This window comes from Cupressus sempervirens, chromosome 5, assembly GCF_028749045.1.
Source record: "Cupressus sempervirens isolate cs-2001-9-10 chromosome 5, ASM2874904v1, whole genome shotgun sequence".
Classification (NCBI taxonomy): Eukaryota; Viridiplantae; Streptophyta; class Pinopsida; order Cupressales; family Cupressaceae; genus Cupressus; species Cupressus sempervirens.
The window spans coordinates 23,457,850-23,529,938 of record NC_143122.1 but is presented as its reverse complement, the minus strand read 5'-3'; the positions used below and the strand labels follow the sequence as shown (position 1 = coordinate 23,529,938).

General features: G+C 35.3%; 1 protein-coding gene across 1 annotated transcript; it reads right to left on the bottom strand.

Annotated features, from left to right (window-relative positions):
• Nucleotides 1-14,538: 14,538 nt before the first annotated feature.
• Nucleotides 14,539-62,851, bottom strand: LOC149554405 (isoflavone reductase homolog P3-like). The gene is made up of 5 exons (XM_089828860.1): nucleotides 62,713-62,851; nucleotides 23,593-23,744; nucleotides 15,698-15,723; nucleotides 15,126-15,294; nucleotides 14,539-14,685 (listed from the first exon to the last, which is right to left on the bottom strand). The coding sequence occupies exons 1-5, from the start codon at nucleotides 62,849-62,851 to the stop codon at nucleotides 14,539-14,541; spliced, it is 633 nt and encodes a 210-aa protein (XP_089684986.1).
• Between the last annotated feature and the right edge of the window lie 9,238 nt (nucleotides 62,852-72,089).

Here is a 72,089-nt window from a genome sequence, read left to right as displayed (position 1 = left end):
TATGAGAATGCAATTAAGCTTACAAAATCTAGAAGAAAATGCATGTTGAGTCCCAACTGCTAGACCATGTTAGGTACCAATGTGAAATATACAAAATAAAATATCTGTCATAAAGAAAAGAAAGAGAGAAAACCTCATGGGAAAAACCCTCACCCAAAAAGAGATGAGAAAAAACAAAAGTCAATGGATGGATAGAGTAGACCTCCATTATGACATACAACATGCATATACAATAAAAAATCTCCATACTAGAGAGAAGAAGTGGAAAATAGACTAAGTAGCCCCCCTCAATATAGAATGTACACCTATCACAGATGTTCCATTCTTGATGTATAAAATACTCTATGAGTGTAGAAAAACATTCCCCCCTTAGGAAGAAACAAAACCAAAGGTGCATCGATGAAGCCTCCCCAATTTGTAGGAAGGAACAATGCATGTAATCTCTAAAACCTATTCAAGTTTCCTCATCTCAACATTGGAAGGAACCTCCCCATATTATGTGTACTATGCTACTATATTGAAAAAGATAAGTTAGGATCAATTGAGGATGAATGTAGAACATGTGTCAAAGACTCAAGTGTCTCCTTTGAAGATAAAGTAACATCCTCCAACTTTTGTATCAAAGTATCCACCATCATATCAACCTCAAAATAATGATCAACTAGAGAGTAAAGATGAGAATCAACATGTTCCCTTGAAAATATCATCTTCATCAAAGAGAAAATGAATGTCATTAATAGTGTCTCCCAAAATCTACAATGTAAGATTCCACAAACAAACCTACAATGTCTATCAACTAGTCATTCCATGGATTTGACTCTAGAAGAAAATGAATATCCTATTATATTAAATCACTTGAATCCATGGTTGTATGAACGCAAGCATCATCATGAACAATAGTAGAAATAATCTCAATAGGAGGTAATACATTTTCATATTAGTTGTCATTAAGACACATAGGATTTTGTATTTCATTTTAAGACATGGTATCAAATCCAAAGGAATGTTTATTTCATAGCCATTGGAGAACCATACTTTCTTCAACCTTTGGAGGTCCATAACTCAAATCCAACATCAACACTTTGTGTGAGCATTTTGATTAAGATCGGACCTCACCATTGCATCCGAGTGGCCATTCCAATGAAATTTGATTATAAATTTGTCTACCATTTGCAAAAGTCAAATTTGGAGCTTTTTTTTCGCAAATTAAACCCTTATACTTTGATTTTTTATTTAGTAATGGTTTATGATGAATTTTCATTTCAAATCTAATAATTATCTCATTTCCACTAATTTTATTTTCATCTTAATTTTTTATAATTTTCTATAGTATCTACCATAGTAGTCAAAATCTTATTAGTAAAAAAAAGGCAAACCAAAAGATTAAGAAATTATCAAACTGTCATGAATCAATCAAGAAAAAATCATATTTTCAACACACGTAAAATAAAGATGAAAAAATTAACAAAACATGGTTTTATAGAATAGAGATACAAAAATAAAATAAAATTAAAGCTTATTCCATAAACTATGAGATACATTTTTTCTTATTTATGTTCATATTGTATTTGATTAAATTGTATTGCACAATACATACTACACACTGCATAAATGATAACTAATTGTTGATAGTTTTCAATTACAATTTCCTTTGTATGAAGTCAACCTAAAAACTAAGTACAAATTTGCAAAAAATTCTATGTTCCTTTAGAGTCTTGGGAAGGGTGGGACCTAGGATCTTGATTTGGGGATGATGGTTAGCAAGGGTTGATTTGGGGACAATTGTTGGCACAAGTTTAGGGATGGAGCACCTAAAAGGGTCAAGAGGCAATGTCCCTTATAGGGATTTGGGGTTAGTACCCTCAGCAAGATTGACAAGCAACATCCCTTTTGTAATACAAGCAACATCACACTACCATTTTTCATAGTGATAGGATGAAAATTGATTGTAAATCAGAGTAGATACAATTTAGACATGTCCTTTAGAATTACATAATCATGAACGTTGGCAATTAGTGATTAATCAAAAAATCACATTTTTTGGCTTCATCAACACATTCCTTGCAGCATCATATGAAGTTCCTTACACAATTGGCAAATGTGGGCTTAGCAAAAACTTTGGTAAATTAAAAATTGCTTAAGTTTATTTATAAACAACTTTCTATTATACATAACATTTTTTCTGCTATCCAATATTTTACTTGATGTTGTTTCTAGAAGAGATTGTATATGTTTTTTGAATCACAATGTTTCAGATCTCACTCTATGATCTATCATCTAGATGTTAGAGAGCAGAAGGGATAGAAAAATATATTTTTTACAAAATTAAATGATAAAATATATCCAATGAGTCCAAAAATGAGTACAAAAGTGTTTTCTATCAAGGTTGACTCATTTGAATTTAATTGAGAAGACTAAATCCAAAAATGCATCAATGCATTCCTTGCAGCATCATACAAAGTTCCTTGCATGGTTGGCATACTTAGGACTCAACCAAAATTAGGATTGTCTTTACAGTGATTATCTTTAAAAATCATCATCATGATTCATAAACTGCATTACAACATTTTAAATCTTCATCTTCCCTAGTCTACTAAAAACTTGGGGAGAGGTTCTAATCCTTGCACTCTATTGCAGCTCCTCACTTCACATTAAAGGTTGTATTTTTGGCACTGAGTTGGCCAAATAATATGTGAGAACTAATCATGCTCTTTTCTCTTTCTCGTTTAACTCAGTACCAAAAACATAATATAGAGCACTTGTGCTAATTTAGAAGCATTAGCAGTCATGGCAGTGAGTTGATTGGCATCCTTGTATTGAGTTGATATTGTCATTATTAAACTAAGTATGAAAATATGAACAATCACATTATATCTATCTCTTGGATCGGGTAGTATATCCCTAATCAAGATGGACTGAATGACAATCATATGGGATTGAGTTATGATCCTCTATATTCATATTAGAGGCTTTGATGTTGAAATTGGCTTAGCAAATAATCATGATGATGACCATAGGGTCTCTTGATAATTTGTTTGGTGACTAATCATAATCGATAACCTTTGGATTTGTTGGCTACTTAAGTTTATTCCTATGTGTCTCCTCAAGGAGACATGTAGTTGAATAGTTACAACTGCCCCTTATATGCCTCTTGATTGCACTAAATAAGATGACCAATCACAAGAGATGGATTATTGAGATTCATAAATGATTCTATCTCTTCAGATTGGGAATTCTAATAAGTGATCTAATTATATATTCAGACCTAGCAAACATTTTTCAATATTGAATTAATTCAAATCCATTCTATATTGATTATCACCTAGAGAGATCCATTACATTTACAAAGATCCTTCATTATTTAACATGGTATCAGAGCTAGGTTAATAAAGGTATCACTTTAAGAGAGGAAGGCTGCCCACTATGAAATCAATACCATATGCCTTTGCAATTTTGTGCCCAAGATGGTGAGAGATTTCAAGTCACCTCATTTTCGTCCTCTCTAATGTCTGCAACAAAAGAGTATCTATAAATTTGTATGATGTTCTGCACAGATTTAGTTTTGATAACACTCGTTGAGTAGCATCTGGCCATGAAAGAAAAGAGGCAAAAATCAAAAAATTAGTGTTTAGGTTGTTGTGCTTTTTGGCACGTTTTGGCATGAGGGAGCAAGTACCAAAGTGTTGGGCCTATCATTCTTGCAGAGGGTGCTCCTGAGCTTCCCATTTCTACAAATGGTGTAACACTTGTTTAATTGCATGTTTAGTTTGGCATGCAGATGAGCATGTGTAATATTTTTCTTGTAGATCTATTTATTTTTCTTGCAGGGAGACATAGCATAATAAAAGGAAATATGGTTAAAAGTATTTGTTTAGAGCTCATTTTCAAATTGTTTGAAAGATCACTCAAGTCATTCTTTAAATGTATGGATTTGTGGTTTTTTCTTTCAATGCAAATCATGTTGTTGTTAGTAGGCTTAATTCCTTTTGATTACTATCTATGGCATTTTTTCATCTTCTTCATAGGGGTAGGAAAAGCCATACAAAAAGTTTCAAGCAGTCAGCGTAGCTTCTGTTATTGCTCAACTAGTTAACAATATACCAAAAAAATGCATCATTTATCTATCTATATATTTTTACTATTTTTCTTAAGTTGAAAATGCTTCCTTTTGAATCTATTTATGTTAAAGCAGGATGTATCAGCATTGACTGTAGCAGAAAAACAAGTTACACAGATGAAAACTTGCATTGTTGCACTTACAGCTGACATTTGACACTTGGAGTTGATATGCATGTTTCTTTGAGTGGGTGATAACAAAGAGCTCATCAATTTTCACTGTGTTATCTTCTGGCTACAAGTCTACACCATTCTTCACTATTTTTTATTTATACCTAATACAATTTTATTTTTCAAAATGTTTATCATTGCCACATTTTTTGATAGTTGGCTTCTTTGTATTAACGCCTATAAGGAGCCATTGGATATTGGAAGATAAAGGTTATAAATCTTAGGTAGTTTGTCTGCGAGATTTCTTTTGGATTTGGCAGTGTTACATGAAATGCTGAAGTAAGATGTATATCAAATATATTGTCTTGGGTATTTCATGCCAAATTATGGGCTCTCTTGTTAAATGAGCATACACAGTTTAAATGGTATACTCTTACAAACTATTAGCTCTTTTGTTGCTCGCTTACCTAATTTCCCTACAGCTACGAGCAAAAATTAACAATAAATATTTGACATATTATTAGTGTTGATCTTCTTAAGTTGGGCACTGATTTCAACCCATTCTGATTGATTTGTATAGATTCTTATAACTAGTTCCATATATTTAATTACATTTAGACACTATCTTTTAATGCTTTATTTCAGTGTGCTACATATTCTATTTCATATTTGTGATATATGATGAAAGTATTATAACATATGGAGGAATAGTCCATGAGTGGCGTGGCCAATTGAAATGGTTTTAGTTTCAATTTTACACCATTTGATACAAATAATCAGTTTACCAATCCACCCCTAGGTTCATTCCATTTGCAGTAAAATCTTCATTACATAGAAAATGTTCACAAAATCTATTTCAATGCTCACACATCTTCTTGGACTTACGCAAATCTATGTCAATCCTCACACATTTTCTTGGACTTACACAGGAACTATGCTGCCCTGCAACTCTTGTTAAATATGTTATCAACTTGACTTTTCTATTAAAGGCTCTCATGCTGAATTGAAAGCCAGGTAAAGAAAAAGATATTATACACTATTTTTTTGGTACCCTGTGCAGCACAACAAACTTGTTCTTACTATAAGAAAATTTTCTTTTCTTTTGTTTCATTGCAGATCTTCTGCTTGCACGGAGGTCTCTCCCCATCATTGGACACACTTGATAACATTTGAGCTTTGGATCGCATACAGGAAGTGCGTCTATACACATAAGTATAAAAATTTTTCTTTTCCCGCAACACATATAACAACAATTTTAAGTGCTTGCAAGGTATATACTTATGAATAAATATTACATCCTGATTTAAATGTATGAAAAAAATTTTCATTCATTTTAAGCTCCATTCATCTTGAGGTGCAATTCACAAACTCAAGAATAGTGGCTTTTGTTCTTCAGGATACCTTTAGGGGAAGAGTATGTGAATGCCCCCTTGTGTTTAGAGTCCAGTTTAGAGGAGATGGCTATTTACACTGCTAAGGTTTGTTGAATCTAATTCTGAATAACATTGCTTGCTATTGTTGAATCTAATCTAATGTATATTTTAACTAGACTTGTAGCTTATATGTTTTGAAATTTTTGTTAGGCCTTGTAGTTTGTATAATTTGATTGCTGGAGAGCTTCTACAGCTAAGCAAGAAGGCCGTTGCACGATTTATAGCCACGCGCTCAGGTATGAAAATTGTTTTTTTTTTATTCTAATGTATATTTTAACTAGACTTTTAGCTTATATTTTTTGAAATTGCTTTTAGTGGCTTAATATTGTAAGGTCTCTTGAAATAAGACCTTCATGCGGTTGGTCAAAGTTTTACAAATAATCTTAGGAATAAAGTCAAAGAAAGTATTTTTAAAATATTAAAGTATTTAGCTAGGTCTAAGAAGACTTGTGTACTTTCAACAATTTTGCTTAGTTTGTGAAAGTTGTAGACCGAAGTTTTCATAGCCCAATTTTTGCTTCCTGCAAAGAACGATCATGTCAAATAATATAAGTGAAGAACAAAATAGGGAGACAATCGCTAGATTGTGGTCTAACTTGAAAAGAAAAGGTGATGGAAAATTTTATTGTCCTTGCAATATTTGTAAGGGCTTAAACTGTAGAAGACTGCTAATCAAAACAGTTAAGAGACATTGTAGGGAGAATGGTCACATTGAAGGGGGGCATGACTATCATCCACTGGTAAGTTGTTCATTATATCATTTTAACAATTTATATACATATGAAATCACTTGATGATGAGTTGATGATCATGGTTTATTTATGTTAATCAATTTTATATAGGTTGATCTTCCCAGGGAAGTACATGATATGAACCACAACAATCCGAAGAATATGGTTTTCGAAGTGGAGGAACATGGAGGTGCAAATATCCAAGGTGAAGATAATGATCCCATGGAAGGTGACGATCATGCACCAGAAAACACAATTGAAGAGGATGGTATAAATACATTGATCCATGACACATCTAGTCCAAGCATATTTGATCATGATGATGATGATAGCCTCAATGTACCTCTACTTTAGAAGGCATACGAGCCCCTATACAAAGACTCCCAAACAACTCTTCTCTCTGCTATATTGTTGTTGTTGAACTTGAAGGTTATGAATGGTTTATCCAACATAACAATGTCACGTATGTTAAGGTATGTCATATATGTCATTATAGTTAACTTAGGGTGAATAATGTACCACTAATAATGTTTATATTAACAACTTATATTTTTTGTTGTAGATTGATAGGTGAGTTTCTGTTACCATCATCAAATATTCTACCTCGCTCATATCGAGAATTAACTGTTGTTATGAAAGATATTGGAATGGAGTATGAAGCAATACATGCTTGTCCCAATGATCATATTATATATTATAAAGAACATGAATTTGCAACACAATGCCTTGTATGTCATACGAGTAGATATCGAACAAATTGACTAACAAAAAAGGTGCCTCAAAAGGTTCTTCGTTACATCCCCATTATTCCACGGATGTGACAATTATTCAGGTGTAGTAGCTTGGCTCAATTTATAGATTATCATGCACGCAATAGAAGTCGAGATGACATTATTTGAATCCCTGCGGATGGTTTGGCATTTATGCACATAGAGGAAAAGTGGCAACACTTCAAAGAAGAACCTCGTAATCTCAGGCTTTCATTGGCAGCGGACGGTGTCAATCCATTTGGAGAGATGAGATCTGTTTACTCGGTGTGGCCTATTTTTTTTATCAACAATAACATTCCTCCATGGATGTCAATAAAGAGGGAGCACATTATGTTGGAAATGATTGTTCCAGGTATCTTATCATTTGATAGTTATTAATTTACATGTACTTACAAATCTTGCAGTAAAATGGTCACAATAATTATGTAATGTTACTGTTCATTCAAGTAGGTAGATATCAAGTAAAAGATATGAATGTATATATGGAGCCTCTTATCGATGAATTGGTGGAGTTATGGAACGATGTCACTATGTATGACGTGTCTAGACCAATAGGACAAAGACAATTTCAATTCCATGCAATACTTGCATGGACAATACATGATGCCCCAGGGCTAACACATTTTTGTGGTATGTTATAGTGAATTCAAGTTGCGCACAATAATTCTAATTATAAAAATCAACATATTTAATAATCCAATTACATCATTATCTTGTAGGTCTTCAAACAAAGGGAAAATTTGCATGTCCAATTTGTGGTCCAAAGATGAAATCTTGTCATTCAAAAAGTTTAGGAAGGCAAGTGCTTGATGAGTGTAGACACTTCCTCCACAGGAATCATAAGTATCGAAGTACGGAAAAACATCTTTTCAATAGGAAAGAAGAGACTACATCAAAGCCACAAAGAATGACACCTCGCCTATGGAAGTTGGAATATAATAGAATTAATCGTCAAGGTAATGTCATTCCACCTAATGGTTTATGTTTGTAATTTATATATTTCTATTGTGATTTTTGTTGACTAATTGTGTAATTGATGATCGTGAAGGTCGTCAAGGCAATACTGACAACCTTCCAAAGGGACTAAAAAGCTATCCCAGACAATTTAGTAGGTTTCCCTACTACGAGCACTTACAAATTGTGCATTTGTTTGATACTATGCATATTGGAAAGAATATAACAGAGACATTGTGGAAAATATTGGATGGAAGGCGTGTCAAAGAAAAAATTGTCAAAATTTGTAATGACATACATGAATCCAATCATGCATTAAAAAATGTCATTCACTCAAATAGCAATAGATATTAGATTAATATAAGTGCCCTTCCATGGTTATTAACAGAGCAGCAAAGGGATGCCATAAAAGAAGTCATACGAAAAATTCGATTTCCCACAAGATTTTCTGCGAACATAAACAATCTCATATCAAAAAAAAGTGAATTTGAGCCAGGGCTCAAAATGCATGATTGGCATACTTTCGTCAAGGTAACTTATGTTCTTTTGTATTTACAATATATTCATAAACTATGTGTACTGTTCGTTATGTTATGTTAGAAAACAATGAAATGATTGGTTTATAATTACTATAGTGCGTGCTTCTTCTATCTCTCCCAGAGCACTTCAACAATAACATCAAACAAGTGATATACGATCTTGGAAAATATATTAGGTAAGCAGTAATATCTATTCAATTTGTTGTATATATTTATTACATTCGCGATTTGTTTTTCTTGCTATGTAATCTATTGTATATTATTTTGTAAAGTCTCATATCTATATATTTTTTGTGACTTGAATCTCTTAATGTAGGTGGTTGTCATCTAAAGAAATCCATAAAGAAGATATAAACTATTGGAAGAGAAGAATTCCTCATTTACTGTGTGAAATGCAAAAGTGTCTACCTCCAACTTTTTTCAATGCACAGGAACACTACCTCATACACCTAGTTGAGGAGATTGAATTGTGTGGACCTGTACACACTAGGTCAATGTGGATGGTTGAGAGGCATTTGAAATCTTTGAAGGCTTTGGTTTGACAAAGAGCACATCTTGAGGGTTCTATGGTAGAGGGATATATGGTATACCAGACTATGGTGTACATTACTAAATATCTTCCTAAATTTGCATCAAATATCCATGTAGATCGCATTTGGGATCTCGAGCCTTTTAAAAAATTAGAAGGGGAGTACTTGATGGGGAAAAGTACATTGAGGAAAGTGAGAGGTAATAAATTATAAGATGTTATTTTAATAAATTATTTCTTAATCTTCAAAATAAATCGGTTGTAAGTTGTCTATTTTTTTTTCTACAAGTGCTCGAGAGTGGGATGCACTACATTTGTATATTGCAAACAATCTTGATTGGATGACGGTATGGATTGAATGATGTCAACATTTTGGTCGCACATTAACATGGGAAGGTGTATCTTCATTGGTTAAAGAAGCTCATCGTAATGGAGATTCCAATGTTATGCAAAGGGAAATAGATTTAGCACGTGGTTCAAGAGATTTCTAGGTACGTACAAATTTATTAATCACCCGTATGTTTATCAACTCATGATACAATAATTTTGATATGTTTCACATATTATTGCAGGTTAAACACCACAATGCTATGTTCTGTAATGGTCAAAAATTTTGCGTCAAAGTGTTGGATGACACGAAGAAAACTTCTAATTCAGGAATAACTGCGGTCTTTCAAGTGACTAATATTTCATCTAGAAATGACTTACATCCTCAAGAGTCTAGAAATTGATACTATGGCATTTTGGATGAGATACTTGAGTGTGACTTTAGTTCCTACAAATTAGTACTCTTCATTGTCAAATGGTATAGACTACGACTTAATCCAAATGATCCTGATAGAATTGTTATTGAACATGATAATGGATTTACAATGGTTGATACAAGGTTGTTTGAGCCAGTTGGGGATGAGCCTTATGTTCTTCCAAGCCAATGTGAGAAGGTATTTTACTCAGAGGTTCCACATAAACTGGGTTGGTCATTTGTTGTTAGACATGAACCGAGAGGAAGGCCAATAAAGTATAATGCGATGGAAGAAGAAGATACTGAAGAAGTAGAAGATGATGTAGATGGTGATCACGATCAACAGTTATTGGATGATGTTCCTGACACAAATTTTCATGAAGAAGGAGAAGAAGATGATGACGATGATGTTGCTACTAATGATGATGATGAAGATGATGTTGATGTTGATGATGACGATGGCGATGATGGCGAGGATGATGATGATGACGACGATGATGATGATGACGAGGATGATGATGATGATGATGATGATGATGACGATGAGGATGATGATGATGGAATTTAGAGTTATGCCATCAATCCTTAATCTATTTAATATTCATTTCTTGATAGAAATATATTTGTCTTATATATATGGTTACATAGTTTATTCATTATCTATTTAAAAGCTACAAGTTTCAACTACAAATAGAATACTGCTAGTCTAAATTAACTATTAATCTAAATCAATTAAATAAAACTATTTAAAACACATATTGATGTGTGAATGTATTGAGCTTTATTTTCTTTTAGGTCAAAAGCATTTGTAAGTGTTTAGTTTAGAAAAGGGAATTCATTCAATATCTATAAAAGGGAGTTGTACCTAGAATAAAATTCATAGGGAAAACATAATATAAGTGCTTACCCAATTTTTTGGTTAATAATTCTGCTTCTGTAGGTGATGCAGAGACCCTAGGTGGTCTTGCAATCATTCATAACAAGAGGGACTTCCATAGTGTTCTCACAACACCAACCAAGCATCTTCATAAGATCCCTCTCCTTGATCCAAGCCAACTCCATGACCTATCAGAGTGCACACCAAATCCTTATGCCACCTTAGGTTCTATATCTTTGGAATAATCCCATGAATGTCCCTCAATCCATCCAATAGATTCATCCAAGCAATCTAATCAACAAACTATCAAATGCTCACAATGCCTCAATAGGCGCCAAACTTGACTTCACCTTAACTAGGTGTTTCCTCCACCTCCACACACATCAAACAACTTCAAATAGCATGTCCCCAAGGTGACTAAGCCCTCAACTCATCAGCTGATACAAAAACCTAGTTTTAGCCCTTCACTAGGCCTACTTCTCTAGTAGGCTTATAATGTGAGCCTGATTTAATTAAGTGTTTTATTGTGTACCTTTTAATGTTTTTAATTTTTATTTGATGCTAATGATGGATGTGATTATGCTCACGATAATTGAATTACATTTGCAGGAAACTGAACCCCTTTCAGGAGCATCCGGCACAGTCTCATGGATCGACAGGTATAAGTCAATACTCCTTATAGACAGTATATTTAATACACTTATCAATAGTAAGATTGATGTCTTCTAAGATCTCTCCCATTTTCAGGTACCAGCAAATAGGTATTTGTCAGAAGTGTCTTCCTTGAGTGAGGGAAATATAGGAATAGAAGAGGAAAGTGAGACATGCAGTTTATCTAGAATGGGGAGATTAACTAGAGGTCAAAGGTCTAGAAGGAAATTCAATAAACGCATGAAATTTTTCCTTGCTCAAGGGGGGTCATGTTCTTATGATGATGAGATGAAAGGCGACATCGAGGTGCCCTTGAGGTACCAACATCTACAGAAACATTGGGTACCCAAGGAACTTCCTCCAATAAACACTGATTTTTGTGTTAACGAGAGGATATATCGCATAGCACCATCATCACTACATGGTTTGGGCCTATTTTCTATGGACGGCATAAAGGTGTCTTACAACAAAGTTTTTGAATTGATGGAGTATGTTGGACCATGTTACGATTACAAAAGTTGGATGCATATTGTTAAATATAAAAAAAGTATGCGTAGGTATGCCCTCTCGGCAAATTATATACAACAGCAAGACAATAATCAAATTAAAAGTGTGGCTATATACATTGATGGAAGGCCAAAAGAAACAGGGAATATTGTGGGTTTTATAAATAGTACATGACCTGGGTCAACTATAAAGCAACCCAATTGCATATTTGAGGTGCGCGAGGGAAATCGTGTATTCATCTATGCAATAAAATCAATACGTGCAGGGGAAGAGCTTCTTATTGATTACAATTTGAACCGCATAGATACAAACGAGGCTACTATCATGGGGGTGGTACATACTATTAAACCAACTTCTAATCAATGACTCCAACATACCATTTAGTCAATAAATTTTTGGCTAACATTTTTATACTTGATCTTTGACACAGGGGCACAATATGGAGCAACCGCCTAGAGGGGATGCTGGTGATGTTCCCGACTCATCTACACACGAGCAGGTAAAACTCATTGTAATTGTGCAAACTAGATAGAAGCAAATTTTTTTTTTTTAATGTTGTTTTCTTCATTGTTTTGGAGTAATTTTGATAATACTAATACTATTGTTGTCATAGAGGGCCAGTGGTCGGAGGGAGGGAAAGGAACCTGCAGTCCCTGATCAGCAGCCCCCCCCTGAGGAGGACCCTTTTTATATTGATTTAGCAGACACCGATGACCCAATCGGTTCGACTAAAAAGCTGCTAAAGAAAATTGGTAGAGAAATTTTACGTTTGGCAACCATAAAGCCTACTACTCAGGAAATAAGAGAAAGGGGAGTTGAATTGATGCACACCTCTGAAACCTTAAAAGTAAGTTTTAATGAAATTTTTAATTATAACAAGAGTTCAATAATGGTTTTTATGTTATGCTCTTTTATGGCATTAATTAAAATATGGATGCGTTGTCTTTACAGAGTTTTTTGCATGATTTTGAGCCTCGTTCCCATGATGAGGGTGCTGCAGGTGATTCAGGTAGATCACATGTTCCATTCCCCACTTCTATTTTCCACTGAATATATATAGGAATGATCATAATCATTGACAATACATGCTCGAACAATCCTTTTTTTTAATGCTCTAACAATCTTGTCCATGCTAGTCCACGTGTTCTATATTTATGCATGCTCTAACAATTTTATTCTTTAGCTTAACATCAATTGAATCCTATGATGACGTCGCCTCCATCCAGGACAACCACAAATCTCTTTCCAACTGTTGAGTTAGCAACACGCAGCTTACAGGCATTGACTGTTGCACCATCTACTGGTACACAAATCCCTCTTTTTCTCTCTTATGATAGCAACAAACAATTTTTTTTTTACAAATTTTTAACATCAATTATCATTTTTTCTTTTATACTTCATGACAAAGACTTATGAAAATTATGAAACTTTTTGCAATAGGAGCTATAGCATCATTTCCTGGATGTTCCTATGTTCCTAGTACGGGAACGGTGAAGGATGTCACATTGATCGTCAACGACGATGAAGGCATTCCATTAAAAGCAGCCAAAGTTCTAGGTACTTTAAAGTTATTATTATTCTATAGTGATATAATAGTAATTTAGTTTTTGATCACTCTTCATCGACTAATGATCCCATGATTGTTTTGTAGGGAATGATCTTTTTTGGAGAAAACTTGGTCATGAGTGGTTGCAAATATTCGGGCCCACCATGCGTACCTAGTGGAACATCATATCCTAACTAAAACCCCAAAGCACTATTTTGATTTCATATCATTGCTATAATAGTTTTCTTTTTCATCCATTTCTTGAACTATATTAAAGGTAGCTTCACTTCATTTATGAGTCTAACATGTTTTTTTTACTTAAAAGGTGGAATAACCAACGCAAACCATTGAAGGATGATCTTATAGAGAGCATGACCCAACTCTTTGGACCTCGTGCATTTGAGAGAAACAAGCTCCTTGAAAAAGTTGGTTTATGTTTGAAGTATATTAGGGACCAGTACAGAAAAAATTTATGGGATAACCCCAGGTACGAGCGTCTGTCCTATGTTCCTAAGGCTGAGTGGAAGGCTCTAATTTTGGATGGAAAGTATAAAGCTAACAAGAAAAATAATATTACACTAGTGGAGAGTACAACAAGGTATGTGATACTGTTGAGAATCTAATTATGTACTAATTAACCTCTATATTTATACTATCTAACATATTTCAAACTTTTCATAGATTGCCTGACACATCAAAGGCAACAAAGGCAAGACTAGAAAAGCACGGGACACACAAGCTGGGCTCTGGTGGTTTTTCGAAACTTCAAGCAAGAGTTGTAAGTATTAGTAAATGAAAAATTGTATCAATTTTTTTATATAATGTGATGGGATGTAAGTGTATGGAATTTTGGATGCCTCAATTACCCTCCTAACAACTCTCTTTTCTTTGTAAAAGCTTAGCCCTGGTTCTACTGGATTGGCTCTATCTATATCATGCCCAAATTTTGAAGGAAGAAACCTCTGCATCAAAGTTCAACAATTCTTAAGTCTATTACAGTTAACAAGCATTCATGGTAATAATGTTAGGGTCCTATGTTCTGACCTTAATAGTGCCAATTTCTTTAATGGCATCTACAATCTTAAGCTGATCTGTAAGTTGACCACCGCCCACACTTGAAATAACAATATCAATGCCTTGCATGGCCTTTATCATTGAATTATGATCACTTAAATCTCCCTGCAAAACACCCATTATAATATACATGCACATTAATAAGACCCATTACAAAACATGTAGACATTAATAAAACCCATTACAACACAAATTTTTACAACTATAATATAGCTCATGATCCCAACCAAATTAGACTCATTGATAAGGAGATCACTGACCGAACACCCCTTCTTAACATAATTTCTAAATACCCAACTTCACAACAAGAAAGTCAAACATGATTATTTGTGAGATGACCACTATCTAACAATTTAGCAAATAGCTACAATAGTAGTTACCATGAACAAACAAGCAAAGCTTAATCATATATTCTAAACCTATATGACCAATCAAAACAATCTACAGTCTGTAAAATCAATATTTTAAACAAGTACACACACTTTACAACTGTGCCATACATATCTACCACAAAATCTTAGTTATGAACAGAGCTAGTGACATACATAGACAATGTTAACACCAGAATCTTTCAATTCATGGAGGCACTTTTCTTTGGCAGAATCATGGGCAGTGATGGGTCTAATGAGAGCATAGGTAGAATGGCCTGCATTTACAGCTGCAAGAGAAACAAAGCAACCAATATAACCAATGGCTCCAATCACTAATATTTTACTTTTCTCTTCATTCACAAAATCCTCATATGAAGAAATCTCACAAATGGAGGCCATGGTTGAGACTGAATTTTCCTCCAATAGTTGAGAATAAAGGCAGTGATTGAAAGAATGAGGGAATGCAGCAGCACTTGCAGCCATTTTTATTTCCAAAGAGCTGAACTAACTCTTACCCAACTTAAGAATTTGGAGAAAATATGTTGGTACAAGCAAAGCATACAAACATGCAACATTTATATAGTAGATTGCTCCATCAAAACTGCTCAATTTTTCTCCTATTATATTGTGATGGATATAGATGATTTGCTGTTGATATTTTAACTACCCTCCATTGGTTGATGAAACAATGCAAGTAAAATTCACCATACCACACAAAAATGCAGGGCTCAGAGTTCAAGAGATGCCTCATAGAAGAGGATAAGAGAATTGGCTTCCAACAAGGTTATAGAGCCGTGGCTAAACGGCTACGAGCTGAAATCAGTGTGGAAGGTTCTAATAATGATGCATCTGAGCCACAGGTAAATAAGCTAAATGAAATTTATTTCAAATTGAATACTTTACCAATTAGTCTATTTGATGTTAAGTTCCAATATAAAGTGAGTATATTTGTTTTAAGAAAGCAATGATAACAATGCGTAGGATGTTGGAATGCAGCTTGACAATCCTTCTACACAATTTTTGGATGCCGAAGGTTCGCATGATGTGCATCCCAGTGGTGGAGGTATACATTTGCTATTAAATTTTTTATATGTAATTGCAATTGGTGTTTGGATTAAAGTAACATTTTTTATAGCAGCTGTAGAGGATCGAGGGGTCAATGTTCATGACCGTGTTGACATTGAGTCCAGACAAAATGATGTGGTCAGATCAGGTAAAGAGCACCACAGTTATGTTATTTAAAATAATTAAATACTTGTAACAATTATAATAAATTATTTTTAATTTAACTCTTTTATTTGTTATTGCAGAGGACCCCCCTTTGCAATAGCATAGGAATTTGAGATCATCAAGAATAGAGAATAGAACAACTAATGAGGGGGGAATTGATGATGACACTAATGCTACTCTTAGAGCTTACATAGAAAAAAGAAATAGAAAGAAAAAAAAGAAATGATTGTCATCTACATACCTTAATTGATAATGACTGAATTTTATGTCTCAATGAATTTAATTATGTGCTAATGAATGTTCATGAATTATGTGTTAATGCAGAATATTGATGAATGTTGCATGTTAACGAATCTAATGTGTTAATGAATGTTATCATGTGATATTGATTGAATGTTATCAGGTGATATTGATTGAATGTTACATTTTATTAATGGTTGAAAGAATTAATGAATGTTAGATGTTAACAGGGAATGTAGAGTGATGTTAAGGGGAGGGGGGTGGGGCCAAATGAGCTTCCACCCTCACGTGGTTGGCCCTATTTAGTAGAGAATATTAAACTATTCTTGAAACAAAGTGAAGCTCAATAAGATACTAACAATAGGTAGAAACAAGAAGCAATAACAAGCTCCTTCTAGAACATAACTCTTACCAATTATTTCTATCTTCCCCGCACTAGGAATCTCCATCATATTCTCATATGCCTGCAACAAAATTAGAATAACTAACCAAAAATAACTCATATTTTCATACTTCTCCATGCTTGGAATATAATCACCTTGTTTAGCCTTCCCTTGGCTCTTCATCTCCATTGTCTTCTCATCCTTCTCTTTGCATCGTGAGACCTCTACTATTGTCTGCAACATGTCTTCACACCCTTGCCATTTGCCTTCATATACCAACTCCTGGTTGGTGGCTGTTCTATCCGATTCAATCATCATTGTCTTTGTGAATTTTCTTTGTCCAACTTTAAATGGACACCATATAGAACCAATCAATATCATATCTGCTTCTCCAAGCCTTGTTTCTTTGCTATTTACATCAGCATTTCTACTTTTCATCTTTGTTCCAATCATCTCCTTTCCCTCAAGCCCTTCAAGACCTGATCTTTTTCTATCTTCATCAGCATCCTTTCTCTTTACCTCTGCTACAACCTTTTGAACCTTTTTGGTGTTAGGTTCTCCTTGCTCTTCAACACTTGATTGCTGCTCATTTGTTATTTGTCCTTCAAATGGACAACTTGTCTTCATATCATCCTTTTCTAGGTTCTTTTCCTCAACCTCATTCTCATTAGCTGTTTGCTTCAAAGCATCATCCTTTTTGATCAAAACATCTTCCATTGCTTCACCATGTTCCTCTTTTCTTAGGAACCTTTCCCTCTCAAAGATGCCAATGCTTGCTGACACCTTCGAAGTTGTCTTGTGCTCCTCCAATGGTGTTAATACCATCTTCTCTCCATTATTTGTGAAAGTGTAGGTGTTCTTTCTACCATCATGTAGGGATCTCTTCTCAACCTGCCATCATGTAGGTGTTCTTTCTGCCATCATGTAGGGATCGTTAGTATTCTAATTTAAAAAAATCCAAACTAATATAGTTATTTGTTTTCACTCTAGGATTTTCTAAGACAACTAATTATTTTATCTAACTGCCTTTTAGCTTGCATAAACAACTGCAAGATTATTATTTTATCATAACTCTAATTTCTTACAATACCATCCTTATCTATTTGGAAACATTGTAGGTAACAATCGCTTCCTTGGCTTCAATTTTTAATGAATATGCTCTAAAGAGCCAATTTGAGACAAGCATCTACCTTCAGGTGAGTAATTTGTAGTGATCTACTGATATCCTAGAGATCATTACTGGTCTAATACAGGTTTCTCACTTGAGCATGCTTAATTAGTAGAAATGAGGATTTTCTATTGCTCATAAAACCTACTAAGCATATGATAGTATTTTCTATGATATTTATATTGAGTAGAAATCGTGTCCTTACTATTTGTGAAGTGCTAAAATGTTTTTCAACAAACATGATTGGTTTCACCCGGAAAGCTTTAGTTTCCCCCTTGAGGCATTTGTTCAATTCTTGGATGAGTTTCAGGAGGAGAAACTTGGGGATTCAGTCCTGGAAAAAAATGAACATGAGATTGGATGGCTTGAAGTTGGGAAGCCTTTCTATCCAACAATGTTTGATCCTGTACTTCAGATTTTTAGTCATGACCAACCACTTAGTTGTTTGGGAAGACCCAAGTATGTAATTGCATTGTATTAGATATGGTTTACGTTTTTGTCAAGATTCTATTTCTACAAAAATGTTGTGCAGTCTGTAACTTCTAATTGTATGGTGTTTTAACATAATTTTTGTTTTAATTTGATTTAGTTAGATTGAAAAATGTCTACACAGTTACTGCTAGAAGCTCTTTCAATTTTCACTTGATGGAATGTAGAAATCTCATGTCTTCAAACATTTAATAGAATATGTATATGAATTAGGCCACACCTAATGTATATGAATTAGGCCACATTAGGTGTGAGCTAATTCATATACATTGGTCAATCTCTTGAAATATTTTCATCCTTGTTGTCTTGGAGTTTCTCCCTGTCTTAGTCTTTTAAGTTGGTCCAAGGAATGAGTTTTAGCCCAGCCTTACTTCAAATGCCAAATCTCTGTTGGCGTGATGATGAAGGATTCACATACCATCAATGGTCTAATTTTCCAAGTTGCCTTTTTAGATGCATGATCTTTTCTTGATGTCTTGGAGATCTTCTCCATCCTTGATCATTTTAGCCACCTTCCTAACTTTGCTTGAGGTCTCATTTTTGGAATGCTTTCAGCTCCTCTTTCCATTCTCAGTCCTACAACAAACAATTATTAGGATTGCATTTTGCCTTAATTGAATCTGATCCTAAAACAAAGGTTAGCGCAAGTCAAGTTCCTAAAATGAGAACTTCTAATGTTTATATCAAACTTGGAAAACAAACTAATTGAAGCCTATTGCATCCTTTAACACTACTAAAATTGATTTGTTTTGAGGCTAAGGGTCGTACTGCTAGTAATATTACTTTTTCTAAATCAAATTTGATAAATATGTCAAAATCCAATGATATTAGTTTCTTAATCTGAACTGAGACTAAATTATGTTGAACTAGACTCGCTGTTTGAAAGGTCACCAGTGATCAAAGTTAGAGTTTGGATGATCAGAAAGGGAGCTCTTCAAAAACGGTTGCTTGTAGTTGATATAGGAATGACAGAGAGATTTTTGTACGTTTCCCTCTCCACTGCAGATGTGTTTTAAAAAGGTGGATCAAAGCCTTCTTATGGACGACAGTCTCAAAGATCTCGTCAATTAGCCCCTGCAAGTTCTAAATCCAGCTCTTGATTGCGTTAGGGATGAATAAAATGGAAGTTCGGCTGTCTTATTTATATAGTAGGATCTAGATTTGGGGCCTCCATTTCTCATTAAATGCATTACCTTGAACTTTGTGATAAATAGGGCCATTGATTTAATTAAATCATTGTCTTAGATATTAATTTTAATATTTAAAATACAAAGTTGAGGCCTTTATTTGATTTAAATACCAATCAACCTCAGTAAAGCTACACATTTCATGCAAATCAGGCCCTTATTGGATTCAAGTTACACTAGGCCCATGTATAGGCCCACACACTATGTTTACAGGGTTGGTTGCTTAGAAATTTGAACCCAACTAATCATCCAAGTCCACATTGTTGCCTTATCTTGAGTTTTGTGCTCAGTTCTCTACCAATTAAGCTCGATTTTAGCTTGTTGGGCACATTTAAGGCCACATGTTAAGCATTTAAGGTCAGACCAATGGGGTTTGAGTACCACACATTTTGTATCCATGACTGCAGATTACTTAGAGCCATTTTGATTGAGATTCAATGGTATATGTCCCACAATATGGCCCCAAAATGAAGTAATTTTAGGCCTGACATCACTCCCAATGCAAGTTGCCACATATAAAGTAAGATTTGGGGCCATTTCATCCCAATTTGTGATTTTTTGCAGGGTCTAATATGTTTTCTGGGTCTAACGATGCCTTGGGGACACAAGAACTTCAAGTTTTGTGATCTATTTAACAAGTTCTCTAGTACTGTTATAAGTCTTAACACCACTCCTTCAAATCTGGGCCCTCCTATGACCTGGACATGGTTTTGAGGGCCTAATTAAGGCCACATTAGGTGTGAGCTAATTAAGGCCACATTAGGCACTTCTTGGTGTGGAGGGCTTCAAATGTGCTCAAATTCCACTCACAACTAGAACTGCTACAGGGCTAGCAAACTTCAAAGATTGTGCACCACAATCTTCTCACTGCAAATCTACAAAGACAAAATTTAGAGATTGAAAATCTGGAAAATAAATTGAAATTTTTAGTAAATGATTGATTTATTTATTTATTTGTACTAAGTTGTTACTTTTCTAATGTATCTTGATGTTATGTACAAGTAATATCACCCATGCTTCTGATATATTCTTTAATTCACTGCTAGAGAGATGCAACTGATCTTTGGTAAAGAATATAGATGAACAATATGCAAATGTCTTTTTAAGTAGTTCTGATATCTTCAATCAAACTTTGATAACCAAAACACTTCCAATAATGATGGAAATGACTTTGTGAAAATTCCCAATCCAATTAATCAATATCAAAGACTAAACAAGGATTATATATATTGAAGTTGGAAGTATAGTGATAGTCAACTAAATGACCTAATGTCATAGATCCTGACGATCTAATGTTGATTACTGATCTGCAATAAGTATCATTAGAATTTCTCTAGAGCAATTTGCAAGACCAAGTAATCACTGTTACAGATTTATCATAATGTAAAAGTGATATGTACCATACTGGTCTGAAGTTATTCACTGTATCTAATATCTGCCTTATTGAAATGTGATATGATTGATTCTGTTTGGTTTGTAAAGACGTTAGATATTTATTTGATCTCTGTCTGATATAATATCTTTGTAATGGTGATGACCCAATGATGGGTGATCTGTACTGTTGCAATTTTTTATGTAACTCTTGTTACTTATGTGATATATATGTCACTATTCCTGATCTTAATCATTGTACTCATGGGATCTGGCTTTCTGATGTCTAGTGGATTACTACCACTTATGTCTGTATAGAAAATAAAGTAATCTTCTCTCTGAATAATGTCCTTGGACTGGTTATTGATGCATTTTTAATATCATTTGGAGAATTGCAACTCTTCATTGCATCTTTTAGTATTTGGCTCCTCTGTCATTATTGCACCCTTTTGGATAACTAATTTGTGATTAGTATTTGTCATCATCATGATATAATTTAAAGAGAAAACACTTACATTTTATTATCAAGCTTGTTTTATGAATGAATGGAGAAAAACTAGCGACATATCCATTTCAGCTTTGTCTTTTTTACTATTATTATTTGATTATTAGAACATAACTATACATCCTTGTGAATTGAAGTTTCAGCAAAGATTTAATATTATTTGGATTTCTTTCTTATTGTAGTAAAGGTTATGGAGGCCCTGAACATTCCAAGAGGTTTCCGGCGTGTGCTTTTTTGAACACCTAATACTAACAGGTATTTTAAGTTTTAATAATATGGATCTGTATAATTCTAGTTTTAATACAATCTTATTGCAGGTTGATAGATTTTCTTAACAAGTTTTCAAAGTGTTTTCTGTAAAGTCATTGTTCACTCCAGTTCGATCATCCTGACTTTTAGCTGTAGGTGCCTTGCCTTTGGTCAAGCATAAAGTTTTCCTTAGGCCCATGTAAGCATTATCCCATTACACGGCAGTGGAGCAGTTAGATGGGGGTGTGAAAAGAGATCAATGTGAACGATGCAAAGTAAAAGTGAAGGCTCTAGAACAACTCAAAATTGATAAAGCACCACATGTTCTTGCAATTCATCTCAAGTGCTTCAGTGTAGTTGGATCTGGAGGAAAATTTGACAAAAAAGTAGACTTTGGTTGTACGTTGCATCTCAAACCATTTGTTAGCAGTTCACATGTAAGTAGCCCTTACAATATTATTTGCCAGTGGATCACATTTTCAGTGGAATCTAATAATATAGTTTTTGTAATATCTACTATTTTTTTAATAAATATTGCACATTTGAATGATATTCTAGTTTCTCTATCTATTGATCAATCATAGGAGGGCAATTTTAAGAACACTCTTTATGGTGTTCTTGTTCATGATGGCTGGAGCACACATTCTGGTAATTATTTTTGCTTTATTCATTCATCCACAGGCATCTGGCATGCTTTAGATGATAATCGGGTATACATTTGCTACAATTGTGAAGACATGTTTAATTTTGTGGAGAAAGCTCATTATAATTTGTGTATAATAGGATACACAAAAGAACTACAATTTTATGTAGAACCTTTTCTTTATATGGTAACACTAATTATACTGAAGTTGCTTAGACTAATTGAAGTTATTCTTATGACATTTTGTACTCTAGGTCTATTCAGTCAGTGAGAAAAGTGTGCTTTCTGAGAAAGCTTACATGCTATTCTATATACGAGATAAGAAAACTAGCATTCAAATAGCAGGTGGGTTTGAATCTCAGTATAATGGCTCTAAACTAAAGAAGAGGGTGTCATTGAACATTGGACATCCAAAGGAAAATCACTTACAAGATTCATATGCCCCCCAAGTGACAGAAAACATGCATTCTTTCCAAACGACAGCAATCTCTTTTAGTGTTGCAGGTGTAAACAAGATATCCCAACAGGTAGAAAATTTGTCAAATGTCGATTTCATTTCAAAAAGTCTAGAAAAGAACACAAGTTCTGGCCAGTCATGCAGTAAATCCAGATCATCAGCAGATCATGATGCATCATGCTTGCGGTGGGGCCACTGTGGCGGCAACGCGAGCAACCCCGCCGCAAGCATGATGCATCATGATCTGCTGATGATCTGGATTTACTACATGACTGGCCAGAACTTGTGTTCTTTTTTAGACTTTCTAAAATGAAATTGACATTTAACAAATTTTCTACCTATTGGCTGGATATCTTGTTTACACCTGCAACACTAAAAGAGATTGTTGTCGTTTGGAAAGAATGCATGTTTTCTGTCACCTAGGGGGCATATGAATTCATATGCCCCATGATGCATCATGCTTGTGGTGGGGCCACTGTGGCAGTGACAAAATTTGGTGTCACCGCCATAGTAGCCTTGCCATATTGCTAACCGCACATTGCGATGAAATGTGCGTCGCATGCATAGCGTCACCATCACGATTCCTCCCTTTGCGTCACAATTGCGACACATTGGAAACATTGCGACGGCTGACGGCGCTACCACACCGCTAGCCCCATCGCAATTTTTGAGGGCTGTCGCAATTGCGACACCCATGGGAGAACTAGAAAGGCTCTCACCTCAGCCAACTCGTGGGCAGATGCCGATGCCACCCCGTTGCAATGCGTGGGGAAAATGTCAAAATATTGACGGACGCTGCATGCATTGCGACAGGAGTTGTGCCCGGTTAGAATGGTGAAATTACGACGAATAGGCATCAAAATTGCAACGTCTAAGGATAAACGTCATAATTTGCGACTAAAAAACAATGACGTCTAATACCATCACAGTGGCGACACATTGCCGTCGTAATTGTGACACTTAGCCATCGCAAATCGATGCCAAATGTATTAGTGCAAGGGTCAGATGTTATACCTTGATTTCAGTATCATAGATATTAGACTTCTATGCTATTCAGTTAATCATATTGCATGATGATGAGATTTTGAGATGACAGTGTGTTTATGATGATATTTGGTTATCTGGTATTTGGACATACCTCTAATTATGTTAGGTGATGGATTTAATGATATGGTTATTTACTTCATTCCTATGTTGTTATGCTTTATGCGAGCATGAGTGATGTAAATAGATTATTTTAATATAATTAAATAAATGGTTGAATTAGGTGATTTAATGCATTTATTTCTTCGGCTATGTTATTAAATGCAATTGCACTTGATCGTGTTGTTTAGTGTGTAGCATTTATATCCCTAGCAGTGGCACATGGATTTAGTGATTCAACCATTCATATTTTACCAATGTCGTCCTTATGTGGTCAACATACCCTTAATTAAATGTTTAAATTAAACCTTTTGTTGAGTGTTAAATCCGAACTCATTTGCATTATGTGATTAGACCAGTAAGTGTGTCTGTGCATTTAGAGTTTCACATTGTCGCGAAAGTTGTTAAGGAGATTTATGTTTTTTTGGGTTTTCAAGTTTTTTAATTGATTTATTTTAATTTCTGGCATCTTTTCCATAGATGAATTCCTATTTATAGGAATAGCCTATTTTCGTTTGGGTCGATTTGGGGTTTAACTAGGTTGGCTAGTTATTTTCCCTAATTGATTATTCGCTCGAAAAGTGAATAAATATCCAAAAAGGAATTTAATTCCTCACTTCTCACTTTTGAATTAGAAAGTTGGAGAGTAAAACCCAAAATCTTCTTCATGAGGATTTACTGTTTTGTTCGTTGTGGGAGCTACGGGCGTGGGATCATCATGAGGTTGAGCTCGTTGGATCCAACTCGGGAAAACCTTGGATTGCTGCCATTTTTGGCCACTTCTGTAGGCATTTTATTTTCTAGTTCAATTTCCTGTTTTGCCTTTTTGGATGTGACATGGGACTTTCCTATTTTATTGTTTCTACTCTATTTTTGCTTCTATTTTTGGTAGCCATTTGTTTGGAGGCTAAGAACTAGTGTTCCCCTCTATTTTTGTATGTTAGTTCTACCCGGTTGGGTAGGTACGAACATTTCCTTATTTTTCAAAATGAGGGCTTGGAGTTTTGCATCGTTAGGCTGGCCATTTTTTGCATACGATGTCCAATTCCATTTATTTTTGGATTTTTGGGGTTTTTGTGCCCAAAGGTCAAATGGGTTTTAATTTGAAAGTTTTTCCAAAATTTGGGATATTTACCTCGTTTTGTGTGCTGCCCTATTTTCTCAGGTTCTCTTGGCACAATGTGAGTTGTGGACCTTGATGATCCAATTGGATATCAATCATACCAGTATTGCACGTTTATGTTTCATTGGGATGCGTGTTGCATCCATATTCCCAACGTTGTGTTTGGTTGAGTGATTTTATACCTAGTGTTATTATTTCTTTTAGACCTTTGCTTTTGTTTCATGAGCGCTAAGATTCATGTAGAATCCATACTCTTAGATTGAGGCCGGTTGAGTGAGTTCATGATGTTTGGTCTTGTTGCATCATTGGGATTCGTGTAGAATCCATACTCTTGGATTGAGGCCAATTGAGTGATTTTATGATATATGGTTTTTTTTGGCTTTGGGATTCCTGTACAATCTGTCCTCTTGAGTTGCTTTTGGTTGGGTGTTTTGCTTTCCATTATGTTCTCATCCCATCCTTGTGCTTTGATCTTTGTGATGATGGTGAGCCACATACGAGTACGTGCATGTACATTTGTCAGGTGACTTGCGAGGCTTGATCTTCTGTAGTACTTTCAAAAGTTATGATCATTGGGGTTCGGATGGGAGTATGCATGCCCAAAGGTACTTGTCATAAGATGAGCATGGGTAGGGTAGGGTAGCATATGGAGGGAGCTTCTATCTTGCAACCTAGTGACCTCAGTCCCATAAGGTCGGCGGAGGATAAGAAGTTTTAAATAAGTGATAACTAAATAAAATATGTGAATGGTAATAAAACTTAAGATAATAAAATGTTGTGCTGAGCCATTTCATTGAGGGATGTTGAATTCGCACGATCCAAGCTTGGGCTTTTTGATGCCAAGCAACTCTCCATGATGTCAGTCCCTACTTAGTAGCCTTTTGAGTGTCTGACTACGACCTATGCTCCTTGCATTGTCTTAGGTTCTTTGTTGCAGCCATCATACTGTCTGGCGTGAGTGTTACCAATGGATGTTGTTTTGTGTGTTTTGTGGTTGGATCATTATATCCATCAGCATGGTGAGTGTGGACCTACAGGTTCCACATGGTTGGGAGGCATAGCTACCTTCACCACTACTAGGGATCAATGTACAAAGATAGTCTCTTATCCTAGTGCGACCATTGTTGGATGTCTTCTCTTAGTACTTCGAGTTTCGGAGTATGCTTTCTTATGATTTATGCTTTCATTGGGATGCTTGGATATCATGTTTAGATGATGTTAGTTTATTTGACACATTCCCATATTATAATTTTTAGCATATGATTAGATGATGTGAATTGTTGTAGTAGCATATCTATTTCTTATTGATGTTTAGCATGTGATAGGTGATGTTATCTACTATAGGATTATCTTATGTTTTTCTACTAGCATGTTAGATTCCTTATGCTTGTATTGTTGCACATTTTAGTAGTGACATCCTTATTATGATAGTATTGATGATTTGGTTGGTGGCTTGGGATGTTACATGTGGGGGATGGCTAGGATCCATGATGTTCTTATGATGCTATTGACAGTTGGGAGGAACTGCGTACTTAATTTGGGTTTTTTGTTATTGGGATATTATCTCTATTCATTGCAATGTTTCTTATGTTCACTGTGATGTTTCTTTCAGTATGTTCTTTTCTGTTGTATGATTTAGATGGTTAGATTTTGGCTTTCCATCTTTCAGTTTGTCGAGTTTTTTTGCCTCAAGATGTGGATCTAGTACTCCCAAGTGTGGAGGTTTTTAATCTATGTTTTAGCTTGTTGTTTGTCCTTAGAGTTTTCTTTCTTTTTCCATGGGTGACCATGTGTCAGCATGGTGCGATACAATATAGTGGCGCACGCCCATTTGAGGAATGTTATACGATACTTTAAAGTATCGCACACCCTTAGAAGAAGTGTTGTACAATATCCTTCCGGTATCGCACACCCTTTGGAGAAGTATCGCCTAACCCCTGATTGTGTCACCCTCCTTCTAGAGAAATGTCGCACAATACTGGTAAAGTATCGCACAGTGCTGATAAAGTGTTGCATGGTTTTTATGAAACCTGCGTGGGTGGGCAGCGGGCACTTTTTGGTCCGATCTGAAATTTTTAGGGATGGTTCGGGGTACCCTCTTAGGTGTTCTTCAATCCCTTGGCAGTGCAATTTGAATTTTAGTTGTATATTTTTTGTAGTTCGTTCTTTGGGGTTTAAAATATATCATTTAAGTAATAAGTTTATTAATTTAAGATATATTTTAATATATGTGAAAAATCTTTTGAGATAGGTTTTAGATCTCTTGGAGATAAGATAAAGATTCTAGGAAATGGTAGGACTTCAGAAATCTAGACTTAGCCAATTTTTAGGGCTTCATGATTTTAGGCTTAGCCAAATTTTAGATTTTTACATTCTACCCCAAATTGGTGTTTTTTTTATAAGTGGTCATTTATAGAACCCTCATCACGTGCATTATCGTTGTTGGCTTTTGTTTGCTTGTGTTAGTTTGGTAGTGGCGTTCGGAGATTCGTTGATTGTCGAGATTGTGGTGAAGTCTTTTGTTGTGATCATTGTGATCCTTGTATGATGTTGTCATGTCCATTCATACTTGTAAAAAAAAAAATCTTGGCTTGTATCTCATCCTTGTTTCTAAGGATCTCCGAGTGGGGCATTACAATGTCAATATTCTATTGACTAATGTCTTCCATTAAGTTTGGAGGTGTACCACTTGCTTTGACAAAATGTGCATGATATGGCTTGGTGGAAGTCGGTTTTCCATGAGACCTCAGAGAAAGTGGGAGATTAAATAGGGAGACTGAGTACTCACCTACCCCTTTATGGTGCAACTTACATTTTCTATCAAATTCCTTCATCAATTTATCCATTTCTTCATAGTGTAGTTGTTTGGGATCTTTTGATGATGATGGCAGTGAAGGAGTGGAAGGACCCAAAAAAGACAATTTCTCTTTACCCTTAGCTGATGTTGATAGGTGGTTGCTTGCTTGGTTAGTTGAGTGTGAAGTGCTTGTAATTGTGGGCTGATTGTTGGCATCTATTGATGTATCAGCTTCCTCTCTGTTATAAGGGACAAGTGAGTTAAAATACTGTGAAAAATGTTGATCTCCAGGAATGGTTATCTCTTGACCCATGTATCGAAATTTGAGGCACTGGTGGTAGGTGGAGGGAATGGCTTGCATGTCATGGATCCATGGTCTTCCTAATAGAATGTTGTAAGTTAATTACAGATCTAAGACTTGATAGATAGTTTCCTTTATGATTGGCCCTACTCTGATTGGTAATATGACCATGCCTTTGGAGGACCTTTCTTCATCATCATAGGCCTTGATGGTAATCTTTTTTCTTGGGTCAACAACATCCTCTATGTACCTAAGGGCTTTCACTAAACTGAGTGCGCAGATATTCAGACCAGCCCCACCATCAACCAATGCCCTTTTAACTCAATTCCTATGGATGAATACTTCTATGTGCAAAGGAGAGTTTTGTGGCTGTATGACAAACATGTCATCTTGCACTGAAAATGACATGCAATGGGGAGCAACTAAACTGCTGACCATGTTTTGGAATCTACTCACGTCTAGGTCATTGGGCACTAAGGCTTTAGTGAGTATCTCTTTATGCTTTGGGGAGATTTGCAATAGTTTAAAAATGGAGATGTGGGCTAGAGTCTTAAGCAAATGGTTAACCAAGTTATATTTGGGCATGAAGGAATTTGGAGTTGCTCAATCGGGGTTTGTCACTGGTCTTGGTAGGGTAATTTTGGAGGCTTGACCTCAAGTGATGGCATTTGAGGACTATTTTTTATTTTTATCTTTGATCATGATGACATTTGCAGTGTCATCAAATCCTAAAATCATGCCAATGGTATTATCATAATGGTGTGCATAATTAACCTTAGTTTGTGAAGGTGCATTGTGATTAACCTTGGAGGACTCCTCCTTTTCATGACTCATGAAGGGGTTCTTAAAGGCTGTATGATCTTCATTATTATTGAAATTATTTACTTCAATGGTTCCATCATTTATTAACTTTGGAATCATTCCCTTAAGGGAAAGGCAATTGTTTGTTAGATGCCCCCAGTTGCGATGATAGGCACAAGTGTGTTTCTCATTCCACCATTTCAGCTTGACTTGGGGTGCATATGGTTTAACCTCAGGTAATATGATGAGGTCGTTAGCCAAGATTTTTTGTAAAGCACTCTCATAGGACACCTTGACGGGTGTATATTCCTTAGGTATATCAGAAGACTGATATCTTCGCGGTGGAGGAGCTTGATTGTAAGCAACTTGCTAGTTGGATGTTGAGGGAGTCTTTGTGCTACATTGGTAAAACGGGCCGGTATTATTTTGTTGAGGTGTGACATTGGGACCTAGTTGATTTAAAGGGGGTTGAGTGTACATTTTGACATGATTAGCTTCAACTGCCCCCTCATTTGTGAAGTTTTTATTATTGTTTCTCCACCACAATTTTTGTTTGTCTATGGACTGATCAGAGGAGTTGTGTGTGTGTGTGTGGAGTTGTTGGAAAAGCCTTTACCATCCTTATATAATTTGATTATGTCATTGTTCACCAAGGTTTCTTCCACCTTGGCTGCATTTTCTAAAGTGGTCTTAAAGTCTTTAGGCCCTTGAAGTTGGAGCCAATAATTCATTGGTTTTGAGAGACTGTTAATGAAAATATCTATCTTATCCTTATATGGTATGGCTCTATGGTATTTAGCAAACATGTGCATCCACCATTGTGAGAATGTTTTGAACGATTCTCTTGGGATTTGTTTTTTGTTGCATAAATCAATCATCGTAACCTCTCTTTCAATTTTGTAAGAGTATTGAGTGATGAAAATGGAGGCCAGTTGATCAAAATTTTTAATATTGGAGGGCAATTTGGAAAACCACTCCATGGCTTGCCCCCCAAGGCTCCTAGGAAATAGACTCATCAAGTATGTAGTGTCATAGAAAATATCCATACTTAGCATGTAAAATTCCCTCAACTGATCTTGTGGATCTGACGTGCCAAAATATTTGTCATACTTTGGTATTTGCACATTTGGAGGAAAAGGTGTGAGGGTAATGTTTTTGTCAAATGGTAGGGGACATACTTTTTCAAGGCTAAACTTTGTGGGTTGTGCTTTTCCTCTCTTCATTTTTTCCATTTCTAATTGTAGGTCTTGCAATTTTTGTGTGACTATATCTAGGGGTGATTCTTCTTGATCTTGTTTCAAATTGGTCACATCAAAATTGGATGGCAATTTTGCACCTTGTTGTGCTAATGCGAGTATGTATCATTCTTTGTGTTTTTCTAGAATCTTGTCCATGATGTCGATAAGTTTAGGATTTTGTTGAAAATCCTAAATTTTGGATTCAATGCTTCTATCATCCCATGTGTGAAATGAGCCCATTGTGGCTAGGGATTCTAAATTTTGATCAAATAAGGGTGATTCAGGAGTAACTTCATTCTATGCACAATCAATTGCTATGGTAGCTTTTATGAGGTTTAGAGGTTCTGTGCATTTAATGGTTCTCCTTGCTATCTAGGCACTTACTTGTATGGGCGACTATTTTGGTTTTGTTGGTACACTTTTTTTACACGATGGCATGAAAAGTGAGTAGGATCCTTTTAGTGTTTAAGCATTTTTCAACAAGTGAAAGTTTCTATTGACTATGATTTGTTCATAGCAACAAGCTAATTTGCATAAGGTGTTTGCCAATGTTGTTAGGATGAGGTCCACTTTTGCAAAGTCAAGTATAGATGTGTATTTTTGAATGTTCTCATCTTGATTTGAAAAGTGAGGTAATAGTGATTGTTAGGTTGATGATGATGTAGTTTCGCATGTTTTTGAAAGATGTTTTCAGTCAGATACTAAAAATTTTAGACTTTGTATAACACTAGCATAGAAAAAGGGTATCCAAATTTATAGTTTGTTTACAAGTATCATGTTTGCAGATAGCCTATGTTTCATGTTTTTTCTCAAATGCATTACAAGAATGTTCAAATGCACTATTTTAGTAATCAAATGCACTATTTTGTTGCTCATATGCACTATTCTATGAATCAGATGTGTAGTTTTAAGTCTTAGATGCACTATTTCATAAGTATATGCATCATGATAGTAGTCAAAAGAATCACATGAATATTCAGATGCTCTATTTTATGTAGTGTATGTGCAATTTCAAGGATTGTCCGGCAATGTCTTTATTTTACACTTGATTTCTCAATACCGGTTCGAGGTTTGTCTCTCTAGAAAGTTTGTGATTTGCACTTATGTTCATTATTAACTTTGAAAGAACTCGAGCACAATAACAGTGAGATCAAAACAAAATGAAAAAGTCACATGCACCTAGAAAACGAAAAAATGGCTTCCTAGTAAGGTTATCTAAGGCCAATGACTAGTAGGTCTTAGTGTTCCAACTATGTTCAAATTTACCTCTCCTATAACAGAGAGCTTCCCACCAATTTCAAGGAGGTTTGGCACAATCCCTTGCAAGACTACTAGAGGAAGGCTATGTGTCAAACATGGGTGGCTTGCATTTGATTAAGAATGCAAGATTGGGGACAATCCCTCTACTAGCCCTGCTAAGGCAACTCAGGAGGTAGCCCTTCTATGGCAAGATTATTCTACCTAGTGAAAAGCAAGAAATGGAAGTCAATAAACAAGTCTGGGAATCTGATCACTTGAGAGAGTGAGAGCATATCCGTGCTACTTTGGCTCCCCAAACACATCAGACACAAAGGATTTATTTCCAGCCCTTATACTATGTAAAATTGGGGGGTTCCTAATTAGACTATGTGTGGGTTCTTTTCCTCATTCAACTGTAACCGATCTTTATAGAAGGTCAGGCATTCTAATCAACTCAAAAGAGTTGAGAGCATAGGCCTACTTCTTTATCAAATCAACAAGTTTGAACGATCTAATTAAACTATGTTTGAAAGCTTGAAAATGCCACACTTTTAATTGACAAGAGCAGTGGTCCACCTACCTGATTCGAAGCTAGCAAGGGCTTGGCACATTTATGAGGGTCTTCATTCCTGTTGTGCACTATCTATAGCTTGAAGGCTTGTTTGTTGATGCAGAAGGGACCGTAAGAAAAAATTGTTTAGATTTGGGAGTTAGATATAGAAAATTGCAACTTTTATCAAATGAGTTATAGAAATGCTCATATGTGTCATAGAAAACCTTATATGTGCTATTTTATCATGCAAATGTGCTATTTTATCATGCGAATGCGCTATTATATTGTGCAAATGCACTATTTTATTTTGCAAATATGTTATCTTATCATGCAAATGAGCTATAATAATATCAAATGCACTATAATATGCTTCAGATGCTTTACAAAAATGAGTAAATGTGTCACAAAACCCCTTAGTAGCACTATAAGAGTATGTAGATGCATTACAGAATAAAACAAATGCATTACAAAATGATTTATAAGCACTATAGTAAGATTAAATGTGCAAAAACAAAGTATAGAAGTGTTAGAATATTGCTCGAAAGCGTTGAAACAAGGCACAAAAATGTCAGAAGACCCAAATCTGTCTCTTCTATGCTCAAGAAAAACTTTGGAATGTTCTTCTTGCCGACATGAAGCCTCCCAGACTAGATCCTATGTTTTACCAAATCTACACGAAAGACAGTAAGAAAAACATAGATCTATACTGAAAAAAGGATTAGATTGAAAAACTCAAAAGTAGAGAGGCTTTTAGTTCAGCTCCACAGTGGGCACCATTTTATACATGGTAAAAGAACGTGTATTCATGAAACTTTAATGTAGAAAGAAAATGGACTAATGACAAACTATGCTAGACCCAAGACATCATCAGCAACAAATAATCTCTACAAATATCTCATGTCTCCCTAACTACAACTCCTAAAATAGCTCTCAGACCAGCCTTTTAGTGACGGTTCTAGAATGGGATATTGCTAAAAATGCATATCTATGATGAAGAATGCAAGATCTATGACTATAATGTGGATTATGTGTGAGATGCAACTCCTAGAAATGCTCTTGAAATGATCATTCCATGAGCTAAATATGCAATAAATGAAGCTAAATGATACAAAATGATGCTAAATGACATAAAATGATACTAACAATGCTATGAAATCACTATAATGAAAATGCTAAAAACAATGAGTCTAAATATGCCTATAGTGTAGATGCATAAAAACTTGGGTCCCTTGTCTCTTAGATTTCCCTCCTATTTATAGGATTTCAGAAGGGGTTGCAGTAATAACTAGGATTTTCACTTTTGACTGGGGGTTAAAGTGAAACTCAAAATATCTCATAAAAGGCCAAGAGGAAGAGTCCAACAGACTTGGTTTTGGGGATAATATGAGGATTTTTCAAATTCTTTTAAATGGTAAAAGAGATATTTTCATCTTGTGAGGATAAAGTGATTTTATTGATTTACTAAATGATTTATTTTCAACGCTTTGTCTTTTTCTTCCTCCCTTTTTGCATTTTATTTTATGAATTTGAATTGTTTTCTTTCTCTTTTAAAGTTGATTTAGGTCTTGTCAATTTAAAAGGTGATTAATGACCTGATGCAATTTTTCACTTAAAAGTCTATTATGCTTCTTCTAATTTTCTCTTTAATTCAGTCCTAATTGATCAGGATTGCATGATTTAAATCTTTGCCAAATGTTGGGTGTCTACAATACCCACAAAAATGTGACACAAGATATACCCTGGGAAACCCTCATTGATGGAAAAACCTAGCCTCCAAAAGCATCCATCACCATGTATTATTCAGCAAAAAATACCATTTTAATACAACAATGGAAGCCTTCAAATCTATAGCCACTACCAAGCAATCTATGTGAACAAGCATGAATCCACATCCCACGCCATGCTTCCAACCTTCGTAAATGCTCCCTTGGCTAACCTATCAAGCCTTGTCTCGCTTGACTCTTGCCTTTTTCCCTTCTATCTTCTCACACAACTACCCTTGTGGTTGCTTATTAGCAAGTCACACAAAACCACCAAGTGGTATTACATAAACCATGTGCTACCTAACCCATTGACCCCACATTTAATATTGGAAATTTAATTATTTTCTCCAATATTAAATAATCTCATGAAATATTATCACAATGTTACAATACAACTCATCAACTATATCTCACAAGAACCTTTACATGTTGCATGTCCATCTAGGTGTAACATTACATAATAAAATTCAATAATAAAATATAACAATATTATGCAATGTGTGTAACACCCATTATCTCAACAGGTCTAACATGGATCACATTAAGGGGTTGAAACACTAGATAGCACATGTATTTTCTATGAAGGATTTAGAGGTAGCAAAACAAATCCTTGGTATAAAGATTTACAGTGATAAAAAGAACAAAAAATTGAAATTATCTTAGGTTGATTATATTGCAAAGATGTTCCAATGTTTCTCTATGGAAAATGCTAAGCTGTCAGCACACCTTTACCTAGTCATTTGAAGTTGACTAAGGAGATGTGTCCAAAGACACAAGAAGAGAAGGACAAGATCTCTAAGGTACCTTATGCTTCAATTGTAGGAAGCTTGATGTATGTTATGGTATGTACTAGGCCAAATATTGCATATGAAATTGGATTCATTAGAAGGTATATGAGTCATCTAGGAATTGAGCATTGGGATGTAGTAAAATGGATTCTCAGATATCTAAAGGGAACATCTAGTAAGCGTTTACACTTTGGGGGCTTTACTACTAATTTAAAGGGATATGTTGACTTAGATTTCGTAGGGGATATTGATACCAAGTAGAGTACTATAGTTTATGTATTTTTTGGTGGGGTAGTTGTGAGCTAAGTTTCTTGATTGCAAAATGTTAATGCTTTATCCACTATAGAGGTAGAGTATGTTGCTACTATAGAGGCAGCCAATGAGATGATATGGCTTCATTTCTTCCTAGAAGAATTGGGCCACCCTCAAAGGGATAATTACTTGTTTATAGATAGTATAAGTATCATTCATCTTGCAAAGAATTCAGCTCTGAATTCAAAGACAAAATACATTTAGTTGTGGTATTATTTCATTTGATCATTTTTGGATGATGGATAGTTAAAGCTAGACAAGATATGACAATCCATTAGATATGTGTACAAAGGTAGTGACAAGGGAGAAGTTGAATTCCTATTCATCTTCAATTATTCTTCTAGACTAAATAGGAGTAAAAGAATAGGAGAGTAGGTTGATTTGATCCAATGGGAGCCCCATGTGGTAGCAGTATTGCTACAAGACCAGTCTCCAAGTGGAAGATTTTTGTTTAGTGTGGAGCATGATCAGTCCCCATGTGGGAGATCATTAGATTTTGTTGACTTATAAGGGAAGTACTATACATAATCCATAATTCCTTGGTGGGGTTCGGAGTTGGGTCTAGCCTCAAGCGGGGGTTTGGGGGTAGCAACCCCCAATATAGCTAGGGCTACTAGGCCATGGCTAGTGGGGGTTCAGGGGCAAAGCCCATGAGAAATATTTTTTGGGGCTACTATATGAGCATATAATTCCAACATATTGTAACCAATTTTAACCCTAAAGTGGCAAAAATACTTGTATAAAAGGGCTTAGGGTTAGGGATTGTTTCATAAGGTGTGATGTAAAACTTGCTTCTTGTGGTAATATTGAGTTGTAAGAGATTATGGATTGTAATCAAGTTGTAATCACTAGATCATAATAATATTGGACTTGTTGTTTGGTGGACATAGCCTAGGGTTTGGGTGAACTATGTTAAATCTTGGTGTCTTGTGTTCTCTTTTGTGTGATCTATTATTTTTCTAATATTGTTTATATTTGCATGTAATTGTTATTTTTGCCTCAGGTTTAATCCTAACATCACCATCATGTATCTTTGCCTTTCTATTGTGAAATCCAACTTTGCAACTATTCACCATTTTTTCCCTACTTTCTAAAATCTAATTTATTCAAGGTGACAGTCATATTCACATTCATGGAACTTTTAAATTTTCCATAGAGGCTAATGGGGATATGAAAAGAGGGTTTGACTTTTTCCTTTATAGCTCTAAGTCTTTAAGACCTCATATCAAATGGAAAATTTTAATTGCTATAATTTGATTTTCCATCTTCACTCAGTCAAAAGAAGTTAGGGCTTAATCGACAAGATGATCATGAATGTGCAAATCAATTAATTTCCAAGCTAGTGATGTCATTGCAGTTAACTCAAGCTAAGGTAGTTTCAAGCTGTGACCGTTTGAAATCTAACACAAGTAGTCAGGTTTCTCTTGTTCATATAGTTGCAAAGGGTCATGTTGTTACAAAAGCATGCACCCATGTCCAAAGTTTTTACCTAAGGACAACCTTATGAAACATGGAAACAACCTCCAAGATGTAGGACTTTAACTATCAAGTTGAATCTCCAAAGAAAGCCAACTTCCTTTGCTATCAGGGTGCACCTAACTACACTTGGAGAGGAAAAGGGAGAAGGAATGCATGAAAGAAAATCTACCTATTCTAACCTAAAGGGGTGATGCACCAAAATAGAGTGTTCAAATTAATCTCTACCCATACATGCACTTTTGAACCATCATGACACCAAAAGATATACAAATTTAGACTTGTTTTAATCTAACAATCAAATGCAGATCAAAAGGAGATACTTCAATTATATATCATTCATAGGCCAAAAGGAGATATAGTCATGCAAGATTATAGGTATTCACAATACACTAATGATAAGAAAATAGGTCTTGCATAATACATCAATGGCTGGAGGAGATAAAGTAGAGTATCTTATAAGTTCAGAGGCAAAGGGAATTTATAGTGAAATCATGAAGCAATATCAGAGAAAATAGAGAAGAGTTGACCCTTACAAAATTTACAAAAATTGCCTTTGTAGCTCGGGCATAACTGAGATATTTTCTACCCTAAACCTAAAATCAACAACTACCATTTAATATTGTGGAGGAAAATCATGCAGATCTAGAGAAAATCTAATCCTAGCACAAATTCAAACACAATAAAATCCAATATTTTTCCAAAATAGAGCCCCAAGAAGACAAAATGGCACTATTAAATTACTTTGACCAAGTAGACGGATAAAACTAGAAGTGGTGGAGTTTTTTCCTTTGTTTACTAGGCACAAAATTCATTGGAAAGTGGTTGGAATAGATCATGAAGATTGAATCATGTAAGAAAACAAATTTTCCCTTGTTGTTGGCTCATGAGTTAGCAAGGTCAGTAGGTCAACCAAGTTCTATAACCAGAAAGTTCCACATGGACCAATATTCTTTTATTTTTCTACCACTCATGAAGTCTACATGCATTTGACCACCATATCACCTTGATTGTGTCACCTTCTAACTTATACGTGATGTCACCTAATAGTTAGTCTTAACTATGATGGTCTTTTGGGCTTGCCAGGACCTGTGGCAAGACTTTACTATGTCGCTATAGCTAAAGGTCAATCATTTTCCCATAGTGACAAAGTGAGAGATGTCAATCTTCCTCCATATGATGGCCTCAAAGGTACACCCAACCTGTCAGTGCACCAACCAATAGAAACATGGCCCCTTACCAACTCGCCTGACACTGACCCACCACACCAAAGACCACCAAACTGAATGGACCCACCTACCACATGGCAAGTTATCACCTTTTCTCTATAACTAAAGATTAGGCAACTTCTCAAAGTGGCAAAGTGACTACCCTTAATCTATTTGCATTGGATGGTAGAACATAGAACACAAAAAATGTGGCCCACAACCTTGACATGTTAGAGGCTTGGCTAATGAAAATCCCACCATACACCACTGTGCTCTAAAAGCTCATCCACCCCATTGTAGCCCACTAAACTAAACAAACCCACATGCCACACATCACAATGTTGCTATGTTGCATGAAATAAATCCCTTGCACCTTTGTATTATCACATAATGATGACCTTCAATGATGGAAGATATGATGACGAGTGAGGTGCATTGAAGGAACTGGCCAATAAAAGGAAAGGACCCACCTTGCATAGTCATACCTTAACCAATAAGAAACCCATGAAATGCCAAAGTGTTTTGACAACTATCCAGTTGTTCTGGTAGGAAGGGTCCACTAAAAATAAAAGTCAAACCATTGTTATGTCGCATGAAATAACTCCCTCGCATCTCTACATAGCAACATAACAATGACCATTGATGATGGAAGATCTGATAATGGGGAAGTTGTGAGAGTTCGAAGAGATAACTTAGGAAAAAATAGGAAATACAATAAGGTTTTATTTTCATATTTCCATTGGCATTTAAATATTTAAAAGTGGGAAGTGACTATTGGTTGTGCTTAGAAATTTAAATTCATTTTTTTGGCAAGAAGCAAATATGATTAACAAGTCAAGGCTAATCTAAGGTTAAAGTAGCGATGCTACAATTTCTTTGATCTCTCATTTGCAAGGTTGATGTATAGGTTAACATTTTAAGTGGTGATGTTGTGATCTTCCCTTAATCACACAATTACAAGAGGTTAAAGGCTAACCAGAATTCACACTACAAAGTGGTGATAACCTTTGGTCAACTTGTCACATAGTGAAAAGACTAAAACCTAGTTAAGGTTGTGATGTTGTGATCATAGTTAGTGTAAACGGTTTTGGATGATTGCAAGGGCTAAAGGGAAGGAGAAGATGATAGTTGTGAAGTTTTGAGAAAAGAGTTAAAAGGACATGAGGGTAGTCTTCACATGGTCATAGGTGTCAATGATGCAGTCAGGCTTTAAGTTGCAACCATGTGAAAGACAACAATAGCAATCAATTTTAAGGTAGTCATAGTGTCATAGGCTTTTAATGTCAACATTAGTTCCAAGTTGTGAAAGGGTGACAAAGATGAAGATAACTAATTTCACATCATCACATAGTTAGAATATTGTTAAGTCTAAATTGTAGCAATGATGTGAAGGGAAAATCTCACATTGTTCATAGGGTCATAATAGTTAAAAGAATAATGTGGAAAAAACATGTGACATAGTGATAAGTATGAAATATGAAGGCGGTCATAGTTTTCCAAGGCTAGATAGTTAAATTGGAAAGCAATCTATGAAGCCATGATATGAGGTAGTCAACAAGTCAACATAAGATGGAAATTGGATGAGATGGAACAATGTTGAAAGATTATTGGGCCACATAGTGAGTTTGATTATTCAAAAAATGACACAACTTACCTAGCATGGTTGCAAACATGGCATAAAGAAACTCTTTAGTGGAAAACTAATTCCTTGATCATTTGCAACTATCTTTTGATGATCTCCATGCATGTTTGATGCAAAGGACATTCCATCATCACCCTAATTTTTTGATAAGAAAAATAAGTTTTACAAGGATCTTGAAACCCAAGAGTTAAAACACATCATAAGGCTAATAATAAGCAGTAAGCGGCTAGCCAGTAAAAGAAGGCCAACCAAAAGGCTAGTTCAATAGACAAACAAAAAACCAAGGCTAATAATAAGCTAGTAAATCCTAGCCAAAGAATAAAAGCCAACCTAAAGGCTAGTACAATAGACTAACAAACCTACTAGACAAAAATAACTACAGCAATCATTCATTCCAAAAGACACGAAAAGAAAAACCATTGTTAATCCTCTGTCTTTCTCTCCAGCTCCTGTATTATTTATGCTACTTCATAGGCTATGTTAATCTCCTTAGCCACCTAGTCCTACTTCTTCTAACTATCCTACTCCATGTTGTTGAAGGTAATGTCAGTAGTCACTTCCTCTTCCATCCTAGCTCTTTCTCTATCCTTCTCCTCACTTTCATCCAGAAGACCCCTTATTTTCAGCATTCCAGTAAGGGATGAGATATTATCATTGATAGAGGTCAGAACATCATCGCCCTAAGTTATCCTTTCACTCAACCATGCAATTATGATTGCCATTTCTATCTCTTTGAGGTTAGAATTGGGATGAAAGATATGATTTTCTGCAAAAATTTAATGGCAATAGTTGGATTTGGCTTCTAGTAGAAGTTTTCTAAGTTATGCTTGAATTATAAAAGTAAGTTTTGTAACCCTTCCAAGGGTCAGTCTTCTCTCTAATTCTACAATAGTTGTCTTCTATGCTTTGCCACTATAATTTTCCTTTTACTTGTGAATAATATAGCTCTTAGTTATACCTCTTTCTTTAATTAATATATTGGGTAACATCTTCTTGCCTTATATTGATGTATTTCTTTCATTCTTTAGTTATATGTTGTGACTATTTAACTTTGAATGATATAGAGTGAAGTTCTTTCCTTATATCATTTCATTGATCTCTGATCTATGCATGATTGTTGAGTCAAAGTTCATATAGAATCTATGTATTTGAGGATTGTATTGATGAATTTTGCTTCCTTGATGAGGGATAAGATTGAACAATACTATTTGGTGTATCATCCACTCTAGATTAGAATAGGTAGTTTTCTTTCCATGCATTATTTCTCTCTTTTACTCTCAATAAATAGTTAAGTGCACCCTAATAGTAAGGAAGCCAACCTTCTCCAGAGACTCAATCTCTAATTACAAAGTCCCACACTTTCAAGATTGTTTCCATGTTACACAAAGTTTCCTTTGGGTAGAAACTTTAGTCAAGGGTGCAAACTTCCATGTCAACATTTTATGGCATGCCTAATGGGACACATGCTAAATAATTTCTTAATTCTACTAGTTAACTAGTGTCAATAAAATATCTTCAAATCAATTTTGAGTAGATATTGATGCTCTTAGCATTCTAGGCCTTCAAGAGGCTCAATTTCAAAGCACATGGCAACTCAATCCCTACATATTGGGTTCCATACCAAAGTTGATGTGATTCATGCCTAGAGCTCAAATGAGGGCATCTCCTAGAGGTACTTTTCAATATACTAATCTTTCACTTTCAAATCCTAGAAGAAAAAAAAATAGATTATCTCTATCATGAGTTAGGAGTTTAGTAGTAACCCATACACCTACTAGGTCTCCTTCTACTCCTCTTGTTGATAGGTCACAACCTAGGGTATTATATTCTCATTTGAATAGACCATTATTCCACATTGATCTCCTTAAAATCAAGATTTTTTGACTTTCAATGGTGGGAGTTCTCTCATTCTAGCTCAAAGGCATGATATCCCATTTACTACTTTCAAAATCCTACCTGATTTTACTAGTAAAACTTCCATTTCTCCTATAGAGCACATTCAATAAATTTCAAACATCTATAATATACATGGTATTACAAAAGATGATGTTGTTGTTAGATTGTTTGCCTCATCTCTAAAAGGAAAATCCTTACAATAGTATAGAGGGTTACCACATAATTCTATTACTAACTAGGATGAGTTAGGAGAGGGATTTTGTAAACATTTTGAAGATAAAAGTGATCATCTATCACTTTTAGATAAGCTAACTACCATTAAGAGAGAACCCAATGAATATATGATAGATTTTAGTTATAGATTTTTTTTAAATGGGACAAAATACCTATTGCAGTGAAGCCTACTCTTGGTTATGCTTTCTTGCATTATCTTAGAGATTTTAATAGTGATATTGCTACCATAGTGTAAACTATGGGAGGAGACACTTTTCTAGTTGAATATGAGACCTCTATAAGAGTAGAGAATATCTTGATTCAAGGAGGAAAGTTATCTCTAAGGCCCCCAAATGCCTTTCTTCCCAAACATACCTACTCATCAACCTATAATAGCCTCCATTCCTACCACATCCATAAGTCAAACTTTTACTGTTATCCCTTCAACCTCTATATCTACAAATGGAATGGATGAAATTAAAACTATGATGCAGGCTATAATGCAAAATCTGGAAAAAATCAAACATTACAACTCTAATATACACAAAATATTTTAGGATGCAAATGTTGTGATGCAAAAAATGAATAATGAATTGGTGACTCTAAAGAGACAAGATCAAGGTGCCAGACCTTTTTAGGACAATTATTAGAATCCTCCATTCAATAGCCACCAAATTAGAGTCAAATCTATGTCCCATTTAACCAAAATAGACCTATAGGTGATGCTAACCCTACAAATACAAATCCAATAAGGACTATAATTTCTCAAAATAACTTGGCTCAAGAACAATATTTTTGTTCGATTTGTAATTTCTCATATGAAAAATGTGTCCACCATAGAGTGGAACCTTATCAAGCCTTAACTACAAAAGAACAAGCAACAGGGCATCAATATGATGCTAATCATCCTACTATTGGTTTTTAATCCCAACAATAGGGGGTTGTTCTTTCATGAATTAACAACTTAAGGATTACTGTCATGTAAATCATGGAGAAAATGATGGGATAGCTCACAACACTAGAAGAAAAAGAAGAGCTACTGAGGATGCTATGCCTCCTCCACCAAATTAGATTCAACTTTAGGTGCTTCCCCTCAAGTTCTAGTTACAAATGTACAAAAGAGGGTTGTTGTTCCATTGCAATATCAAAGTAACAAGAAGACTAAAGAACTCCATGTCACTCTCATTCATACATCATCCCCTATAGTCACTAAGGCTCCATCTAAGTTAGCATGCACTCCTCTCAACATTATAGATCAAATGAAGAGGACTAATATTAGTCTTCCTATGTGGAATGTTCTTGCAAAGCCAATTAAATCAGAATTATTACAATAAGAATTAAGGACTATCAGGGTGCAAGATAGACTGGCTACAATGGAAGGTGCAACAAGTTTTGTGCAACCTACAAGGAAAGAAGAAACAAGTAAGAAGAGAAAGCCTTCCCCCTTTTATCTCTCTCTACTTATGGGAGATAAGTTATTTGACAATTGCATGATAGACTCTGGAGCTAGTAGCTTAGTTATGCCTAAATGTGTAGCTAATAGCCTTGGTATTTAGTATGAGGTGATGGCTAAGGGAGTTGTTCAATTAGATGGTACCTTTTTCATGATAGTAGGAGTGGTTAAAGATATGAAGATGGCATTACATGCATGTCCAAGTTGTACAATCACACAAGATATAATAGTTGTTGAACTCCACCCACATTTTGTTGTCTACCTATCTAGAGACTTTACTACAAAAATTGGTGGTTACATTGCATCTGACTGGTCCTATATGTTTTTTAGAACAAGATATGGAACAACCCTTAATTACATAGAGACTTATACTCCTAGCCCCATAAAAATGAATTGCACAATCTAGGAGAAGGATGAGGAATGCACAACTCATGAACATGACACTTCTCTAGCACAGGTACATAATTATCTTTTGGATGAGTGGGCCACTTCTTATCAATTCAACCCAATATAAGAGGCTAAGGAGATGGGCCTTGGAACTTATTTCATATTTGAAGAGGATGCTCATATTCCCAATCTCATTAATGAAAAGGGAAATACAAATGGATTTTGGAATATGTTCTTTGATGGCTCAAGTAAAAAAAATGATTCAAGTGTTGGTGTAATGTTGGTTTCACCTAATTTTGAAAACTACTATTTTTCATACAGACTCCAATTCAGCTACACCAATAATGTGGCAGAGTATTTGGGGGTAGTGAGCTAGTTGTGAATTAGATTAGAAACCAAAATGTCACAAAGAAAAACCTTCTCAAGTCATACAAACATAGAGTGTGGGATCTACTTGAAGGTTTCCAAGCATTCAACATTCAAAGTATTCCTAGAGATAAGAATAAATATGTTGACAGGCTTCCAGTAATTGGTGCTCACCATGAACATACCAGAGCATGATATTGATGAAAAGGAGCAAAAAATCAGAATTTTTGTAAGGCCTACCATCCCAAATAATTATACAAGTCGAAAAAAAATTTACTCTAGTTTAAAAATTGTAAATTTCTTGCAAAATGAAGTAGAATTCTTTGCTAGAAATTAGTCCAAACTACAGAGCTAGTATGGGGATCAGATTATATGAACCTCAGTTATAATAAACTACCTAAAGGCCTAGTCACTTTGGAGGGCATATTTAGATCTGATGACCAAGAAAGAAACAAAGGCTCAAACTTGACTACAAGGAAGGATGACTACACACCTATCACCATTGCTAATGGAAAGACTCTCAACTTGGCAAAGGTCTACACTAAGACTAAACAAGAAATCTTTATTGATTTATGTCAAGAATTTAGTTATTTTATTTCTTTGATATATGAAGACTTAAAGGGTTTTGACCCAAGATTATTTCAGCATACCATAGATTTAGACCAAGATGCACAGCCTGTTAAACAAAAATATAGGCCAGCTAAACTTAATATTGAACCATTAATGAGAATAGAACTATCTAAGCTCATAGAGGCTAATATCATTTTCCCTATCTAGCACTCCTCATGGGTAGCTAATCTTGTCCCTTTTAGGAAGAAGAATGGAGAAATTAGACTACATGTAGATTTTTGGGACCTTAATAAAACTTCTGTTAAAGATCACCATCCTCTTCCTTCTATGGAATAAATTCTATCCAAGATTAGTGGTTTAGAAATATTTTCTTTTCTAGACAGTTTTTCAGGCTACAATCAAGTGTTATTCCAAGAGTAAAAACAATATAAGATAACCTTCACTGCGGAATGGGGTACCTATGCCTATTTTAAGATGCCATTTGGACTAACCAATGCAAGTGCTACATATGAAAAGGCAATGGAGAAGGCCTTCAAAGGTATGCTAGAAAAATTTGTACTAGTATATCTTGATGATATAACTATATTTTCAAAACATGAAACAGATCAATTTGATTATTTGAGGTGGGCTTTCATCAAATGCAAGGATTATGGTGTGTCCCTAAACCCCAAGAAGTGTGTGTTTTCCAATAATCAAGGAAAGCTCCTAGGACACATTGTGTCAAGGGATTGACTAGCAATAGATCCAAAGAGAGTGGAGGAAATTCTCTCTCTTACACTTCCCAGTCATACAAAATGATTGTAGATTTTTCTTGGTAGCATCAAATTCATAAGAAGGTTCATCCCTAATCTTGCTTCCATGGTGAAACCTCTCATAGCCATGTTGAAAAAGAACATAATGTTTACTTGGACCAAGGAAGAAAGGCTATTTTTGAAGAGATCAAGAAATCAATTGCATCAACCCCCACTCTCGTCAACTCCAACTTTGATAGAGATTTCATCCTCTAGTCTCCTAGAGGAGAGTCAAGTATATCAACTATTCTAACACAACTAAATGAAGAAAATTTGGAACAACCCATTGATTTATTTAGTGAAAGGCTTAAATATTATGAGGTAAAATATAGCTATGTAGAAAAGTAGGTCATTATTGTTGCAAGGACCCTCAAAGATTTTAGACATATTATGTCTCATAACAAGGTCTAACTTTTAGTCCCACTTGTGTATGAAGGAGTTCCTCCTAAAAAAGGATATCAATGAAAAAAGAGCTAGATGGATTAGCAAAGTCATGGAATATGACATTGATATTAAGATCACCAAGCTTGTGAGACACAAGAGATTGTATGCGAAAATGGCCTCATCATTTGAGACACCTAAAGAGGTTGCCCTCTTAATACAAGGTGAGCAACCAGTAGAGAATGAAGATCATAATGATTAGTTGCATGACATGACTACCTTCTTAATAGAAGGAAGATATCCCCAAGGCCTAGATAGAGTCAAGATAAGACAATTCAGATTGTGATCTATTCCTTATGTCATGGTGGATGGAGAATTGTTTAGAATGGGTTTTGATGGAGTCCTATTGCAGTATATTCTTGGGTGGTCTCAAGGATCACATTCAACATGGGGTACACATGTTTTGTCCTAGCTCAGTAAATGAGTCTTTTATATTGGCATGCAAGGTAGAGGAGAAGTTCTTGATTCATAGAAAGCAAGGGACTAATGTGATGAGAGAAAAAGGATATTCAACACCTTTTCTTCCTCAAGCCACTATGTTGACTCCACAAAAAATTGATGAGAAAAGAGAAAAATGGTTGTGTTTCAATTGTGATAGAAAATATAGTTGAGGACATAAATGTAGTAAAAAGAAATTGATCTATATTGAAGGTCTAAGTAAGGAAGAAGAGGATGAGCCCATATCAGAGGAGGATAGGGAGTTAGGTGAGAAATCACATGATTCTCAACCAATCATTTATTGTCATGCACTTTCAATTTTTAGTGCACCACAAACTCTCAAGGTAGTGGGTTTCTTAAAGAAGTAGAAAGTAATAGTGTCGTTTGACTGAAGTGGTACTCATAATTTCATCAAAAAAAAGTTGAAAACTCTTCTAAATTATTTTATACATCTAGCCCTAGATTTTTAGGTTTTGATTGTAGATGGGGGCACAGTTAGTCGTTCAGAGAAGTGTCATAGCATCAAATTATCCATAAGATTATCAACTTGATACCCCTGTGTATGCGATATCCATGGGTGCAACAAATATTATTTTGGGAGTACAATGGCTTACTACATTGGGAACAATTGAGATGAACTTCCAAGAACTATTCATGCGATTTCAATCAAAAAGAGAGGTAGTGGAACTAAGGGGATTGAAGGAAAAATCCCTACAGATGGTAAGATCTCATCAAATGCAAAAGCTTCTTAAGAAAGGTGTGGATGGATTTTTGGACCAGCTATGTTCATTAGAAGTCTCTCAATATAATGCTCTTACTCATCCAAATTTACAAGCAATAATTGATTGTCACTCAGTGATTCTTGGAGATATGCCTAAAGGACTTCCTCCTAGGAGGGATCATGGCCATGCCACACAACTAGTCCCATGGAGCCAACCACCAAACATTAGGCCTTATAAGTACTCACACATACAAAAAATTGAGATAGAAAAAATTGTTGAGGAAGTTCTAGAGGAAGGAACTATTAGGCATAGCCAAAGTGCTTACTCCTCACCTATTATGCTAGTACATAAGAAGGATGAAACTTGGCACATGTGTCTAGATTATAGAGTGCTCAACAAGTACATCATTAAAGATAAGTTTCCTATTCCAATCATCAATGATCTTTTGGATGAATTAAATGGAGCTATGTATTTTACCAAGTTAGATCTTAGATCAAGTTATCACCAAATTTGGATTAAGGAGGAAGATATTTGTAAGATAGCATTTCGAATGCATGAGGGTCATTATGAATTTTTGGTGATTTCATTCAATCTTACCAATGCACCATCTACATTCTAAACTTTGATGATTTCCACTTTTATGAAGTTCTTGAGAAATTTTGTGTTAGTGTTATTTGATGATATATTAAATTTATAGCAAGACTTGGGAAGAACGTTTGTAGCATGTAGATCAAGCATTACAATTACTCAAAGAACATTTATTTAAACTCTATGCTAAGCCATCCAAGTGTTTTTTTGGTCTTAAGGAGGTGGAGTATTTGGGACACATAGTTTCACATGAAGGAGTAAAGGTGGACCCTAACAAAATTAAGGCTATCATGAAATGGCCTATTCCAAAAACTATTAAGAAGTTGAGGGGTTTCTTGCGATTGATAGAATATTATAGAAGATTTGTGAAGAATTATGGTGACATAGCAGCACCCCTTACAACTATATTGAAGAACAATTCTTTTTATTGGAATGAATCTACTAATGTATCATTTGAGAAATTGAAGAAGGATATGTGTACAACTCCAATACTTGCCACTCCATACTTCACCAAGGAATTCATTGTGGAATGTGATGCATTTGGAAATAGGATAGGAGTAGTTCTCATGCAAGAAGGTTGACCAATTTCTTTTAAGAGCTGTCAATTAAAAGGTAAAAATCAACTCAAACCTATTTATGAGAAGGAAATGTTACCAATCCTTCATGTAGTTAAAAATTGGAGGCCTTATTTAGTGGGTTGACAATTCAAGGTTAATACAAATCATGATAGCCTAAAATATTTTTTGGAGCAAAGACTATCTTTAAAAGAGCAACAAAAATGGGTCACTAAGATGTTGGGATATGACTTTAAAATTGTATACAAGAAAGGGAAGGAAAATAGTGTGGCCGATGCACTTTCCAGGAAGGATGAAAAAGATGAAACCTTATTGTGTGCCCTTTTAAGATTACATGAAAATTGGATGGTAGAAGCCAAAGATGAGTGGAAAAATGATGTTGCAACAAGTAATCTCATCCACCAAATAAAAAGTGACCCTAGTAGTTTAGATAAGTTTTGTTTAAAGGGGGATATTCATTGGTATAAAGAGTGCTTGTATCTCTGCAAGAATTTGACTCTTAAACACAAGATTCTCAAAGAACTACATGAGTCCCCAATTGGTGGACATTCAAAATTTTTGAAGACATATCATTGGGTCAAGAAACATTTTTTTTGGAAGGGCCAAAAGGTGATGCTCAAAAATTTGTGGTTGAATGTTTGGTTTGTCAAAGAAATAAGGGCGAAAAATTAAGACACTTGGTCTCTTGAAGCCTTTATCTATTCCTAGCCAACATTGGGAAGAGGTATCCATGGACTTCATCATAGGGCTTCCCAAATCTAAAGGTCATAATGTCATCATAGTAGTAGTTGATTGCCTCACTAAATATGCACATTTCATTGCAGTATCACATCCTTTTATAGCAAGTATAGTGGCAAAATTTTTCTTGGAGAATATCCAAAACCTACATGGTACACCTAAGGTTATTGTTAGTGATCATGATCCTATCATTACTAGTCACTTTTGGAAAGATTTATTCTCATGTTTGGGTACTCAATTGGCTCATAGTTATTCATGCCATCCTCAATCATATGGGCAAACTAAGGTGGTTAATAAATGTTTGGAAGGATATCTACATTGTTGCACTTCAAAAAAATAATCCCAATGGGTAGATTGGCTACCTCTTGTAGAATAGTGGTACAATACTTCTTTTCATAGCTCATCAAAAATGTCTCCATTTTTGGCACTCTATAGATATCATCCTCATTCCATCACATCATCATTAAAGGTGTCACCAAGAGTTCAAGTAGTATAGGACCACTTGCTTCATCAACAATAGGTACTTTTAGGACTCAAGGAGAATTTAGTTGTGGCACAAAATAGAATGAAACAACAAGCAGACCAACATCATAGTGAAATAAATTTTGAAGTTGGGGACTCGGTCTTCTTGAGATTGTAGCCTTATAAAAAAATCTCAATGAAGAAAAAAATAATAATAATAAGTTGTCTCCAAGATATTATGGACCATACAAAATCATGCAACATATTGGTAGTGTTGCCTACAAGCTTGAGTTTCCACCAAAAACGAATATACATCTAGTTTTTCATGTTTCTTTTTTGAAGAAGGTAATTGGGTAGAATATTCCTACTCAAGTAGTACTACCAGAACTTGATGAAGAAGGAAGAATAATTTTGGAACCAGAGTGCATTCTTCAAACATGCATGAAGAATCTAAGCAATAGAACCTTGACTTAGTATCTCATCCAATGGAAGAATTTACTAGTTGAAGAGGCCACATGGAGGATGACAAGTTCATTCAAAAGAATCCACACTTGTTTAGCATTGAGGAAATTGCTTCTTTCAAGATTAGGGACATGCTACGCCTTTAATATTGGTGTATATAGGGCTATGAATAGTCAACTTGTCACTATCTTAATCCATAATTAAGTTATGTTATCATTATTATATTATTATTTAGGTAAGTAGGTTGGCCTAGGTGTTATGTACGGTTGTGTATATTCAACCTAAGAATAATTAGGTATATATAGGAGGTTGTGAGTCTTATTTCATGATCATATTGTGAAGTGTGTTCTCTTTGGAGATATTTGGAGGTTGCCCCCTTGAAGTGGCCTATTACTCTCAACTATTATCAAGTATTTATATAATATTTTATATTACTTATTCTATTGTCCAATTTATTTCATTACAATAGTACACAAGAACAAAATGAAAGGAAATACAGAATAGGGAACTCCAGCCATGGCATTGAACTATTGGATCTCAATGGTAAAAGTGAAAAGTACTACCACCCAACCTCATGGTAACCCAAAATGGGTCCACTCCCATTGTACTGAGGAGATAAACTCAAGTCCCAAATAGGATAATAAACTCAAAAGTTAAAACTAATATCTAGGTTCAAGGAATCACCTAAAAGAAAACTATCTCAAAGGGTACCAAGACACAAGTATCAACTAATCCAAGAAGCAACACAAACACATAGGGAATCTACTATGCAAGTGGGAAAGTGTCATTACATGAGTCAACTCTAAGGTTACTCTATCAACCACTGTGGACTCTAGACCCCCTAGTGTCTCTATATGGCATCAGTATCCTATCATATAGAGAAGGCATACTAACAAGTCAACTCTAAGGCTACCCTGGCAGCCCCTTAAGACTCCAGACCCCCTAGTGACTTTATGTGACATCTCATCTTATTAATTTATTTTAACCCATTTAATGAAATATTATCACCTATTAAAATAACTTGTTGATCTCAGATTGGTTTTGACAATTGAGTGCCAACACACTTAAGATATTTACTAAGTTCATGCCGAGCTAGTCATACATGTTGAGTATAATATGTATAGATGTCGAGTCAATCAAGTGCCAAGCAAACAAACAATGTGGAGCAAGTTGAAGTGCCAAGTGAACAATTGATGTCGAGCAAGTTCAAGTGTCAAGCAAGAAAAAATTATAGTAAGTTTCGAGCATTAGTATTACCAAGTGTCGAGTAACACAAAATAGACCTAGTTGCTTGTGATGGTACAAAAAACTATGTAAACCATTTTTGAGTTGACTTATGGATAGATCTCGAAGCTTCAAACAGATTGAATCCATTTGGATTCCCTATGTGATCAACATGCAACCAATTAGAAAAATGGAAGGAATTGAGTGAGAAAAATGAATGAATCTCAATCGTAGATTCATACCTAACCCTAAGCCACCAAATTCTTTTTAAAGGGAGGGAAAGCCCCATAATTCATAGTGTGTGTGAATGAATGAGAAGGTGATGCTAGAAAAGATTTGAAGGAAATAAAAGGGGTGAATTGATTAGTTTCATAATGACTTAGAAGAAGGACAGAATTGCAGAATTAGTTAGTAGAACAAAGGATTGAGGATACAACAATTTCATATTAGATCAGAAAGGATCAAGATGGACTGAATTGAGATCTAAAATCAACAATACTAGATTGTAAGTGTATCAAATCAAACATTCTACTATATTTTCTAACAACTGTATCAGTAGGATGAAATCTTTTGTGTTAAGATTGATTCAATAGTCATAGTGAAATCCTTTAACAGGGTGGCATTCCACTTTTGAGTGTTCTAAAGTCCTTTAGCTAGGAACACTTTTAATAGGGTGTTGAAATCTTTTAATAGGGTGGGATCTAACAATCCTTTGTAAGCCTTTAATAGGGCAGATCATGAGAATGGTCAAACCATGTAACCTTAATAAGTGAACTTTTTTTTCGTAGTAGTGAAGAATTGTGGGTGTCATCCCCACCCAAGTTTTACCTTCTCATTAGAGGGCTTCTAGGTAATCATATCTGGTGTCAAGTGTTTATGTGGATTCATTTACTTTACATGTTATTTCATTATGTTAATGCATGCATTGTTTTAAAGTTAAAAGTTTTATTGGATTGCTACTTCTAATTTAACACCCCCCCTCAAAAGTATACATTTCCCATTTTTATTTCCAATAATTGGTATCAGAGTTCTCATCAAGAGAAGCCTTACAACTTTGAGAGAAGATCTTGAGATGGAGGTTTACAAGTTGGGAAAGACCATTAAAAATTAGGAGATTGAGATACATATCTTGGTACAACAATTGAATGAAGCCAGAAATGACTTGAGAAGTTTGCTAAAGAGAAGGAAAGAGATTGCTATAGTAGAAGATCACACATAGTATAGAGATATTGACACCACAAAGTTATTTATAGATGGAATTTCCTATGAATTTGATGCAACAATTGCAAATCTCATGGACAAGAATAGAGCACCAGCTGAGGAGATAAGAAACCTCAAGTTGGAACAAGAATCACAAGCTATATTGCTATGTGAGGTAATTGAGAAAAAGGAGAAAGCTATACAAGACAAGGCCATGATTGAAGAAGACAAAAGAATTTTGGCAAACAGATTAGAAGAGAAGTCAGTAGAGTTGTCCAGGATCTTAAACATGTAATTAGACACCTTAAGTCAAATGATGAATGCCCATCATGAGTTGAATGTCAAGGACATTGACATAAATACCTTGAAGTTGTAGAATGAACAACTATAGAATGGGTTGAAAAGAGAAAAGGAATTTTCTAAAAGTTTCAACAAGCCAAATGAAGCCATCAAGTACTCTGAGCATCTACTGAAATCCCCTAGATCTCGTAGAGACACATCAAGATTGGGCTACACAAGCACTAAAGAAGGAGAATCATCTACAACTATTGAGGAAAGAAATAATAATGGTAAGAATTCTAAACCTACTTGTCATCATTGTGGAAGGAAAGGACATATAGCTAATTTTTGTAGGAGCAAGAATGCTAATTAGAGCGCTAAGCCTAAGAACATGACTCATTGTCACAAGTAAAACAAATAAGGTAATCAAGCACATGAATGCAAAACTAGAACCATGCATGTAGAAAATTTTGACGGATGCTACTACAATTGTTAGAAGTTTGGACACAAAGCCTTTGAATGTAGTTCCAAGTCCACATGGTCATTAAACAAGTTAGCAAAGGGAAGAAGCTATGAAAATTCCTATAACTAGGATTACAATACAAGACATAGCTATCATTATTGTTAAGAGTATGGGCACATCTCTGAGAATTGCATTAGAACACACTTTAGTGGTAGCTACAACAGATGGTTGAGTCAAACTACATGTTTTAGCTATTTGAAGACTAGTCATATCAGAAAGCATTGCCCAACAAGAACAAAGGCACCTAACTTAGATTTAAACAAAGGAAAAGGCAAGGTAGATGTTGAGCACATTAGAGGAGAAATGAAAAAATCATTGAAGAAGAAATATGGATGTAGAACATCAAATGAAGGAATCACTTCACCTAATAGGTCAAGTGATCATATCTCATCAAACTAAGCAAAAGGAGGTATGTGGGAGTGATATTTAAATGCTTCATCATACATTAGTTCCAAGATAAGTTATTGTTGAAAAGTATGTATTAGCATGAATAAAGATGCAAGTAAACAAGGAAAAACCAATGTTAAATATTTAAGTTTTCATCTTACTATCAAGTGTGAAAAATCCTCTTCAATTGTTGAGTAAATTCTAGTGTGTGTCGAGCTATCAGCTAAAGCCAATTGAAGCTGAATGAGTAGTAGCTACTAAGTGAAGGAAATTTCTATAGAAGTTGAGCAAGGGTAATTCTTATAGCTTTCGAGTGATGGGAAAACTAATGGATGCCAAGTAAAACAAAAATTGCATAGAAGCTGAGTTTATAGCTATACATGTACCATACATTAAATGTGATGTTTTAAAAGGGTACAAGGCAGATTTTTGCTCATTTTTTATCATTAAAAACATAGAGCAAGAGCGAGCAAAGTGAAGAAGTGATTTTAAAGCAAGAGTGAGCAGGATTGAAGCATTTGCACTTATTCCAATAACGATTAAGCATCACTTCATCAATCTAAATGTATTCTTCACATACTGAGTTACGTAGTTTCATATTTGTTAAAACCTTAGTTTGTAAATATGCCCTCTAGTTCTAAGAATCCAAAGGATAAGGAACCATTTTATGTTCAACTAGTCGGTAATGAGGTAAAGCAACTAGATTTTAGAGCCATACATGAAGTAGCTTACAAGAATGATCCAACAGGTGTCTTATTTGTTATTCCACCCAAGGTCGTAATGGTACAAGATGTAAGGAAGTGTTGTAATTGCAAGGTTGGAGGAATTGGAGACATAGAAATACATCAAGTATATGGTAAATTATGTGAAAATGGAGTGTTGAAGGAAGAATTCAAAATCGTAGAAAGAAAGGAACTAACCCATGCCCTAGATTTCCCCATTGTCTTCAAAACGGAATGGATAAGAATTTTCTTAAGCAGAATCCATGATGGATGTCTATGGCTAGAAGGAGGACCTATCAAACTTTCAAAGAGGATTGTACATAGGGTTATAGGATACCCAGCCCTAGATCAACCCAAGACCCTAAGGACAGACTCAAAAGAAGTAATAGAGAGAAATATAGGGGCGAAGTGGAACAAGAGAAGAATGACAATTGATATTATCAAAGATCCACTTCTTGAATTTGCAATAAGGGTTATATCATACAAATTATATCAGTCAAGCTGACTGAATAGTGTTCCATGTATAGCACTTGATGTAGAATATAAGATTATGAAGAAAGATCATACTTATGATCTTGCAAAGCTACAATTGCAACAAATAATGGAGAACTTAGGAGCAATAAAGAAGACTAAAAGTGCTCAATTTAAGTTTGGTTCCATATTGATATGCATATTTTTCTATGTTCAAAATGAATTCCCCTCTTTTGCTAGAGTAGGATGGAAGACCAATAGATCTATGACTGTGCAAATAAATGAGTACATTGAGCAAATTAGAGACAACTTTTAGTCAGTAATGACTAGTTACTTTGATGATTTCAAGCAGTCAATGAGATAGAGGCTGAGAATTCTTGTTTCCTTGGTGGAGAAATACTACAATGACATTTTCTTTCTAGTAGATATTGACTACACTTTCATCCAAGTTGCAATGCCTAGAGTCAGATGACTAAGGCCTTTGGGTTATGAAATCAACATTGATAAAGCCTCAACTGCCATCACTGCACTTCTTGTAGAAGAAGTTGATAAGACAACTAAAATCTTTGGTAATTATGATGTTGTAAAATCAAAATTTGAAATGGAGTTGAAAACTGCCTCAACTCTAAAGAAGAAAGATAAAAAGGTGAGGAAGCTGAAAGCCAAATTTGGTGAAGGATTTTAAGGCAATGATGATTAAGATGATGAAGAAAAAGAAGAGGAAGAAGAAGAGCAAGGCCAGGAACCTCTTTCTCTAACCCAAGACATGGGTAAAGATGCTAAACAAGAAGGTGGTGAGGAGGAACAATCCAAGGAAGCACTAGCCAAACAAGAACCAAAGAAGATAAAGGCTAAAACACAACTTGTAGCTCAACCAAAGGGAAAGAAGATTGCAAAACCAAGCCCTGAAAAGCCTATTGCTCCAGCTACAAGAGCCAACACAAGGCCACCACTCAAAAGCCTATGGAGAAAGTAAAAGAAAATAAAAAGGCTACTGAACAACAAGGTATTGTGCAGAATAAACTTAGGAGAAAATATGTTGGACAACCAAAATTAGATGATGAAAGGACTGAGTCAGAAGACGCAAGCTAGTTCAAAGTGGTAAGTCATGCTCCCAAGTTTGATATTGAAAACATTTGTGACAATATTAAGAATAATGCAGACTTAACAAGCTTGAAAAATCTTGAATTTAATAAATTGAGTAGAGAATATTAGAATAAGTTAGAAGAATCAGTGTATGCCATGATGAAAAAATTCAAGAATACCCCACTTGAATTTGATAATACAATGCCCAAAGATTTATATTCAATTATTGAGAATAAATGGCACTATTGCCTAAATATGGAGAAGGAAATAAGAGAGTCTACATTGGCACAAGTGATCCTAGAATTATCAAAAGGGAAAATCACAAAGGCAAATAAGAAATATGGTAGCAAATTTGCACCCAAATATAGAGCCTTCAACATACTTCAAAACAAAATTAAAGATGTTGTAAAGAAATCCACTCAAATGTGGAAGTTGATATATGGCTTGACTACTATCAAGGAAGGAGAAGAGAATCCCTTTGAGGGAAGGAACAATGGAGAAGATGAGGATAATGATAAGAAAGGAGAAACTAAGAAAGAAAAAGGAGATAATATAGTGAGGGAGACACAACAAAAGGAAGATGAAATGGCAAAAGCTGAGAAGCAACAAATAGAACAAAGTGTACAAGACACACAATTGCCACCATTAAGCCCTCCACATGACACAAACACATCTATAGTCACAATAAAAGTGAAAAATGTTCCTAACAGCTCAACTGAGAACATTAATCCATTAACTACAAAGGATCTAAAGAAGATCCTTGTCCAATCCACACTATAGGCTAAATTGTGTGATAATCCAGTGTTGGTCAGTGTGGATGAGTTATAGAAAGTAGTAGTTGATATAACTAGGGATAAGGTGAATACATAAGAACCACCTTCTACCATCCCTATAGCTACTAGTGGTCAACCTCAAGTGAAAACATTAGTGGATACATCAACAAAGGTTGACACCACAGTCAAAGTTGTTATGATTGAACAACAGACTTAGACTGTAGAGGAGCCCACAAAGGAACAAGTAGGAAAAAAAGAGGTATCTATGCCTGACATAAAAACTGAAGGTGTAGGAAAAAAAATTGCAATTGATCAAGGAAGACCAAAAGAAGACATGGACATTCCAAAGGAAAAGGAGCAGAAAGCCATTCAAACATTGGTTAATTTACCAACAACTAGCATGCCTACCAAAGTCCTTCAAGAGCCGAGCATTGATGCAATGCCACTGCATATTTATGCACTAGGCTTGAGCTCAACAAAGGTTGCAAGGGTACTTTACTATGGAGACCCAACACTAGATGAAGAAATAGTTATACCAAAATATGGCTATGCAACCATGAACTTGGAACAGATTACTATCATGCAAGAGACATTGGAAAGAAAGAAGAATCATGAGATACTTAGGAAAGAGTATAAGCAAAGGAAAGCACTACATGAGATCAAAGACATCTTTTTAGATGCCTTCATCCTGCAAACACCTGATGAAAACAAGCCTATATTAGAGCAATTATCAGAAATTATTGAGCAAGTGACAAATGAAGACTAGGAAACCAATGTAAAACTCATGGAATGGTCTGAAAAGAAATTTCAAGGTAAAGTAAATGAGAAGATATCTAGTGGAATAGAACTATCACAAGTGGAATTGGCTAGAAAGATTGAAAAAGTGAAGAAGGTACTTGAGAATATATTCTCATTGTACACAAAATTGTGAGACCCCACGCTCTTCACATAAGAGACAAGCTAGAGGATTTTGAATCTAGAAATAAATTTGAAAATATCTGGTATGCAATTACTAAAAAGCCTAGGTTAGAGTGAGAAGCACTTTCATTGAATGCTTCACATGCAAAAGGAACTAGTTGTATTAACAACAAAAGAGGCTAACACAAGAGCCAAGCTAGTCCACATTCAAGCTTCCCTGACCCCTCACATGGAAATACTACAAAAAGAACTAGCCTATGCAAAAGAAGTGCTAAAGAAAGATCCTAATATTTCAACTTTAGATGGCTTAGTTCACCTTGCAATAGAGATATCCATCCAAATCAAATCATTAGATGTTGCAATACACAACTAGGATGTTGCTCTCAAGATTGTAATGGAATTGAGCAAGAACTCTATGGATAAATACACAATTAGTGTATAGACCCTTTGAGATAAGTGTCAAAAAGGGGGAGATAAAAGATGAAGATAAAAGCTAGGGGGAAGACAAATATGCAAGGGGGAGACATGTGAAAGAGGAGATAAAGAAAATAGAGAGAAGAGAAAACAAAGGGGGAGTAAACAACAAAAAAGCAAAAATAGGGCATATCAGATAAAGAATATCAAAATGATTGAAGACATAGAGTATCAGCAAGAGGAAAATCTACTCTGAGAGATTTTGGATACAGAAAAGACACATTAACTTAGGGGGAGTTACACAAATTTTTAGCAAAATTTTGGGGTATATAGTTCATTACAAAATTTTTAACAATTTTGAAGTTTTGTATATTTTTCGAACTAGATGTATATTATACTCAAAGAAATTAGATTCATCATGTACAGTTAAGTGTTTTTGCCATTTATGTCAAAGGGGGAGATTATTGATCTTAGATTGGTTTTGATAATTGAGTGCCAATACACTTAAGATATTTACTAAGTTCATGCCAAGCTAGTAATCCATGTCAAGTATAATATGTATAGATGCCAAGCAAATAGACAATGCTGAGCAAGTTCAAATGCCGAGTGAATAGTTGATGCTAAGCAAGTTCAAGTGCCAAGCAAGATAGAATTATAGTAAGTGTCGAGCATCAGTATTACCAAGTGTTGAGTAACACAGAATGGACTTAGTTGTTTGTGATGGCACAAATAACTATGTAAACCATTTTTGAGCCAACTTATGGATAGATCTCAAAGTTTTAAAGATAAGATTGAATCCATTTGGATTCCCTATGCGATCAACATGCAACCAATCAGAAAAATGGAAGGAATTGACTAGGAAAAATGAATGAATCTCAATCATAGATTCATACCTAACCCTAAGCCACCAAAGTATTTTTAAAGGGAGATGAAGCCCCATAATTCATAGTGTGTGCATATGAATGAGAAGGTGCTTCTAGTGAAGATTTGAAGGAAATGAAAGGGTGAATTGATCAGTTTCAAGGTGACTTAGAAGAAGGATAGAATTGTAGAATTAGTTAGCAGAACAGAGGATCAAGGATACAACAATTTCATATTAGATTAGAAAGGATCAAGATGGACTAAATTGAGAACTAAAATCATCAATTCCAGATTGTAAGTGCATCAGATCAAACATTCTATTGTACTTCCTAACAACTGTATCAACAAGATGAAATCCTTTGTATTAAGGTCGATTCAATAGTCATAGTGAATTCCTTTAATAGGGTGGCATTCCAAGTGAGTGTTCTAAAGTCCTTTAGCTAGGCACACTTTTAACAAGGTGTTGAAATCCTTTAATAGGGTAGGATCTAACAATTCTTTGTAAGCCTTTAACAGGGCAAAAAGAGCAGATCATGAGAATGGTCAAACCATGTAACCTTAATAGGTGAACTTTTTTCCTGCAGTAGTGAAGAATTGTGGGTGTCATCCCCACCCCAGTTTTACCTTCTCATTAGAGGGTTTTTAGGCAATCATATCTAGTGTCAAGTGTTTATGTGGATGCATTTACTTTACATGTTATTTCATTATGTTAATGCATGCATTGTTTTAAAGTTAAAAATTGTATTGGATTAGTACTTTTGATTCAACCGCCCATACCCCTCCCCCCCCCCCCTCAGAAGCATACATTTCCCATTTGTATCTCCAACATAACCTGCAATGGGTTACTTGACAACCTCTATAGTGCCTTAGCCTGCATTGCAAGCCACTTCCCCACATGACATATAGATAACCTACCCTAAACTCAGCAAAAGAAAAAGTTCTCAATGACCATAAACCACACATCAGTTCTTCAACAAGCAACTGGAAAGTACTGAAATATTACTAATCATAATCATAGATTCAACCAATATGATTATCCTAACAAGACTAATCCAAAATCAAGTACACATAAGCCAAATCCATGTCATAACATGACATCACCAAAATAAATCATTTAATCACCTCAGTCCTATACAAGAAACTAGGGAGCAATCAAGGATAACTGATTGAAGACTCAAACTAGCCCTTATTGGAAAACTAGAGAATATTTTTAGGTGATGCAAGAATGATTTTACACATTGGAAGCTATTTTTTTACTAACACACTCAATATAAAATATGAAATATTAACTTTTATTGCAAAAACTTGCATCGTACACTTTTCATTGTTGCAGGTTCATTGCAAATGTAATTGTGTTCATTAATATAAAATTCTAATGTAAATTTTATTTCTTATTGGGATGAAAGTAGAATGCTTATTACTTCTTCAATCTAAGAAAGCCCATAGATGGGTATGATTTCAATTTGATAACTGAATTTATGAATGTAAAACAAATTAATCAATTTATTAGTTGTGTGAAAATGGTTCAAGATTGTATATATGTGGTGTCTTCCACTTTTAGTTGCACTTTATTAAAATTATAATGAAGATACTCCATACTTATTTTACATTGGAATGAGCATGAACTCTACCTAGAATTCATTCAATCAACTTGCATCAAATGAATGTGGTGCCAAAATCATTCCTACAACACCATTACATCCTTATACAAACAAATGAATGATAAAGGCTATATAATCACTAAACAAAGTCAACTTCATCAGTTTAGCAATGAACAAGGAAACAGAAAATTTTCAATAGTGGTGGTTGATTTTGATGGTGATGAAATAAGAGTGGCATATTTCAAACTTATTACAACCAATGTTATGATTGCATATGGATTGGGAGGATTCTTAAAATCTCAAAAGGGAGCCCCATACAAACGTAAATGAATTTTAACCATTTAAGGCAAGATTGAGAAATCATATTACAAAATAATTCCATTGTTGAATTGTGCTTTGGGGAAGAGCTTTTTTTTATTTAAAGCAAAAGTGGATGTGCCACTATATATATTATTATATAATAAGGGGAAGATAGTTTATATCCCCCCAAAAATTAATTTTATATCAATAAGTAAGATTAACACTATGGAATCAATTGAATAGTTTATATCATGGGTGTTGTGTTATCAATCAATCCATAAAATATATTATTAAAAAAGAATGCTAAACAAACTCAAAAAAGAAGACTTCAATTGAAAGACATGTTAAATTTCAAAGTGGGGTTGACATTGTGGGGCGATTTTTTCAATAAGGAAGCTCACCAACTTCAAAGCATGTCTGATTCTAGTGATTTTGGTGGAAAATCTATAGCAAAAATCAATATAACCTATTTTTTTATAAATCCAAATATTTTAGAGTCGTGTTAATTGAGATCCTTGGTTTAATATAAAAGGGAGTAATCTTACTTTGAAAACTATGGCACAAATTAAGGATGAGGGACTTGGTATATCTAATACACCTTGCTAGATTGTGACAGACACTACTTAATCTTATGTAAAGGCAAACAATTTCTACTATGCAACTTACCCCTTAAATAATGGTAGCATATATATACTTCATTGCAAAGTGCAAGATTATACTACTTTCACTTAAGTTATTGCTTTTGAAGTAGGAGAAGAAATTGTGGGTATTACAATAGTGGAACTAAACACATTGCAATATGAAGAACAAGATGACGTCAAGCTTAGAGGAATTATTCAAAAAGTCTTTCTAAATAAATACATATTCAAGCTTCAACTAAAAGGACATGCTTATAATGATGAAAAGAGGGTTAAGTGCATTGTCATAAAAATGAAAGGAAAATGACTATTCATCTGAAAGCAAAGTTTTGTAAGATTCGATTGTTAAGTTCTAGATTTTTTCACATTAAATTAATTCTATGTATATCATTTATTTATTTTTAAAGTTTTCAAATTTCAAATAAAAATACTGGATATGTCTAAGTTAGTTCATCATTTTTTTCTACAATTGATTAATACAATTAATAAAACACTAATATCACCATAAACTATTAAATTTTACATAATACATGTATATTATAACTACATACATAAACTTGTGAAGTTTATATTTTTAATAATTTTATTTTTTCTTAGTCTAATAATTTATTGATATTTATGAATATTAGATATTAAATATGTGATATCTTTCATCATATTTCATTTTATTTTATTAATTTAAAAATATAGATATACTGGTTTTACATTTAACTTGAATAAAACCAGCCCCTAAATAAGCTGAAAACAATTCCCATTGATGGAATAATCCGTACCACTTGCGAACCCGATATCTTTCGAAAAAGGATCTTTTGCAATCACGGTAGGACCATGCGGCGCTTTCATCACGGATGACCCAAAATAGTTAATGAGCGAATCTTACAAAAGACAAAATTATACATCCATTTAATTCCTTGGAAAAGCCTAACCTTTTAGTCGGCTCTTCAATTTCAAGAAATCGCCCAATAAACATAACATGTAGAGTTCATAGTTGATGAGATGTCACAAACAAACATGAATACTATGGATGGAACCATCTCACCCTATTTGTTGAGTAATATGTTTTTTTCTCACCTTGTGGGGTACCTTCCATTTCGTGGGCAGATAAATAACTATATCTTGCAATTCTCAAGTACCCAACACTCATCATATAAAATACTCATTGACTTGTCAATCATTTATTAAGAAGTTCAAACGTTACCGAAATTCGCGGAGCCCCTGTTATCATTGGCTCACCCATGGTGTTGTTTACACTTAGTATGAGGTGACTCCTCCTTATGTCGTTGAGGCAAGATATGGGAATTTCCAAACTTGATGACCCCATGGATAACACACCTAATTTCTATCGGTTTGCAAAAGTTTAAAGATTAAAGTATTTCATTCATTTTTATTTGATATGCATATAGTTTATTGTTTTATAAGGAAAATAAATTATTTATATTTTTCAACTTAATTTAGATTAATTAAATTAATTAGGTATATTTTTTTTTTGAAAAAAGAGGGGGTAAAAATTTATTCAACCAAAATCAAAGTACAAAGCAAAAGCACACAGCCCACAACAACACTACATCTTTATGTTATCCAATAACAACTGCTCAACAATCCCACTAAACTCAAGAGGTAACTCATCTCTTCCACTAATATTCCATCCATCCACGTTCTGTGAAGCCCACTTCGCCAAACAATCAGCCACTTTGTTCCATTCTCTAGGGATATGACGAAAGGAGACAGAGTACTTACAAAGACTTAAAGTTTGTCTGACCAAAGCAGCTAATTGCCAGCTAACATTCTCCAAGCTTTGACTATTCAACATGTCCACAATAATCTGAGAATCAAACTCACAGATGATCCTCTTTCAACCTAAAGAACAACCTCTCTCAACCACAATCTTAATAGCAAGAACCTCCATCAAATTATTAGAGTATTGACCCTTGTAGATAGAGAAGAGAAAAACCATACCTCCATCATTGTCTCTACCTATGCCCCCAATACCAGCATCACCAGGGTTCCCACGAGAAGAACCATCCGTATTAATCTTCAAAGTCCCAGCCGGGGGGGCGAGACCATTTCCCATCCCAACAAACCCGCTACTTGCCATGGCACAGTCTTTTTCCAAGGTTGACACCCCGTCTACTATCTCCCAGATTCAAATTTTGCATAACAGTATAATCACCAGGATCAATATCTTCAGACATATCACACTTAGCGAAGATGGTCTCCTGGAGCCTACTAAGAATAATCCTCCAAAGATGCAAACTTTCTAACTTAGAGTCACAGAAAATTCTGCGATTCCACTCTAGCCAAAGGTTCCGAAGAATGAGAGACGATCTAACCATCCACGCAACCTACAAGAAAGAAGTCTTCGCTGGAGGTCTGCCCAAACTCTCCCAAAAGTCAATTAAAGAGGATGTATGAATACAACAAGCCTCCCACCATCTATGCCATATTTCTCCCAAATAAGGGCAAAGAAAAAATAAGTGAGAAGTACATTCCTCATTGTTCGAACATAGGAAGCAAATAGGACCCTGAAAATTGTGTTTGCAAAGATTCTCCCAAGTGAGGCACTTGTTCTAAGCCAACAACCATAAGAAGAAATTACATTTCGGCCAAGAAAGGTTAAACCAAACCCTCTTCCACCAACTTACCTCTTTTGGACCATGACGGTTCCTATCAAGCATAGCATAACCTTGAGCCACAGTAAACTTGCCTTTTGGGCTAGGACTCTAGGCCAAGATATCTTGCTCACAAAGAGAGCTGCAAAACCTACTTTCCAAAGCTTTAATATGAATGGCACAGTCCTCATCTAAGCCACCCACGGGCCACTCCTGAGGGTCCTTCCAACAAGTCACCTCCACTTGACCTAGACGCTTGATGCTTGACCATCTTAAAGTGCTCCATCTTAAACCATCCAGCATTAGTAAAAATGTGGCAAAGAGTATGAAGTTGGGGGAAGCTAGAAAGAATGGGAGGATGGTTGTCCTAAGAGTCTTTCCAAAACAAGGCATTAGAACCACTATTACAAATCCAGAAGAGGCCTTCCTTAATAAGTTTAGCCCCCTTCTTAAGAGTGTCCCAAATACATGAACCTTTACCCACCAAAGTAAGTCTTGGTACATCAGGGCAATCGACACCTGAAAAATACTTGTGGGCAATAATTTTGGCCCAATCATGCTCTTGACATTTACACCATCTCCATTATAGCTTGGCAACCAAAGTAGTGACAACAAGAGCCATCAACCTAAAACCAAGGCCCCTGGCATGCTTCGGCCTACACATAGAGTCCCACTTAACAAGGCTCCATTTCGAGGAAAGAAGGTTGTTAGACCAAAGAAATTGCCTAGGTAAAGCATCAAAATCCCTCACAAAGTTGGAAGGGGGAACCTAAACACAACATTTGTAAATTGGGAGAGATTGCACCATAGACTTAAGAAGAACCACTCGCTTAGCTGAAGATAACCATCTATAAGTCCAGTGACTAACCTTACTCTGAAACTTATCCAAAATCCCAGGGGCTGTTAGTAGCCTCTTCACTGAGAACCCAAGACCAAAGGAACCCCAAGGTACATCAGAGGAAGATATCTGATTTGAAATCTAAGAATCCTTGCAATCATGTTCTAAATAAGTCGAGGAATGTTAAAGAAATAAATAGAAGACTTATCATCATTAATACACTGTCCTGAAGCTTTCAAATAGATATCCAAAGCTCTCTTGAAATTCTCTTCCTCGCTGATTTTAGCCATGCCCATTAGCCCAGTGTCATCCACAAACTAAAGATGAGAGTAGGAAGGAAGATTATTATTCCAGCTCCAACCTTGGATAAGACCCTGCCTCACTTGTGATTTTAAAAATCTGCCAAGACCCTCCACCATGATGATGAATAAATAGGTAGATAAAGGATCTCCTTGCCAAAGTCCTCGAGAAGCGCCAAATAATTCAGACGGTTCCCCATTAATGAGAACTGAGAAAGAAGAAGAGGTCACACAACTTAGAACCCATTTCACCCACTCCTCCTCAAAACCAAAAGCCAAAAGAATTTTCTGTAAGAACTCCCAACTCACCCGATCATAAGCTTTAGCCATATTGAGTTTAATAAACATAGCTTTCTCCTTGGATGTCGCCATAGAGTGAATCGCCTCCATTGCTATCACAACCCCATCCAAAATATGTCTACCTTCAAAAAAACCACTATGTTCAAGAGAGATCAAAGAAACCAGGAGTGGTTTGAGCCTCTCAGTAATTAGCTTGGTAATAATCTTATAGGCAACATTACATAATGCTATAGGCCTGAATTGGTCCAACCTATTAGCCTCTTCCTTCTTAGATATAAGAACCAAGAAAGTAGAATTCAAAGACTTCAACATCTATTTATTTCTATGAGATTCTTGTACCACTTCAAGGAGATCAAACTTTATTATTTCCCAGATTCCTGGATAAATTCAATTGGAAAGCCATCTGGACCAAGGGCCTTGCCTTTTTTCATATTAAAAACAACTTTCTCCAATTCTGATGATTGGATAGGGCTTAAGAGGGCCTCATTCATCTCTGTAGTGACCAAGAGGGGGATACAATCCAAAATGGTACGCTCCTTAGTCTCAACAGGAAGAACTTCCCTAGTAAAAAGATTAGAAAAATAATTGATAGCTTCCCTAGAAATTTCTCCATAGGATGAGATCTGGTCCCCATTAGAAGAGACAAGAGTGGAGATGGAATTACCCTATCTCCAAGCCTTCAACACGTTTTGGAAGAAAGTAGCGTTCAAATGATGTTTATGCCATCTCTTCAGCCTATACTTCACATGTTGGAGCCTCTTACTGAAAGTGTACATAGCCATTCCATGGGCAGGCTTCCCTTCATACCACCATTCCACCATAAGGTTAGGTAAAGACAAGTCTCTGAGCCACATCAACTGAAATTTGAAGGAGAGATGTTTGGTGACACTATACAAGGTGATGGATAGCTTGATGGGCCAGTGGTCAGAGCCCCTCTGGTCAAGAATTTTAGAATTGGTGATCCATATGTTGTTCATCCAATAGCAAGAAACCAGAAATCTATCAAGCCTTTCTAAAATAGCCTCACCCCCACATCTCTGATTATTCTATGTAAAGGCACCATTGGTAGCCTTCACATCAATAAGATTCAAGGAGCTAATCATATCCCTGAGTAAATTTGAAGACAAATCTAGCCCCGCTAGCCCACCTCATTTTCCCTCCAGACTAGTTACAACATTAAAGTCCCTAGCCATAATCCATGGGAGAAAAGGGTCCAGGGACCAGATGAATCTGATATGAGCCCATAAATGTGATTTACCTAAAAAATTAGTAGGAGCATATATACTGGATAAAAGACACCTCTATCTAGTCTCAAAACTAGAAGCAACCATAGAGATGGAGAACCGATTGGAGATCCACCATAAGGGGGAAACTTTTCTAGGATCCCAGAAGCAAGCCACCCCCCCCTCGAACTATTCAAGGCACCTACACCCTGCCAAGAGCCCTGGAACCAGATACACAAAGCATAGTTCACCAATCCCTCCATTGAAAGCTTAGTTTCCTATATAAAAATCACATCTGGAGACTAAGACTCAATTAATCTATGAAAAACCTTTTGTTTGGGGATGTTGTTCAACCCCCTTACATTCCATGACAACAAAATCATTTATGAGGGTGAGAGAAATAAGAATCAATGGGTTTCACAGACCCAAACTCAACCAAATTTTCACCCATTATCTTCACCTTCTCCTGATTAGTCTTCCTACCACTCTTTGATGGTTTGTCAATAGACCCCTTTTTGAGAGACTTTTATTGTATGCCTAAGACAAGAGGAGCCTTATTTCCCTTTGTAGAATCTGGGGTCCCCTTGGCATATTGGGGCTAGGAGCCACCAAGACCGGACCCAAAAAACCCTGTGATTCACCAGTATCTCTAATATCCTGAACAAGAGGAGGCAAATCAATATCCAACTGTCTAACCTATTGTTCCCCTGCAATTAGAATCTGATCCTCTCTCTTTATATCCCCAACTTAAATCTCCTGTAGCCCTTTGGCTTCAGAAAGAAGCTCAACTGGGGTACCTTCCTCTTGGACCAAGTCTACAAGAGCATCAAACCTATTAAAGGTGTCATCGATCCATCTCTCCATCTAGGCTCTCTTCTTTCCTTTGCCTTTGTTACGAGACTTGACCTGAGTAAATCCCTCACTATCAACAGGTCCAATAGATGAAGTAGCTTTCCCCTTGTCTTCCCTAGGGGGTCTGGGAGTAGCCAAGGAAGGAGACTTGTTCCTGGGACATTTATGCTATAAATGCCCATATTCATGGAAAATTCTGCATTTGAATGGTAGGGTCTCGTAATCTAGCTGTTGGATCCAAGAAGATGATCCCGTGCAAATTTCCATAGAATTTGGCAACGGATTATTTAAATCAACTTCAACACAAATACGAGCAAAAGAAATTACCTTACGATCCTGCGTCTGTACAACTGAACCCACAAGTTTTCCAAGAAGCAACGACATTGAGTGCAAAATATCTTCCCTCCAAAATTCCAAAGGTAGCCTTGGTAAGCGAACCTACATTGGAACTCGAGAGGGGGTAATTAGGTATATTTTATTTTAAATATTATTTAAATATTATTATTTTTAGTTTTTCAAATTGTTATTGATGTAAAAAGTTCAACCAATCATATTTAGAAGCTACAAACAATATTCAAGTGAATCGTGAAAATTCTATAGCATTAAACTTAATAAGATCTAAAAGGTATATAACAATAACGCTTACAAACTATAATACCAAAGTATATAGCAATGGAAAATAATTATTAAAAAATATGGATAATAAGGAGTTAGAGATTTAAAAATGATACGTAGAAATGACTAAAATATAAATCTAGAAAACATGAATAGCAATAAAAAGAACCCCAGCAAAAAACTCATAAGTATACCATATTAAAAAGTGTATGCCAGCTTTGTAAGAATTTTCACCCCTCCATATTGGGGTTATAGCATAACATCTTGCAACATTTAATTACTTAAATTTTGGTCCTTTCTTCCTCCAATCTTTCTCAAAGCTCTAGGTTGGCATCCATTTGTATGTATGGGTTCCCATTAATTTTCCTCAACCACATAAATGATTCTTTAAATACATTTTTAATCATTTATCTATATATGCCAACTTTTTGCCTCGACCTCGCAACAATTTTTAGATTTGGAGCCCAATTCTAGGCCCTTCCACTGCTAGGTAAAGGACAAGCTCATCCCCTTCCTTGGGTAAGGGGAGAGATCATTCTTTACATGGATGGTAAGGGATGAGATCGTCCATTAACCCGAGTATTTTCCTCGAAGAAATATTGGGCTCGATGTTGAATAATGTTGTTTGCCTCCTTTTGCAGTCAACCCCTTTCAATTTCAATTTTGAAATCGCTATAAAGAGAGGCTTACTCACTTGATTTGGCAATTATGATTTATGTTGTCTATCCATGCCCAAGCAATAAAGAAGGTGTTTCCCAGTTTGACAGTCTATTTATAGGTTTCTATTTTGATGAGCATCTCTTCGCCCTTTGTCATTTCATACATTTTTCTCTCGTTAATTGGATTAAAAAATTAGTATCATAGTTGTTACTTTCATTTATTAAATCTCATTGCACATAAGATAAAACATGTTCAATTTTGATTTGTAATATTCCATGACGGTTAGCGAACTTCCTATTATTATTGAGATTCATCAATATTTTCTACTCTAAATTTATGATTCCAAAATAATCGTCAATATAAATAATATTTAAATTTTAAAAATTAAAGATCTGTCGATAAAAATAATTTGATTTTTCAAAATAAGATTGGCCAATAATTTATATCTTTTTCTAAAGGAATTTCTTAAAATGCAGCAAATTCTAGAACAATAATCTTGTAAAACATAAATCACAATACTGAAAAATTTAATATATACTCTACATAAATTACGTATATGATATAAAACTGTCACAAAATGCTGTCCTAGTGTATCAGCATCTAAAGGCTATTCAACAGATAAATTGCAAATAGAGCCAATGAAATAACCCTGGCGTAAGTCAGGAATTGTAAAATCCAAGGCTACATAATGTATAAAACAGAATCAAAAACTGATATACATTTTCTTTATTACAATTGTTTACAGATGTGTACAATGTGGCAGGATAGCCTTATCTGGCAGGCCATATGCAGAAGTTCAAAATTCCCGCAAAACTTTCTGCTCATTGTCAAAATCCAGGTCTTTCTGAAAGTGACTGAATGATTGGACTCAATGGCAATCTTTGCAACTTCCAACTTGAAAAGTGATCATTTCCCAACATTTCCCAATGTTAATAAGTAGATGCTATCTTCCTTGCCATACTCAATCATTACAATTATTCCCATTAACTAGAAGCCTACCTTCCTCAAGGATGCATATGCACCAATATATAAGCTATCCTCCAACACTATAACTTATGCATGTGTGCATCTTAAGAGCTATCTGGCCAATTTTAGGGAAAAACATTCTGAGCTTGACTTTTTACTCCAAATTCTGCAAAAGGTGAGATCCTATGACCCATGGAAGGAAAATTCCATTCTATATATTGGACCTCCAAAGATTCTCACGCTGCTAATAAGGCCTTATTGATTGGCCAGGCTCGTGGAATCTCCATTATGGCTCATGTCTTGAACAAGGTGAACCAACCTCCAGATGTGGCATCTAAGCGAAAGAGACCCCATTCATTGGTACTGTCCTGGATCTTATCTCTTTCAGGCAAAGAACAATATGAATGAGTTCATCCAACTCCATGATTTTCACTGTTCAGTGCTGACCTTTTTCTCCCATGATGGATATCAGATACTGGAAAGTGGCTTCCTCACAGGGAATGATGAGCCCCATTTGATGACCAAAACCATACTCTTCAGCTGCATTATCAAGCAGAGCCTGGAAGAGAGAATGATTGAAGTAGCTAGTGGGGATGATAAACCTACTGAGCTCATTACCAACATACACAGCACAATGCCCCTTTGGAACATCTCTAGGGAGGGCATCACAAGATGTCCCCATCATCTTTCCAAACCTGAAATGGTTCCTTGCTTTTGGAGAAAGAGCATTCCCAAATGCCTTGTGGGCATTGGCAAACTTACAGAAGGATCTGATCATGTATTTTGCCAGTAGGACTTGAGCAATTTTCTTACTCTTTGCCATGGAAGAAATCAAGCTTAAGAAGCCAAGTTCAGATTGAGAAGCAAAGGGAAATCAGATGGAGAATGGAAGCTTGAATGAGTAAAAATGCTCTTGTGGGGAAGACGAAGGATATGTTAGAATATATATAATGCAATAAAACGCTACCCTGACTCTCCTACCTCACCAAAGGGTAAAGCTAGTTATAATTTGATTAGGAGGTGTTGGTGGAGTCACTTTTTAGTTTAGTTTGTTTCCTTACATGTTTTGTACAAGATTCTTGAAATGGGGACTTTGAGTGGCCTATAATGAAAACAAGAAAGCAGGCCATGTGCTGCCTTGTCCAAGGATGGGGACACTTGCATGTGAACGTCCATTTCATTCTCAATCGGTGTGTATCCCACAAAATGGATGACATGAATGCAGAGCTTAAATAGAAAAAGACATCATCACGAGTAGTATCATGTGTACTATCTTGGTTTCTTAGTAGTGTCTCGACTAACATATCATGGGCTTGTTTTGGAGAGTTTCTTCATATTGTCTCTACTAACATCTCATGGCCTTATTTTTAAGGATTTCTTGGTATTGCCTCTACTAACATCTCATGGCCTTGTTTTCAAGGGTTTCTTGATCTTGTCTCTACCAACATACCATGGTCCTACAATAGATATCTAGGCAGCCCATAATTTCAAAAAAAGTTAAAAACAAAAAATTCAAAGGCCAAAATGTTATAAATACAATTGTATATCTTTTTTGATTTCAGTACAAACTGCAAAGCGTCAAATATATGATCATTTGCTTTATGCTCCAAATCAATTTGACAAAGTGGGATGTCATAAATGGTCCAATAATTGTGTGGTCTGCAACAAAATAGCTTCAAATGGTGAAAATATTATCAAAGCCAATTGTATACCTATCAAAACTACAGTACAAAGCCTCACATTGAGCTGATCATTTGCTCTATGGTCAAAACTGTGATCCCTAGCAAGATGAGGTGCCATAGCCCTCTGTATATTACATCATCTCTGATGCCCACACACGCACTTTACTCTTCCATGTGATGAACCTATCTCTTTGTACTTTGTATGCACTTTACTCTTCCTTGTCCCGTTTTCTACAGTACAATTACTTACCATCCAATTTAAATCCAGTTTGATTTAACCCTTCATTTTCATTCGGTACAGAAAGAGATTGAGATAATTTTATTTAGATTCTGAAGTGGATTGAAGCAATTAGTAAAAGTTGATTAGTTGAGATCTAACATTAGACTTCATGTACATTGGAAAGACACAGCAATTTGGAAGTTATAGATCAAATTTTTATAGTACTCATTTGGACCACTGGTGTCCTCTACAATCTGCCGACACAATATCTATGAATTTGTGATTCAGAATGAAAGAGTACAAATTAACATTGGTACCACTGCCATGTGATTCAGAACAAGATTGATTCGGTAAATAATGTACTACACACAAATAACTTCTTTTAACTGTGTTTCGATTACCTAGACAGTGCAGTTATTTCCCCGTGTAAATGTGATTCAGAAAAATAGCTTCTTCCACTCTTTGTACCTAAGGGCCCGTTTGGTGAGCGGAATAGGAATACGTATTCTGGAATAGAACGTATCCCTGTTTGGTTCAGCCAATATTTCATGGGAATTTGCAGACCTGAAAATTTATGTTTTCTAAAATTTAAAAAAATGGAATAGGAATACTTATTCCAATACCACCTATTTTGGTGGAATTGCAAAACCCCATTTTTGGGCCAAAAATGGAATACGTATTCCATTTTTGCTTTGTATTCCAATCCCGTTTTGGTGCATCCAAACAAGGAATTCAAAATTTTTGGAATACATATTCCTATTCCGCTCACCAAATGGGCCCTATATAGCTTGTTAGTTATTTACTGTCTCTGATCTACACAATCTAACAATCACATCCATTGAAGGTGGATTCCGGACTGAAGGACAAAATTAGTGCAATTGTAGGTTGGATGTTCTTTCACAAAGTTATGACTTTTGGTTAGAAAGAAGACCTAGTATAGTAGTTTATGGTTCAAATTCCCATGTTAATCATGGAGCAACATCTACAAAATGGCTATCCATTCTACATAATGACTGTGTTTGAATTAAAAGTGTATTCAGATGTGTATAAGGATGTTTAGTAAAATGAA

Excerpts from the sequence above, each read along its gene's own strand:
- LOC149554405 (XM_089828860.1), bottom strand. The coding sequence starts at position 62,851 with ATGGCAAGTAGCGGGTTTGTTGGGATGGGAAATGGTCTCGCCCCCCCG. Across the intron at positions 15,724-23,592 it reads CTGCCCACGAGTTGGCTGAG|CCAATTCTCTTATCCTCTTC; the intron begins GTGAGAGCCTTT and ends CCTTGTTGGAAG. Across the intron at positions 15,295-15,697 it reads CTCTTATCCTCTTCTATGAG|TAAAATATTAGTGATTGGAG; the intron begins GCATCTCTTGAA and ends TGAAGAGAAAAG.